This window comes from Gossypium raimondii, chromosome 3 (assembly GCF_025698545.1).
Source record: "Gossypium raimondii isolate GPD5lz chromosome 3, ASM2569854v1, whole genome shotgun sequence".
Classification (NCBI taxonomy): domain Eukaryota; kingdom Viridiplantae; phylum Streptophyta; class Magnoliopsida; order Malvales; family Malvaceae; genus Gossypium; species Gossypium raimondii.
Window position 1 is genome coordinate 20,009,695 of NC_068567.1, and position 72,089 is coordinate 20,081,783.

General features: G+C 33.8%; 2 protein-coding genes and 1 long non-coding RNA gene across 3 annotated transcripts; 2 read left to right on the forward strand and 1 right to left on the reverse strand.

Annotated features, from left to right (window-relative positions):
• Positions 1-5,078: 5,078 nt before the first annotated feature.
• LOC128039614 (uncharacterized) lies at positions 5,079-9,368 on the forward strand. Its single transcript, XR_008194061.1, has 3 exons — positions 5,079-5,136; positions 8,224-8,291; positions 8,714-9,368. It is a non-coding gene; the product is annotated as an uncharacterized LOC128039614 (long non-coding RNA).
• An 11,082-nt stretch (positions 9,369-20,450) lies between these two features.
• On the forward strand, positions 20,451-21,489 carry LOC105793820 (histone H3.3). The gene is made up of 4 exons (XM_012622671.2): positions 20,451-20,606; positions 20,705-20,814; positions 20,910-21,077; positions 21,190-21,489. Exons 2-4 carry the CDS (start codon positions 20,743-20,745, stop codon positions 21,358-21,360), a joined length of 411 nt encoding a protein of 136 aa, XP_012478125.1. The 5' UTR covers positions 20,451-20,606; positions 20,705-20,742; the 3' UTR covers positions 21,361-21,489.
• Positions 21,490-42,157: 20,668 nt separating this feature from the next.
• Positions 42,158-44,096, reverse strand: LOC105793821 (aldehyde oxidase GLOX). Its single transcript, XM_012622672.2, has one exon. It carries the CDS (start codon positions 44,001-44,003, stop codon positions 42,357-42,359), a length of 1,647 nt encoding a protein of 548 aa, XP_012478126.1. The 5' UTR covers positions 44,004-44,096; the 3' UTR covers positions 42,158-42,356.
• Between the last annotated feature and the right edge of the window lie 27,993 nt (positions 44,097-72,089).

Genomic DNA, 72,089 nt, shown 5'->3' on the forward strand with positions numbered 1-72,089 from the left:
GCCACTGACGAACATATTTGAGGTAGAATTATTTGACATTTGGCGTATTGACTTTTTAGGTTTGTTTCATTCTTATGGTAATAGGTACATCCTATTGGCTGTTGATTACGTGCCTAAATAGGTAGAGGCTGAGGCATATCCAAAGAATGATTCCAAGGTGGTCATGTCATTCCTACATAAACACATATTTACAAGGATTGGGACTCCTAGAGCTATAATTAGCGATGAATGATCTCACTTTGTGAATAAGTGGCTTAAGTGGTTGCTTGAAAAGTATGATGTGAAATACAAGGTTGCCACTGCCTATCATCCACAGACTAATGGGCAGGCTGAGCTGGCAAATTGAGAAATTAAAAGGATACTTGAGAATAGAAGAGATTGGTCCAAGAGACTCGATGATGCTCTGTGGGCTTATCGGATAACTCTCAAAACATCTTTAGGGATGACTCTCTATAGATTGGTCTTCGACAAAGCCTATCATCTACCGTTGGAATTGGAACACAGAGCTCATTGGGCTCTAAAACAACTTAACCTAGATCTGAAACAAGCTGGAGAGAAAATGATGCTGCAACTCGACGAGCTAGAGGAGTTGAGGTTGCTCTTTTATGAGAATGCAAAAATATTCAAAGAAAAGACTAAAATATGGCATGACAAATGCATAGGGGTCCTACTGTTCAACTCGAGACTAAAGTTATTCCCTAGAAAACTTAAGTCTCGATGCTCTAGGCCATTCACCATTCACCAAGTCTATCCATACAGAGTGGTCGAATTGCAAAACGGTAGGGAGGTAGATTCAAGGTTAATAGACAATGTTTTAAACACTATTGGAACAGTGAAAGTGAACGGAATAAAACCTTGCTCACTTTATTTGATCCATAAGGGTCCCTTTTATTGAAAATAATTGACTTAGACAATATTTTTTAGATCATTATATTAGAAGAAATTCTGTCAAGGAGGTTGGGTTTTAAACGCGACCATCTATGACCCCTCTAATCTTTCCTAGGAATTGAATCTAATATAATTTTCTGGGAAATACTTTCTAAGTAGCCAAATAAACAAAAAATAATAATTTATATTGGTTAATAAAGGGCTAGTTTTGACCCAGATAGTAATTTATCTGTTCTTTGATTTATTTTTCAGTACAAGTCCTTTACTTATTTATTTTATTACTTTTAAATAAATGGCTGTAATTTTTTGTAAATATTTGAAGAACCAAAAAAAAACTTATTTACATATCTATATATATTTAATTAAAGTAACTTTTATTTTGCAAAATAAAAGGATTTTGTTTTATTTAAAACCTAATCCCCTTGTTTTAAGTGTTTTGTTTCCTCATGTTAACTCTTTCCTCGTTTTAGTAGGATACTACTTCTTTAAACTTTAACCTGAACCCATCCCTATAAATTCACCTCCCTTACACCCTAAACATATCAAACACAATTGGCCACATCCTCTCCTAAAAAACCCTTTATCGTCGACCCCCACCTCTCCTTTTCCACGACACTTCTTCCCAAAACGTCAGCCACCCTTTACCTCAACCACCTTAAGCCGCCACAACTGTTGCCACAAGCATCGCCTGAACCATCGCCAACCTTAGCCAACACAACCATCACTGGTTGAACATTTAAACCATCAATCACCTTAGTTGCCGTCCACTTTAACTATCAGCTGAACCACCAACATGCAACCTTATCGCCCTAACCCCTATTTACCCAAATCCTTACCGGTCTTCCATGATTTCTGAACCTATATTCCAACCATTCGAAGAATGTCTCATAAAAGGAAGGGAAGTGCAACTCAAATTGATGAACCCCATAATCGATTTCATAACGAAGAAGCAAATGAGAGCTTCAAATCAATTTTCAAGAAGAAATCGGTTCTCAAAAAAAGGGGTTCAATTTGTTGAATATTGATCGCATTATAATATTGTCAAACATTTGGAAAACTGCCAATGCATTGAAGTGGAATTTATTCAATGATGTAAGATCACTTCCGGAGGCTGAGTTGGTTCGAGAATTTTATGCAAACTTGACTTCATTTACTAAAACAGAAGTTTCTGTTCGAGGCAAGAAGGCATCTTTCACACCTAAAGCTATTAATGTTTTCTTTAACTTGCCCAATATAAAAAATGATTATACGAGAATGTTGGACCGCGTTGATGGGGAGTTATTGAAAGAGGTACTAAAAAAAGTTATAATTTCTAGAACTAAATGGATAACTTCTAAATCTGGTACTCATACTTGCCGAATAGAGTTTCTAAACCCAACAGCAAAAGTATAGTTTTATTTCATACAATTAGTCTTATGTCTGTCTCACACAGTTCCACTATCTTGATGGAACGTATGCTTTTGTTATATGCTATCATGACAGAAAAGTCCATCGATGTAGGAAAAATTATTTGTAAAAAGATTTGTGAGTGTTGCTAAACAGGCTGGTTATGCTCATTTTCCATCATTGATCACATTTTTATGCCTACAATCCTTCATACATCCAAAGGTAGATCTCAAAGCAAGAAACCATGAAGGTCATATAACAAAAAGTGTTATTGCTAGAATAGTGGGTGGTATTGCTAGGCAAAAGTAACTAGTTGATGAACCATCCAAGGTAGAACCGTCCGATTATCCAGTTGAGTCGAAACCGGATCCTGAGCCAAAACCAACTACTCATCCCGACTTTACCACACCAATTGGACCTGTTATTCCTGAATGGACCGAACGACACCCACCTTCCCATCATCTAGAGGTGCTACACAGTTAGGTCAATCTAAAATCATAGATTTGCTACAACATATGCACCGACAACAACAACCTTATTGGAGATATTCGAAAATTTGAGATGATTCGATAAGGGATGCATTTAAAAAACTCACACGTAACCCGTTTGATTTTGTGCGTAAATTTCCAGATTTCGTCTTCGATCCATGAACTCCAACTCCAGACACTAAGCGAGATGAATTCATCACTCTAGAAAGAAGAAGGCGCACAAAAGGTCGTGGGGGAGTGGAAACAATATCAAATAGCGAGGATGCTACAAAATATATAAGGGGTTTTTTCTTTTTCTTTTCTTCTTAGGACATGTTAGGTTAAATTATTTTTAATTACTTTTATTTTCTTTTTATACATAATAAATATTAATTTGCAATTATGAATAAATTACGTAAATTTACATATCAAATTTTTAAATCTACAAAAAAAGAGAAGTGTGTTAATAATTATGTGCATGTCTAGGAGTGGACCTATCAAAGAAAGGCTCAGTACTTCAGCAGTCAAATTTGACTCACCTCCATTTCCTGGGATTCTACTTGGTGTACAGTTTCCATTCACTTCTTTATTTTTGTCCCTTCTAATTTATGTTTTAAAAAATGGGGACATTGTTTCTCTTTAAGCGGGAGGGGACCGAAAATAAATTTTTTGGGATTTTTGACGAAAATTAATTTTTTCCATCAAGTTATGTTAAAGTATTCCTCAAATTTTTAATTTTTTCTTAACTACGTTAGTTTTAGTATGTAAAAAACTCTATTATTTCAATCATTTTTATGTTAGCTTAATTATGACAAAAATGCTGAACTTAGTTATTGTGTATAAGTCAACCCAAAAAATTTTGATTCCTTAGAAAAACTAAGCATGCATGAAAGTTTAAACTTTTAGAATTGACTTAGTAATTTCCTTGAGGCGAAATCCTAGGAGGCATGATAATTTAAAACTGATGTAGGCAAACTTTTGTTTGGACCATTTGAGTTTCTCAAGTCAACCCTACTAATAATTATCCCTTGAAACCCCACTTTGAGCTATATGGCCTGATTTTCTTCTAAAACCTACATTAATAAGCCATCTATTCCTTTAAATTTATCTCTACTAGTGTCAAATCTTAAACTCGGTACATCGAGAATATTTTTGTGATTAAGTTTGGAAGAGTTAGAGAGAAGTACTGGAATGCTCAAAATGTTGAGTTGTATGCTCAAGGAAGCATCAGTGATTGCTTAAAAAAAAGTCCAATTGTTGAAAAAAGATGTACAGAGAGCATCTGTACTCAAACTCAAAAGAGTTGGTGTTCTTAGAGATAATTGTCTTTGGAAGGTTTGAGGTAAGCTGACTCTAAGGTTTTAGCTTAAATTATCTATATTTTTCCTACCTTAACCCAAGGCACATTACAATCATATTAAAGACCTATTTTTTGTGCCAACTACGTTAGTGGAGAGGAATTACTGAGTTCAAGATATGAAGGGATAATTAAAATTTAGGATTGCTACTTAGTTTAATCGAGGGAAATAAAATTTGATTGGGAAAACCTTATCCCATATTTGTCAAAGGAAGGTATTTAGTACATATTTTTGTTAGCATATTAGTATTTGAAAATAATTTAGTGTTATATGTACTGAAGTTGCATGTTTTCAAATTTTCTAGTATTGAACATAATTTTGCTAAACAGATAACTATGGGAATGATTGATTTCGTTTGAAGGGATATTTTGCAAAAGTGACTCCTTGAGTTCTAATGGAAGTTAGCATTACTCGGATAAGGCATGAATTAAGTTTGGGGGTGTGATAACTCAAAATTATATAAACATTTATAGCATCTTTTGACTAATAATTCATGCAAATTCTTAGTATTTTAACAACAAATTTTGTAGCTTTATTACAAATTTGTAAACTAGGAAAAAATTAAAGATAAATTTGTAGTCTTACTTATTTACATGTAACAACTCGAAAGTTAGTGGTGTCAAAACATTACAGTTTCATGACTTTGTTTTCATAAATTGAGCCCGTAAATATTATTAAATATTTATGGAGTTATTTTATAAGTGAATTGAATTTCAGATTGGTACTTTTGGCGAATTAGCTATTAATTAAGGTTCAGAGACTAAATCGTAAAAATTTTAAATATTATAGAATTTTAATTTATAAAAGGCTTGAGGACCATAATGGTTATTAAACCATTGTTCTTGTTTAATAGGTAGGTTTTAATGATGATGGACGGTTGGCAGGTGTAATTTTTTTAATAAAATTAATGTATAAAACAGCATAAAAGTAAAACAAAAGAGAAGATATTTATCATCTTTCTTTCAATTTTCTTTCTTTGGCCGAATGTTAAAGAGAAGGAGGAGGTTTGAAACATTTCAATTTTAACCCTTTGATTGGTAAGTTATTTCAAGCCCTTTTTTTGTAAAATTTATGTTTTTAAGATCGTGGACGCTTTGATTTAGTTAGCCCGTGTATTATTTTGTAAAACTTTTAAAGCTTTCAAAAGTTATCATTGTTTATTTCTTGAATTTTTTGTGTTAAATTGTTAGATTTTGAGCTTAAATATGAAAATTGACAAGTTTGTGAAGTTTAAATGTTAATTTTGTAACATAAGGACTAAAATGAATTATTTCTAACGCTATTATAAGACTTTGATAAAAATAGATAGTAGAGAGTTTATAAAGGATGAGATTGAAATCAGATTAGAAAACAAAGCTCAAATTTGAAAGATATGGCTATTTCGGTTTTAAGGACTAAATTGAATCAAATGTAAAATTTTAAGGGACATTTGAAAAATAAAATTAAACTGATACATACTTATAATAGGATGATATGAGATGTTTGGAATTGATAATTTGAACTCAATTATTGTATAGATCAAGAATTAAACCAAATCGAGGCTAGTCATGAAAAAAGCAAAAATTGTCGAATAGTCTTTAAAAGCTCGTTTGGTTACTGTTTCGCTTGGTAAGTTCATATGGAACTTATTGAGTTAATTCATGTTATTTTTTTATTTCCATAAATTGAATAATTATATTTGTTACATATTTATTTTGTTATGCAATATATGATATTGAGGAAATTGAAAATAATTATTTGAGTTTAAAATATTATGTTTGAGATTGATTATCGAACAAGAGGACTAATTTAAACAATAATGAAAATTTGTGTAACTTAGTGATTATATGTATTGACATTTAATTTGGTTAGAATGTATTATGTCATATAATGAAATAAGAACTTACTCAAATCCTGGAAGAGCAAATTGTTTAACTAAACATTTTATGGACAGCAGTGGTATTACAACTTTGAAAATTTACTAAAAATTGAAGGAATCAAGTTAGAGGTTGAACCAAATATGAAATTAAATCTTATTGAGTCTAGTTTTACACAAAAGTAACGGTGAAAGCAATGAAATTGTAGGTTATGAGATATAATACTTTTTATGAGACAATGTCAGAATGATTTCGGGGTCAGTTGTTCTAACTTTGAAAAATCACTATAAATTGTAAAAAAAAATTTAGGTGATGAAATTCATATGCCTAAAATATTAATGAGTTTATTTTAAAGAAAACAAACCAAAACGTAATCTGATACTTATACTGAAAGTTATTTAATTTTTAGTGAAGAAGAGTCGAAACTGCCTAGCTGCAGAACAAGGAGGTTTTAAAAAAAACTGGTATTAATCTACCAAGAAATAAATTCTGAAATTTTTATGGTAAAATTTCATTGAGTCTAGTTTCAAAAACAAAAGTAGATCTTAATTTTAAATTTTTAGGTCTAGATATAAATAATTTAGTGACTACTACTCAAAAGACAGTTTTGTTAAAAGTATATGTATAAATAGTTAAAGATAATTCAAGTTACATAAAAGCGTGTCATACTAAGGTTAAAGATTCTTGTATAAATACTTGTAAATAAAGGAAGTGGAATGGAGAGGAGGAGAGGAAAAATAATAAAAGAGTTGTAAAATGAATTAATAGTTTATTATGATTGATCAAATCATATTGGTGTAAATTTAATTGATTATAAAGATAGATGATTAAATTGAATAAAAGTGAAAATGTTTAAACTAAATGAAATGGTGAAATTGGTTTGGAATTGAAATGGTATGTTATCTTATGTATGAAATGATATCATGAGTGATAAATTGATCATATTGAGATCGATAGAATGAGAATTGAACTTATAAGGGAATTAGATAAATGATTACCCTATTAATTGCTCGATGGAGTTATTTTGACTATATCTTATTTTGACTATATCTCAATTAGCGTGGGGCGCATTTTACTTTGGACATTCTGATAAGTGTTGGGTGCAAACTAATTACTTTAGACACTCCGATGAGGCACTGGGTGCCAAATGGTTACGTCGACTGTGTCGATAAGTGTTGAGCACAATATTTACTTCGGTCATACCGATGAGTGCTGGGAGCAATCTATTTTCTTCGGAAATTATCCAATGAGGCACCAGGTGTCAAACTAGGGTGTTGGTTGGATTTGTGTATCCGTTCGTGTCTGAGTCAAGTTAATAAGGATTTAATATGTAAAAATTTATAATCATAATGAAAAAAAATTGTTAATGTGAAAGAAATTTGTAAACTAGAATAATAAGTCTGAAAGATTGGTATGAAATTGTGTTGAATTCAACAATTCAATTTGGGAAATGACATGTTAGTATGATATATTTCTAACTAGTTATTTGTTCATATTTAAATGATTCATAAACAGATTTATAATGAGATATTGTGTGTTGATGATTAATTGAATTGTGATTCGAAATTGAATGTGAATATATATATTGGATTGAACTGTAATGAAATCATTTTCATACAATAAGAATAGTGTACAAGGTACGAGTATACAAATACAATCAAATTCAGGATATGATATGTGGAAATATGAATGGTTTTATCGGGCGTGATATTATAATTGGAATTAAAAACTTAACAATGTAATGAAATAGATTGACAATAAATATGATAATGAAATGAGTTATGTGAAATTGGTATGAGTTAGTGACTTGATAAAAGATATCGAAATGAAATAGTATAATGTTATGGAATCAATTGTGCATATATATGTGGATCATGATAAAGGAAATACATGAACTTCTATGTGAATAAATTGGAAACAAGCTTTGGGAGAGGCTGAAATGAATACGAATGAGTCGACCGACTCCAGAAAGAGACTTAAATGGATTATTATTGTGGAATGAACATGGAATTGATTGTTATAATGTTAATGATATAAATGTTTGATTCATGATTGGTATTGAGTTCTAAAAAGGCTTTATAATAGGTGTTGGCATGTAAATGAAATTGATCACTTCTATTGCAATGCTAAATGAATTGGTTTGACATTTGATATGAATGACATACTAGTTGGATGTTACAACTTTCTTAACTTGTAATTTTGTTATTCGAATCATAAAAATACTACCGAGTTCTATTGTTCAACATATGGTTTGTTTTTTGTGCGCAGGTTAGGTATGATTCATGATATTTGAACTACGACTTCAACATCCAGTCAACAATCCCGAACTCGTCAAAGTTTGTATATTTCATTTTTATTCTAAGTTGGCATGTACATAGTTGAGTCTAATTTGGTTTGTTCTTAAGTGAATGCTCCTATTGAATTTGGTATCATATGATGGATGTTTGGTTCATGTTCAACCTTAGATTAGTTCTTGGAGCTTTTTTGAACGCGTATAAATCCCGTAAATGGTTGATTCTTGTGATTAATGCTTGTTTGATTGACTTAAATCTTATAATGGCTTAAAGTGGAAATAAATTGATTGTAGTCGCTCTGGCAATGAATGTGACATCCTGTTGCTCAGACTCAGTGATTGAGTCAGGTGTAGGGTGTTACATTACATGCTAATTTGACATATTTTTTTTCCATTTTATACAGTTTAGGGCAATAAGAGAAAACTTAGTCTTGAAGCTTACCTGTTCAATGTTCGATGCAGTAGCATTTCCTACAGCAAAGGCCATGTAGACGTAGATTGATGGATGATCAGCATGGGATGTCCTAAAATTATTTATTGGACTTCTAATTTCAATTTGACTCAGCTCTTAATTGGATCACTGAAGGGAACAAACTCGCTACTTATTAGAAGCCTAAATCGTCCACTAATGGAGGAAAAGAGCCCAACTCAGCTAAAGAAGCCCAACCATCCATAAAATAATTAAACTAGACACCCAAAACATGTTAAAAAAATCACAAATCAGCCATAATAACTTCCCCATGTGACCGTTCAAGTCCTTTCCAAGAATCAAGCTTTGGCTAGCTAAATTTAGCAAAGTCATCAACCTTCCTTCCTCCACTCAAGGGGTCAGCCATGCATGAGAGAAAAATGGGGGATTGACATGTTATTTTTAGTAAACTTAAGGGGCTCCTCACAAGTATAAATACCCCTAGAAATTCACCCATTTCATGCATCCCTCACTCACCATCTCTTCTCTCTTTTCTCTTCCCATTTTCCATTTTCTTCAAAAAAGTTTGCAAGGCTTGAGAACAGCCCAATTTGGCATATTATGATTTTCCAACTTGTTTGTCATAGTAAGAAACGAAGAACAAAGGAAGAGCAAAGTGAATTGTGTCTCGGAGAACCACTGGAAACGGCTTAGCATTTCTTATCCCTTCAATATTTTATCTTTGTTGAATTCAAGAAAAATGATTGAAACTAAGTTTTTTGCTTTTAATACAATCATGGTTGCTTAATTTTGTTGGTATTGGAATGATTTAAATTTCATAGCTTAGATTATTTAATTTTTTTAAGAGGTGTTCTGTGCATTTGATCTATTTATTCATTCAGATAAAATCATGAACACGTTATTCGTGCAATATAAATATCGAGATGCAATTGAATTAATTATTAAATCATAACCATATGTTAATTAATTGACACAATATCTGAATGGTCCAAATTGATCTTTTATGATGAAATTAGGTCAAATTAGTAATAATATCAAAAGAACTCTATTACCTTGCATAACCTTAGGATTTATGTGATTAAACTATTTCAAAGATAGAAATATTACTATTACCTTACATAATCGATTCACGCTTATTAAAACACTAAGTTAATTGACATAGACATATGCTAGAAAAGTTTAATATTTTAATAAGTATGATTCTTTAGACGATGCTTGGAAAGGTAATCTTGAAGATGAAATAGACATAGAAATATGTAGACTAAAAGGTTAAGCTTAAGTTTTCGAGAGAAGTTGAACACTCATAAAATTAGGGTTAGTAAATTATCAATATGCCACGAAATCTCCGTAACATCTCTTAACAATATTTAAATAATTCTAAGTTAGGAAGGAAAATTGTTCTAACACATGCATGCTATTGTGATTTCTCTTAAAAACTTGCTTACTTATTTCTTCTGTGTTTGTTTTAATTTTACGCATACTTAGAATAGTTTTAGTATAAATTAGAAATCCATCACGCTTTAATTTATTTTATCACTAATGAATTTGCTAAGTATTAATTTTGCAATAATTGATTTGCATAAACAGTTTTTGTGGAGATGATAACTCTTACTCACTACTTTATTACTTGTTAACAAATGTATATACTTGCACACCAATCAAATATTCTCAAGAAAACACAAGACCGTGTCACCAGCCCGTGTGTGACACACGGTCGTGTGGTACAAAATATGCCATTATGTGCCTATTTTGTGTTAAGACAAACCAAAGGCTCAAACAATGCATATTTGGTCATTCAAACTTGCACAAAACCAACCAAATTCAAGCCAAAACAACCTATTTAACCATTTCAACCATTCAATGCAACAATTCCACAATTTGGCATCCAGCATTTCGGTCCAACTTATACCAATTCAACCTACTCAACTTTGTCCATTAGCTATTCAATAACATCATTTAATAGTCATTCAACATGTCATCACATGTTACCAAGCAAACATGTATGTACACATAAGTATTAACCTTTCCAAAATCAAGCACTTAGCAAAGTTTCAACCAAAATTATCATTTAAATAAACACATCCATTAACTCCTATGTACATGCCACATAACTGAATAAAGCAAATAAAAGACTATCGAACCAATATGTGGGATAGTGTGAGCTTCGTCCACTTGACACGTTCCGTAGGTTGACAATCTATAGGAAAAAGGAAATCAAACAAAATAAACATTACAAATGCTTAGTAAGTTCACAGGTATTAAACCAAGTAACTTACCTCAGTTTATAATTAAATACTACATGCTACTTAGCTTGGTAAAGCTTACCTAACATGATAAATAAAATATCAAAAAGGTGAGTTAACATTTAACCACATCATATAGCAATTTAAATATGAATATGCCAAATCAATTAGAATTACATTCAATACCATTCTCAACCCAATTCAATATTAAACCATATGAACATCATTCTCATATCATATGAAATCCATCTATTTATCAAATATACATCCAATTTCAATTTAATATCAATCATTATTTCATTTCATAATACAAATTTTGAATTGTATTCATTGATTTATCACATTTCCATATTGACCCTCTAGGCTCGTATAACTGATTCACAGTATGTATATGTATCATCCAATTACTATATCAACTCAATTTAAATGTCATTTATCCAATTAACATTTTATATCCCCTATTAACTTGACTCAGACTCAAAGAGATACACACATCCAACCACCAGTTTGGCACCAAGTGCCTATCAGATAAATCTTAAATAGTAAGTTGGGCCCAGTGCTGGTCGGTATAACTGACATATAAGTGTGCCCAACACTCCTCGACTCATAGTGGCAATAACTCTGAACTCTTCCTATCCTATTGCATGCAAATTATATATGACTCTACTCAAACAGTTAATATGGTAACAATTTATCAATTTCATTTCATAATTTCATCAACCAATCATCAGTTCTCAAATATGATAGCATATTTCATAACAATACTGATTCAATTTCACACTTATAACAATATATAATATTTTCACACATATTCAATTCAATCTTATCAACCAATCTAGATTGAATCAATTCAACTCATTTTATCAAATCATCACTTTATTACATAGTATATCCTATTTCAGGTCAATTCAACATCAATTCCTTAATTTATCGAATTACACTATTTACAATTATATTCAATTTAATCATTTATCTCAATAATCTATTAAATTCACACCAATATGATTCGATCAATCATAACTAGTTATCAATTCATTAATTATTTTAAATTGCAATTCTTCATATTCAAATTATCAATTAATTGATCATTTCCTTACGATTTAGTTCATAACTCACCTAATGTACCAAGTTGTGAACAATTCAAACTAAAAGTAAAACAATATAATACAAACATATCATGAATTAATAAATTATTGTATGAACTTACCATGTAAGATTAGAGACAATTGAAGTGCTACGGACTAATTCGTAATTTTCTTTATTTCTCGATTAACTTCCAATTGATTTAAATCCCGATCTATAATAATTCATTGTCAATTATCAATGCCAATTACCTTATAACATCCTATTCAAGGCATATGACAACTTAATTTCATTTTACACCATCTACCTTAAGTTTTGCAATTTATTCAATTTAGTCCCTAAAATCAAAACTATCATGATTTTCACATTTAATCCCCGTTTTTCATTCTGATTTCAATTTCATCCTTGTACAGCCCTCTAAGTTCAATAATTACATAAATTTCATGTCAATTTCAAAATGTTTTCATTTTAGTCTCTAAACTTAAAATTAATAAATTTCACTTTACAATTTAGTCATATTACATTTCTAAGCTTCAAATCCTATCATTAAATATCAAAAACCTAAAAAACCATCAATAGCAACATTTTAAAACTTTAACAATTTTACGACTTAATACTAGGGTTAGGTAAATCAAGCAACAACGGTCTCAAAAATATAAAATTTACGAAAAATAAGCTTCGATTGGCTTACCATGCATGAATGGAAAGCTAGGTTGAATTCCTTCCTATGATGCCCCAAACTCGGCCGGGATGGCCCAACCTAAATTTCGAATGTCACATTAGCCACTAGGGTGACTCTCCATTTAAAACTTTACGAACCACACCAACCAACCATACACACCACACATTTACAGAACATTTCATATAGGAATTAGTCCTGGGTGCATGCCTTTCTAAGTTAATCATTTCATTCACACAATCAAAATATATAGGTCGTACCTTAATACTCGGTGATTTTCGTTAGCTGCAAAAATTTGTTAGTTCATTCAATTATCATCCATTAAACAAGTAATAAAACCATCCATATATGCAATCAAGTAATCAATTATAATGATCAAAATCCCAAATTAAACAGTCTGTAATGTCCATTTACAACCCATTGAAATTTTATTTAAAAAGTCTAAGTCTAATTCTAGTACTAAACCTTGGAACGACCCGCATTTCCTTCACTTCGAAGTTTAAAAGCTCAACAGACATACTCTAAAAAAAATGCCTTGCAATGGATCACTGAATTGCCACCTTCCTCACTAGCTTGCAAATTATTTATCTGTAAGGTAAAGTAAAGAGTATGGTAAAGCTCAGTGAGTACATGTGCATGCAACACAAATAAACACACCAGACATGTTAGGATTTAAACATACTTTAACGATTCACATATAACACAATTTTCACACTCAACAAAGTGATATATTGGCAATTCGTGAATGTGAAACATAGTCATATTATATGCTCATTGGATAAACGGCTCTCCAAAACACTCTACATGACTCATAAAGTCGTACAAAATCTCCATATAAGTGTAGCACAAATGCTCACACTCTCCAAAACACTCCATGCTATCTACAGTGAATGAAGCTATACTCGAGATTTTTAGAACATTGCATATTTAAGATTATTTTTTTGTAATTAAGTAAATATATTTGCATTTTTAGGATATTTTTAGAACATTGCATAAAAAAGTTTGGATTGTGCTATAAATGTTATTATTTGTTACTTTTATTATTAGGGAAAAAAGGTGTTGGTTGTGGTTGGCAGTAGGTGCAAGATGAAGAAGAGAAGAGAGAAAAGAGTCGAAAAATAAAGGAAGTGAAATATTGCCATGGCAAAATGCTAGTTTGATTGCCAACAAGAATACCATGACAATTCTAGGAAGATGACGCAGCACTCAGTCCACGTCACTCTCTACTAGCTGTACTTGTACCAGATAAACCACCCTAAAAAAGAGGAAGCAAAAGGTGTGCTCTGAGAGGGAGAGACCTACCTTGTAAATGAGGAAAGAGAAAAGAAAAGAAGAGAGGATTTTTGGAGAGAGAAGAATTAGAGAAAATAGAGGAGATGGTAGCAGCTTACAGATCAGAAAGTCACAAACGTAAGGAAGGGGAAGAGAAATTTGCCTTAGGTTTTGCATCAAATCTCATTATTAAAGTGAAAGCTTGAGTAGCGAGAGCTTCCTATAGTTCTGCCTTTATGTTCTGATTTGAACTTTGTGATTTGAAAACTTAAATGATGATGTTGAATGGTTTTGTTTTGGATTTGAATGTCCAACCCATAAGCTAAATTTCATTGGGTTGAAATTATTTGGGTGAATTTTTATTATCTTTAATGTCCATTGTATGATTTTTAGTAGATTATTGTTTTATTCGATTTGTGATTATTTTAAATGCATGCATCCAAGCTCTAGACATATATGATTGTATGGTATGTTAGTAGATCTGATTTAATTCTGAAAAGATTAAATAGACTGGATTATTATCGGTTGATACAGGCAAGTATTCGAAAGAATATTTGCAGCACACTAGACATAGAAGTTGCAATCTGTATAGGGAAAGGAAGAACAGTCTTGATATCATTCTTCAGTTCTGTAGACATACAAAAAACTCAGAATGGTAGCTCAAAGCCTGGCTTTCGAAAGAAGTAGACTGTAGTAGTGAATCCCTGAGCAGTTGAATGGTCAAGATTTTGCCATGGCATTATTATGGTATAAGAATAAAGCCAGAGTAATTCCAACCTTTATCATTCAATAGTACAATCCTCCCTACTTATTCTTTGAGAATTGCCTCAACATTTCAATTGCCTTAGCATTTTTTTTTCATTCATAATTGATTTTATTAATCCATTCATTAATTCTCTTCATTAATTTGTCATATCTTTCTTTTGCACAGTTTAATTAGTAAATTTCATAAGTAATAGCATAACCAATTATTTTAATCAATTTCGATTCCTGTGGAGATGATATTCACTCATCACTTTATTACTTGGTTCGACGTGTACACTTGCACATTCGCATTACACATTCACACATTCATAAGTAACCCTTGTCACGTAAAATTTTAGCAAATATGACAAGACCATATACGTATATATATACCAAGACCATATATGCATATTTATATTATATATATAACATGACCCATACACGTATATTTATATATTATATATAGATACAGACCTATTTAGCACATCAGCTTGCCTTTAATGATATGCTCACCCACACATGCAACAATTAAATGCACCATTCACCCTTGTCACGTCAAATTCATGGTTTACAACTAAGGCTTACATATTTATATTATATAACTACATGCATGAGTATTAAATTCATGCATTTGGCACCATTAATTTCGCACAGCATGCATGCCCAACAACTCAAACAAAATTTCAGGGGTTTGCTCCATGAAAAGTCCAGGTTCGCGTACCGTAAATGGGGTTCGCAGGCCACACTTTTACTCTCCAAGTCTTGCAATTCATGTTAAAACACTTCATACAAATGCACTCACATGTAGTTCACCACGGCTCGTTGAACTAAACAGCTTTTTGCTTGCTTGTATCCCGGTTTGTTGAGACTCCACCAACGTTTTCAGCTTCGCACAAATGCACAGGGGTAAAGCCAAAATTTCTTTTAAGAGGGCCGAAATGAAATCTTAATTTTTAATAGTCTATATCTTTATAATTTTTAAAGAATTAGATCAAATATTTATAATTTTAAGGTGACAAAATACAATTTTACTTTTACTAATTTAAAATTTTAAAAATTTATAAAGATCTTAAATAGTAATTTTTCATTTTACTTGCCAACCCCTAAATTCTCCTCTATAAATGCATTTACTTTATGTCGTGAATTATTGTGTTGAGTTCATATTTAATATATATATGATTTGTTAATTTATAATTGGTGACAAATGTGGTGATAATATCTTGTTGTTAAGTGATTTTTTTTTGAAAACTGTTTTAGTATCTAATATATCTTCTATATACACTGTTCTTCGCAAAAAAGGAAGTATTGTCAGAATTATGCAAGTGTATATATAAAATTTTATGTTTAATACATTATTCCATCCTCATTGATTATGCTTTTTTTATACAACCTCAATGATTATGCTTGATTGAATGTAATTTACATTTAATTAAAAACAATTATATTTTATATGATTCTATATGGAAAAGATTAATAAAAATTGCTATTATTTGACTTACTTCTTCACTATTACCTTTTACATAATTATAGATTTGATAAAGTTATTCAGTGTAATAAATAGGCCAAAATTGAAAATTAATTATTAAACAATTTGTTGATTTACGATCACAACTGTTATTTTTAAAACTCACTGATTTACGATCACAACTTCAGTTCATTGATTTACGATCATAAACAATTCATTAAGAGTTCGCCGATTTACGATCACAACTTCATTTTCATAGTTCGTTGATTTACGATCACAAGTTTCTATTTACAAAATTTTAAGAGTCTCATGATCTTTAAAACCATTTCTCCAATAGCCTTTTAACTTCTGTACCACGTTGTCAGACAACAAAACTTACTCAATAAAGTTTTGAGTTCTGTTTATGAAATTTTAAGAGTCTCATGATCTTTAAAACCATTTCTCCAATAGCCTTTTAACTTCTATACCACACTGTGAGACAACAAAACTTACTCAGTAAAGTTTTGAGTTAAAACTTATGTAATAAGCCCAATTACGCGCTGCATACGTGTAAGTCTATTTTAGAAGAGTCACTTTATAACTCTTATTCGACAAGGTGGGGGACAAATTGTTATAGAAGCTATCATAACCCGACTTGAAATTTGACCTGCTCTGTGACTCAAAATTCGACCCGAAAAAGCCCCTTTATATGCACTTCTAATGACCCTCTTTAAGGGGAGTTGATTCTCTCCAGATTCTCAATTTTTCTTCTATCTCCTCTAAATACCTGCATCAGGAGGAAGATGGAATGGTCAATAGAGTTACCAACTAAATCATGTATCAATAATATTAATTGGATACTCGTTACAAGAAGAAGAAAGAAAACATAAATTATTCCAAAAACTTGAACTATTTTCCATATATTTATTAGCTCCAATAACAATAAAATCAAATTTTTTCCCTTTGAATGGTAGTATTGATAGAAGGCAATTAACTCCAACATTAAATAAAATCATTGAATATAAATATTTGTTCCAGAAATATTTTTACAATAAATCTTTTCCACAAAATTACACCTAATTTGTACGGGTTTTATTTTAATAAATTGTGTTTGATACTTTCCGAATATTTCCCTAAAATAGTACTCAATTATAAATACCAGCACCAACTTATTAAAGTTATTAAGTCCTAAACTATGCTTCTCAATTTTGGGGAGAAATTAAAATTTTAATTTATTAAAAAAATTTTGGACCAATTTTTAATTTAGGAATGTAATTTATTTAGGAATACTTTTATTCAAAAATACTTTTTGTCTTAAAAATACAATGCTAAACACACTAAAGACACGAGTGTTGCGTTTGTTGGGTATAACTACGCGAAGTATATTGACATTCATTATCATTTTATGGAGTGAGAAACAAGGCTGTTTTACCCAAATAACACAAAAAATATTATATTTACAAAAATAACCCAGGTTTAAAAACAATTACCAAAATAACTTAAAATGAACAGTACCCACTCTTTTTTTGCACCAATGATTGGCTAATCATTGTGTCAGACTTAAAAAAATTATTTTTTTGGGTTCTGGCCTGTCAATGGCCGGAACCCATGTATTTTTTTTTTAAATTGTGTAATCTTGAAATACGGATATCTGAAAAAAAAAAAAAAAAAAATTTTTTGGGGTCTTTGGCACATCAATGGCGGCACCCAAGACACAATCTACGAAAAAAAAATTTTATTTTTTAGTGTCGAATCGATAAAAAATACGAAAAAAAAAAATTTTGGGTCTTGGCTTTGTCAATGGCGGCACCAAGATCTGATACGAAAAAATTTTATTTTTTAGTGTATCGAATCGATAAAAAATACGAAAAAATAAAAAAATTTTTTGGGTCTTGGCCTTTCAATGGCGGCACCGATTAAGATACTACGAAAAAAATTTATTTTTTAGATGTCGAAATCGATAAAAATACTAAAAAAAAAAAAAATTTTGGGTCTTTGGCCTGTCAATGCCCACACCCGATTACGATGAGAAAGAAATTTTTTTATTTTTCGTATTTTTATCGATTCGATACTAAAAAATAAAATTTTTTTTCGTATCTAGATCTGGTGCCGCCATTGATAGGCCAAAGACCCAAAATTTTTTTTTTTTCGTATTTTTATCTGATTCATATCAAAAAAATTAAATTTTTTTTCTCTGATGTCTTGGGTGCTACCCATTAAATGCCAAAGACCAAAACATTTTTTTTCAGATTTTTATCGATTCGACACGAAAAAAAAATAAAAATTTTATTTTCTTTGTCTTGTCTGGGTGCCGCCATTGATGTGCCAAAGACCAAAATTTTTTTAATTTTTTCGTATTTTTTTATCTGATTCTGACACGAAAAAAATTAAAATTTTTTTCTTTCTATCTTGTCTTGGTGCCGCCATTGATGCCAAACACCCAAACTTTTTTTTATTTTTTCGTATTTTTATCGATTCGACACTAAAAAATTTTAATTTTTTTCTTTATCTTATGTCTTGGGTGCGACCATTAATGAGCCAAGACCCAAAATTTTTTTTATTTTTATCCGATTCGACACGAAAAAAAAATAAAAATTTTATTTTCTTTATTGTGTCTTGGGTGCCGACCATTGATGCCAAAGACCAATTTTTTTAATTTTTGTATTTTTTATCTGATTTTGACACGAAAAATAAAATTAAATTTTTTCTTTCTCTTGTGTCTTGGGTGCGGCCATTGACAAAGCCAAAGACCCAAATTTTTTTTATTTTTCGGTATTTTTTTACGACGAAAAAAATAAAAAAATTTTCGTGTCTTGTGTCTGGGTGCCGACCATTGATGTGCCAAGACCCAAATTTTTTTTTTTTTTTTTCGTATTTTTTATCGATTCGAAACGAAAAAAAAATTTTCGTATCTTGTGTCTTGGGTGCTGCCATTGATGAGCCAAAGACCAAAAATTTTTATTTTTATTTTTCGTATTTTTTATCGATTCGACACGAAAAAAAAAATTTTTTTTCGTGTCTTGTGTCTGGGTGCCGCCATTGACAAAGCCAAGACCCAAAATTTTTTTTTTCGTATATCCGTATTTTAGTATTACACAATTTTTAAAAAAAATACATGGGTTCCGGCCATTGACAGGCTAGAACCCAAAAAAATAATTTTTTTAAGTCTGATACAATAATTAGCCAATCATTAGTGCAAAAAAAGAGTGGATACTGTTAATTTTAGGTTATTTTGGTAATTATTTTTAAATCTGGGTTATTTTTATAAATATAATATTTTTTTGGGTTATTTGGGTAAAACAGCCGAGAAACAACTTGCTGATGTATTTACGAAAAGTCTGGATGCCACTCGGTTTGAGAGTTTTATTTATTTTATTTTTTCCTTCCTAGTTTGCTGCTCATTATCTGTTTGGGAAGGTAATCTGGTTTCATTCAAACTCTATTTATGTGATAAGATATACTTTAAAGGAGTTTTAATGTTATCCAACCACAACCTTTGTAAAGCTTGGTTCTCTCTCTCTCATGGCAAGGTTGAAGAGAACAATACAAAAGAAACTAGGGAGCACACCCGACACCCCTGTTGAAGTCGCCGATGAGCCACGGCGAGAAATGGGAGAATAGTCAAAGCAGCCTTGTCTGATGTAATTGAAAAAATTGATGAGATTCTTGCCCAACTACAGCAGACGTTTGGTGCTCCCAATGATTCTGATCTTGCTATCGAGGAAGCAAAGAAACAGAGGAGAGTTTGAAAGACTGATCAAGAAACGGACTCAACAAAAGATATGACTTTTGTTCCAAACCAAGTTCCAACAGAACAGGTCGTCCCATCAAGAAGCAAGTTTTCCAGTGAGACTTTGGCTCAGATGCAAGAACAGCTTAAAAGCCAAGGGGAAACAAAAAGTCGACGCAAAAAGTAGGTTCAATTAAAACATGATGAAGATTTTGTTAAGGTAACACCTTGAATTTTTCGACATTTTGGTTAAGAAACGTTGGGAAAAAGTTTCAAGGCAGATAAGTGTTGATGAACCATTCTGACAAATAACTAGTGAAAATAAAATATCAAATTGACAAATTTTGACAGAGTAGTATTGATAATTGGATTATATTTTTTAACTGAGGACTTCTATAGTACAGAGATTAAACCTTAATTTCATTAAAAATACAAGGACTAACAACATATTTTAGCCATAAGAATAAGAATTTGAAAATGGTAATTTTCGACAAAACTTTTCCACGCTGGCAATCCTCACAGCTTAGACGCCCAATCAGATTCAGTCACACGGATCAAAGCCTGCACACAGTATTTTCTCTCTCTACAATGCCGTTGAATGATGTTTCCGAATTTCCATATTTGTCCCTCAATTAAACCGACCTTAACCCCTCCCTCCCACTCCCCTTATATTTAAAGTCGCTATCCCCAATCGCTTCTCTCAAAATCAAAACCCTAATCTCTTTTTATCAAGGTAATAGCGGTTCCTGATAATCTACATTCTGGGTTCTGTATTTCTTGATCTCTCGTGGATCTGATCCTTCTTTTGCTGGATTATTGTATATCTTTCAGGATCTTGGATTTCTGTTTCCTTGTATTGAAGAAAAAAGATGGCTCGTACGAAGCAAACTGCTCGCAAATCAACCGGAGGGAAGGCTCCCAGGAAGCAGCTCGCTACCAAGGTACGATTTTTTTAGGGTTTTAATTTCCCAGTTTCCTTTATTTTTAAAATACGTTTCTGATAATCTTTTTATGAATTTCAATCAATCAATTACAGGCTGCAAGGAAATCTGCGCCTACGACCGGCGGAGTCAAGAAGCCTCACCGCTACCGTCCTGGAACCGTCGCTCTTCGTGAAATCCGTAAATATCAAAAGAGCACCGAACTTTTGATTCGCAAGTTACCCTTCCAGCGTCTTGTTCGTGAAATTGCTCAAGACTTCAAGGTATATATATAAATGCCAACAAAAATTCGAGAAACCGAACTCCTGGTAGTCCCAATTGGTTTTATTTGTTCGTATAGCGTAATAACTAAGGGTTTTTTTTCTTGTTTGGCAGACGGATTTGAGGTTTCAAAGCCATGCGGTCCTGGCATTGCAGGAGGCTGCAGAGGCATACCTTGTGGGTTTGTTCGAGGATACTAACTTGTGCGCTATCCATGCCAAGAGGGTCACCATTATGCCCAAGGATATTCAACTCGCTAGGCGAATTCGTGGGGAGCGTGCTTAATTTTCTTTTTTAATTTGTATTGATTCAGGGGTTGTTTTTGTGGGTAATTTCGGATTTTATGTAATCTAACTGGATTACATCTTTAAAAGATTTCCATTATTCATGCAGCTTGAATAGCTGGTTCATTCACATCATATTTTGTCGGTTTTGCGATGAATGATATTTGATACTGTGTTGGATTAGAACATGCTTTTCGAAGGTTTGTGGTGGTTAACATTAGTAATAAGGAAAGTATTTCGGTCAAATATCAAACAAGGCCCAATTAAGCTGGGCCGGTTTTGTTCCAAAATGATGCAGTTGGTGGCCTTTCTCCCTTTTATCATTGTAAGTGTCCATGCTTGTAAAACCAATATTTTGGAAGTAGGGTAGGGTATTTTAATTTTTATATTTTAAAGTTATATTATTTAAGAGTTTTAATTTTTAATATTTATTTTTAAAAATTTAATAAATATTTTGCATATGATTGGATTAATTATATTATTGAGTAAGTGTTATAAGTTAATTTGATATTAATTTAAATTAATGATAATATCATAATAAATAATTGTAATTTATTAAATATTTTAATATGATGTATTTATGTGTTTAAATTTAATTTTATTCACAATTTAATGTTTTTATATTTTAAAATTGTATATATTTTATTTGGTAATATTACTTATTTCATCATTTGTTGTATGTTATATTTAAACAAATTATTATTTTAAATGTTATTTTTAATGGGATTGTGTGATAGGTGTATTAATATTTATTAAAAGTTCATATAAAAATAAATGACATTTTTATTTGAAAAGATGAATTTAAAAGATTTGATATATTTCATATAAATTGTATTTTTGGTTTAAATCTTATTATATATTTTTTATTAATGTATAAAAATATTTTCATAATAATATAATTTATTTTGGGGCAAAATATAAAAAAAGTCCTTTTTTTTTAAAATTTATTGAAATAGGCCAGTATTTTATTATTTATTGGAATTGACCTTTTTTCTTAAAAACGCGCTCACGTCAGCGCAATGTTAGGAGACGTGTCAACAAAATGTGCCCTTGAGGGTGTGCTTTGTTTACATGGCAACAAAGCGCGTCCACGTAAGCGTGCCTTTGGGGACGCATTTTTGCTGTTTATCCAACATTAGGTTTTGGGTTTTTAGTGTTATGGTTTAAGATTTTTAGGGTTTTAGAGAAAAAATTAAACAAATAAGGGATTAAGGTTTAGGGTTTTTTAATTAAATTAATTATAATTTTTTCAAAATTGGATTAAGTTTCGTGTTTGTGTTTTTAAGATAAAATCAAAGCAGAATGCTTTATCAGAAGAATTTCTGAAGTCGTGCTCACGTGGACGCGCTTTTGCTACAGTAGTTCCTGGAAAAATAATTTTGAGTTGACGTTGTCGAAACCACCTTTTTGAAAACAAAAATTTAGTTGTCGACTTTAAAAATAAAACTGGAGTCGCCACCGATCCTTTATTAAGGTGTGATCGGCCCACCTTAAAAATTATTTTGGTCTACGAGTTTTAAGAAAATGAGTTCGGGAATCAGTTACGAGCGAGGAAGGGTTAGCACCTTCGCAACGCCCAAAATCGGTACCAAGTCGATTATTTAATGTCTTAGTGTCGAAAAAAAAAATTTAAATAAGCTTGAATGATGAAATTTACAAAAGGATAACAAATTGTTCAAGTCATGTAATGAAATCGAGTCCCAATACGTTAGGGTACAATTCCTCATAATCCTCGAACTTTGAATATCACTTTTTATTTTATGCGAAAATCTTCATTTCGAGAAGGTAACATGCCACACCTAATACGTTAGGGCACGACAAATTAAGTTCCCAAAAATGATTTTCGGTGCTCGTGTATTTAAAATAAAGAATATCCTCGGTAATTTGAAATCGGCAAAGAAAATCGGAACCCAATACGTTAGGGCTCAATTTTCCTCGAAAATCCCAAAACCTTGAATATTGTTTTTTATTCACAAAAACTAATGAATTGAGAAAAATTGATTTTAAGGCTTTGATAAAACCAAAAAAAAAAAATTTCTAAAAGGTATGTTGAAAACCTCAATGTACAATTATGAGGCAGATACTTTAATTTAAAGCATATATGAATAAATATCTACAAATATATATACAAGTAGGTATAATATACAAATAAATTTACAAATATGCGACGCATATATTTAATGCATACATATAAGTGTACATATAAAAGACAAAATTTAGTAATCTCTAAAAGCGTGTATGTGAGCAAGAATAAGAAAAATGCCTATGTATGTATTTAAAAATCGTGGAAAAAGGTATGTATATGTGCATATGTTTGCGAAATAAAATGTATAAGTATATATATCTATTATAAAAATGTGTATTTTGAAAAACATGTGTATTTTAAAACGTGCATGTGTACATATACATATATTTGTAAAAATGTCTATGAAGGATAATAAATAAAAATACGTATGTACATATTTTCAAAAAAGAGGGAAAAAATCAATATAAGAGTATATATAGAAACTAGGGAATGAAATTGAAAATTAAAACATGTGAAAAAATATATTTATATATATATAAACGTATACTATAAAAACGAATGTACATTATATAAAAACTATGCGCATAAATATATATGTATAGGAAGTAATGAAAAGCATAAATATATATGTATAGGAAGTAATGAAAATAAAATAGAAATTAAAAAAAACTGTATAAAATATATGCAAGTACATATACTAAAAACATGCGTGCTTAGGAACATAGAAATAATATTAATAAAAATAAATAAATGGTATAATGATAATAACATAAAAAGACGAGAAAAAAAACAAAATAGCTTGAAATGGACTAAATTGAACCAAAACGAAAAAATGAGGTAGATTTAGAATGAATTAAAAGGCTAGACCAACTTGAATGTGCGATAACGTTGGAGGACCAAAAGGAAATTATTCCTCCTTCCAAAACGCAAGCAACATTGGACCAAATTGAAACAAAAATAAAATATGCATTGATTTAAAAAAACAAAATGAGTTTAATTGAAGTGCGTTGCAAGAGGGAGGGACTAAATGCACAAATATCCCCTCTAGGCTAGATTTATGCAGTCATACCACCTAAACGGCGCCTGCTTTTGCTTATAGAATTAAAACCCAAAATTTTCTTTCAAAAGAACATCTCGCTTGAATTTTTTTGTTTTAAAACAATAAAGAGGGGAAAATTTTGCTAGGGTTTTCAACCCTAGCCTTCATGACGCCGCCGTCGATCGCCATGGAACCACCATGACGGTGTTTGGCTCCAGGTTTCAAATCGTAAGCACCCTTTTATTTTTTATTTTCTTTTGTAAAAAAATGGAAATCGAAAAAGAAAATGGAGAAAATCACCTAAAAAAATGCTTGTGTATTGCTCTTTGATTTTTTTACGTGTTTTTCTTGCGATTTTCCTCTCTATTTTCTATTTTTCACCAAGAAAGCCCCTTTACACGGATTAAAATCGGCCTTTAAATAGTCGAGAAAAGAAAACCGAATCAAAAGAAATCCTCACTGTTTTTTGTTAGCAACATCTTTGCTATTCATTTGTGTTTGTTGTTGTAGGTTCAACGCGGAGGGAAGGCGCGACGCGCACGAAAGCAAAGAAGCGCGATGTGTGGAGGCGACAGTAGCGACTTATGGAGCTTGATTCTTGGCTTGACTTCTTTGTCATTGGCCGAGGCAAGAGAAGTGACCTAGGGTTTTTGATAGTTTGGGTCGATGGGGCTTTTGGGCTTAGCAAAATTAATTTGAAACATTTGGGTTTTTTTGTTTGTTTTTCCTTTAACGGGCCGGGCACATTTGGGCTTGTACAGTTGCCCCTCTTTGCTCGTTGTCGTGTAACGGGAATAGAGCAAAGACTACAAGGCCCAATTGTGTCTGGTCTTGCGGAGCCTCAACTTCTTCAATGCTTCTTTTCTTTAGCCTCATTCCTTCCTACTGCATCTTCAGAGGTAACAGGAACTAGCGTTTCAATCTACTCCACTGCAATGTCAGGGAGATAGGATTCGTACAATGTAGCTTCTTAAAAGGACAAAATTTGCTATCTTTAATCTGCTCCACTGCAACTTCAGGGAGATAAGACTTATAGCTTCAACTTGTTTTGGTATAACTTGAAGATAAGATCTGGCGCGATCTGCTCTACTGCAACTTCAGAGAGATGAGATCTGTGGTTTTAATCCACTCCATTACCACTTCAAGGAGATAGGATTTGTTACTTCTGTCTGCCCCACTACAATTTCAGGGAGATAAGACCAGATATAATTTGCTCTCTGCGACTTCAGAGTAATGGGATCTGCTGCGCTTGATCTACTTCACGCCAATGAAAACAAGGTCTGTTCTCTTCGATCTACTCCCCCACCAGTATGGAGAGACAAGATCTGTTGTCTTTGATCTACTTCACGCCAATACATGAAGACAAGATCTGCTTTTTCCTTCGATCTACTTCGCCACCAGTATGGGAAGACACGATCTATTATCTTTGATCTACTTCACGCCAGTACATGAAGACAAGATCTGCTTTCTTCGATCTGTTTCGCCACCAGTATGGAAAGACAAGATCTGTTATCTTTGATCTACTTCACGCCAGTACATGAAGACAAGATCTGCTTCGCCACCAGTATGGGAAGGCAAAATCTGGTATCTCTGATCTACTTCACGTCAGTACATGAAGACAAGATCTACTTTCTTTGATCTGCTTCGCCACCAGTATGGGAAGGCAAGATCTGGTATCTCTGATCTACTTCACGCCAGTACATGAAGACAAGATCTGTTATCTTTCAACCTACTCCACTGCTGCTCAGGGAGATAAGGCTTTATGATTCCACCGACCTGTTCTCTGTGGAACATGACCTGTGTGATGAACCTAATTATGCCTAATGATTAGGATGGCATGATCAAAGTGAATCAAATGCTCCTAACTAGACATGTGTGAATGACATTTGAATGAATGCAGAATTTTATTTTTTCGAGAATGATCCCGCTTAAGTTGTCTTTTCTCGAAGTTTATTAAAGTTTTATTGCCAATGTGCTATGACTCCTTTTTGCTCAGCTGGCGTCTCCAAAAATGTTTGACCAGATTGCCCCCACTGCAACCTTCCAAGTTTGATCCAGTGGGATGCAAAATTTGTACCATCTTTTCCCGTTGTAACCCAAGAGTAAAAGATTTGGCCTTTTCTCAATCCTCTGTTAACACAATTCAATGATACAGGATGTGAAACTTTTTGGTCTCTTACACCATTCCCAAGGTGTTGTACCAAATGCTCATGCACAAATGAAGAAATCTTCTCCAAGAAAAACTTCTTATTATTATTAAGTGATCATTGCTTGCTTGTTCATTGAAGTTTTGTCACCAACACGACATCTTGCCATTTTGTTCAATTAATACTTTAGACAAGAAAATTCAAAGGGATAGTCTTAATTTAGACTCTTCTTTATCAGATTTCCAACCTGGTGCGTTCTAAACAATAGTCCTGTTTGAGGTTCCTATATTATTTAGAAGCTTTTAGAGTAATATGCAAAACTTCCCTTGTGAAAGTTTTATTAGTCCATTAATTATTATTCTAATGCAACATGCTTGCAAGAGATCATAAAAATGGGTAGGAATAGAATTGATCCTGAGCATAGCTTGAAATGAATAAATTGTCAAGGATAATAAAGATGGATAACAAAGAAATTGATTTAGGAATGCCTATCTTGGAAATGAATGAAGTGTTCCAAGAATAACAAAAATAGTATAAGGATTAGGTGCCCTAGATATCGCAGCTTGAACTTTGCTGTACAGACTTTCTGAAGACAATTCTGAGTTTAACATGTGTTTAGGATATCTACAGTACTTTGTCGATGCCCCCAAAATGTCGCCTACCCTTTCCTATTGATTCAGGTATAGCAAGACCACTCCATGCCCCATTCTGATCAATATTTGAGCTACTCCGATAATCTCATGCCATATTCTGATCAATATTTGAGCCCCCATTTTCGGGTTTTCAACTCAAATCCCCTTTGGTCTAAGACGCCCTTTGCGGGTTTTCACCTTAGCCTCTCCGTTTTTACTTTTTCATTTTTCATTTTCATCTTTTCATTTTTCACATCACTTCTTTTTCTTTTTCTTTTTTTCTTGGGACTCAAACTGCCCTTTGCGGGTTTTTACCTTGGTCCTCTCTTTCTTTAAGCAAAGTATTTCCTGACTGAATCTGAGTTTATGGAACTTTACAGGTTTATCACCCATCTCGTTCAAAATCAAAGCTCCTTTGGAAGAAAAAAACCTTCTCTATAATCATAAGGTTCATCCCAATTTGGCATCCGCTTCCCTCCAAGATATTTTTTGTAGAGGGAGGATCTTCAACATTTGGTCACCCTCGTGGAATTCTCTAGGATGAACCTTTTGTTATAGGCTCGCATCATTCATTTCTGGTACATCTGACCGTGATGAATAGCTTTTAGTCTTCTTCCTTCTATCAAGTTCAATTGATCATATTGTGATTGGATCTGTTCTGCTTCATCCAACTTGCTCAGCCAATACCCGGAGAGAAAGAATTTCAACTTCAATAGAGAAAACCATGATGAACTAAAGAGAGAGACACTGCTCCGGTAGAATTTTCACTGCATCATTCATGATATTAATCTTAACATACTGTAAATTTTTGATATCGCGCTGTTGTTCAGATTGTAATGACAGTGCTTAACCTGGGCATATCCTGGTATGACCATGCGTAGACATCTTTGAATTCTTGAAGTAACTCAACAATGTCATGCTTTGTCTTTGAAGTCATATCAATTCCAATCTTCACAAAGCTCACAGCTTTTAATGATTCTTTGTGAGGTAGGATCTGTCTATCCTCTACCATCCTCAATAAGTTTGGAGATAAGCTACAATCCATGTCACCTTCAAACTTGTGAGATCCCTCTAAACACATGTCTCACCCAAAAGGAGATTCTGTAGCAGCGTCACTCATGTCATTGATATTTGGGGACCCATGGTGGGTACCAAAGGATATACAAAAGAATGTATGAATAATATAGATAATATGATTATGAATGAATGAATGAATAGTTTGGCAGAAAAAATCCAAAAGAATGTAAAGAATGAAAGAACATTTGCTCAAAAATGATTGCAATAATGTATTTCATTAAAATAATAATGTTCAGACATGAGCCTATTTCACAGAGAAGTTCTTATTGCTTCTAGGCTAAAAGCAGCAAGTGTGTTCTGAACATTACTCTAACAAACTCTAAATAATATAGGATTTCCTCTGCAGTCCTATTATTTAGAACATCTCTAAAGCGAACATCTAACAAGGACCCTTTTAATTGTGTTTGCTTATATGGCATCGATGCGTAAATTTCTCACCACTTCCTCATACATTGCAGTCCCCCCATCCTCAATCATGATTGGGTAGCGGATTTCTTGCTCTAGACGAGTCACCAAACTTGACTATACCCATGTTCATAAGTCTTTCAACTTGTTTCTTGAAGGCAGTACAATTCTCAATCGAGTGTCCCGTAATTCCCGCATGGTATTCACATTGTGCGTTCGCATCATACCATTCGGGATACGGAGATTGTAGAGGCTTCACATGAAAAGGGGAAACAACATGTGTATCAAACAAATTTTGATATAGTTCCTTATACGGTACCGAAATTGGCGTAAATTGGGGCCTCTCTGTGTTTTGTCCTGTACCAGCTTCCTGTCTCGATGAACCTTGCAGGTTAGCAGCCACCTTTCTTGGCTGACTCACAGTAACTAATTTAGAGTAACTCATGCTGTTCACCTCATCTTCTCTTTTCCTTGAGATTGACCTCTTGTTACTCTCCTCTGCATCAACTTTCCCGCTCCTTATGGCGCTTTCAATCATTTCACCATTCATGACTATGTCAGAAAAGCTTTTTGTGGCACTTCCTAACATATGTGTGATGAACGGGGCTTTCAATGTATTTATAAAAAGCATCATCATTTCTTTCGCTAAGAGCAGTGGTTAAACTTGGACTGCGACCTCTCTCCATCTCTGTGCGTACTGCCTGAAGCTTTCACTCGGCTTCTTCTCCATGTTTTGAAGGGTGATTCTATCAGGAGCCATGTCTATCACATGACTATATTGTTTCATGAACGATTGTGCCAAGTCCCTCCATGAACCAATCGTGGCACGACTCAACTGGTTGTACCATTTGGATGCTGCCCCTGCAAGGCTGTCTTGGAAACAATGTATTAAGAGTTGGTCGTTGCTAACATATCCCGCCATTCGCCTGCAGAACATGGTGATATGAGCTTTTGGGCAACTTGTCCCATTGTACTTTTCGAACTCCGGCATCTTAAACTTATGAGGGAGCACCAAGTCGGGAACTAAGCTCAGCTCCTTGGCATCAGTGCCTTGATAACTTTCAGCAACCTCCATTGCCTTGAACTTCTCCTCGAGCCACTTGCATCTTTCCTCTAACTGTTTCGGTAACTCCTCCTTCACTCTTTCCTTCTCAACCACTTCATCAAAGTCGGGAATGGCAGAGTTAATAGGATTATTTTCGAGATTAGATCCCGATCTAACTTGAAAGCTCGAAACACCAGCCCGAAACTGCTACGACATAATGGTGACAGTAGATTTGCGCGGGTATTCAGCTTGAGTTCGCATATATGGAGGGGTGAAACCTGGAGGATAGAGAGGTTCATCATCATTTCCCTCATCGATATTTGCCATGGGGCCCTTCCCTTTATCATTTCCCCTAGTTATCAGTTGGGTTAACTTTGCCACTATATCTTCTTGGGATTCTCGCATCTTCTCAGACATCTCTTGTTTCATCTTATCTAACCGCTCCTGCACCTGTAGCTGAAGTCGGCCTTGCATCTCCTTCTGACACTGTTCGAGTTTTTCTAATCTCTGATCCATATCTTTTGTCTTTGCTCGAGTGCCGTATCGGTGTTGGGTTGGTTGGTTGGTTTCCAGGTTAACTGAGCAGTGATTTTGACTTATTAGGATTGAATAAAGGTCTATAATGCATATAATGCGATGCTAATGCATATGATGCGATGCATGAGATGAATGCAAAAAAAAACGTTGATTTTGGTTCAATTTTTTACTAGAAAACTTCTCTAGAAGACAAATCTCTTTACACAAAGCAGATATATATATATGGCTTCATCCTTGTACTCCAAGTAAAGACATCGACCATTCGGATATATCTCGCGAAGTTTCCAATAAACATCTACCAGCTCCTTTTACTTCATCCAGGTTGCAACTCCTTGATCACCTATGCTTGTGAGCTTCTTTAAAAAGGTTGGGATATTTGACGTCTCTTGAATAATCTTTGCTAATCTTGAATCAACGCAGCAAAGTTGTATACTCCTCTTGTTACGCTTCTCGCATCACGCTTTCTTGGGCTATATTCGGAGAACCGTATTATCTTCCACTTTATCAAGAAATCTGTTTTCCATGACAAGCTCTCTATTTAGAGACCGAACGTGAATCAACACCTCTTTTCTATGATGAAATGCAATGCAGTCAAAATGTCATGCAACCAAAATAAAACATAACAAGTTAGTATCAGGTATAATAAAAGAATCCAATATAATTGGAAATAATAAAACACCTATTCGGGACTTCTCTAGGGTTTGGTATAGCTCTACCTAGGGTAAGTTCCTAGGGTTCACTATATGAAGATTGACTTCTAGAGCAAGGGTACCCGAACCAGCAGATTCCTCGATCCTCACCCATTATAGGCTCATATGGACCGAGTTTAGTTCAGGGGGATACATTTCCATATGGCTGCACGGAGATGAAAATCTCACGAAGACATAGGTACGGATGTATCCCGGAAGCGGTCCACTACCCTGCACGGAGGTGAAAACCTCACGAAGGACTAGTTTCTCGCTCCCACTTAAGGGGGTAAAATTGACCATGCAATGCAAAATGCAAATACAGATCAACCAACTTGGTCCAATCATGCAAACATATCATGATGAAAATGAATGCACAGGGAAATCATGATTTTTAAAAAACTTTTGATTTTCGACAAAAAGACAAAACATAACCAATTCACGGCTCGACTCTCTAGTGTCCCCAGTGGAGTCGCCAAGCTGTCGAAACCACCTTTTTGAAAACAAAAATTTAGTTGTCGACTTTAAAAATAAAACTGGAGTCGCCACCGATCCTTTATTAAGGTGTGATCGGCCCACCTTAAAAATTATTTTGGTCTACGAGTTTTAAGAAAATGAGTTTGGGAGTCAGTTACGCGCGAGGAAGGGTTAGCACCCTCGCAACGCCCAAAATCGGTACCAAGTCGATTATTTAATGTCTTAGTGTCGAAAAAAATTTTTTCAATAAGCTTGAATGATGAAATTTACAAAAGGATAACAAATTGTTCAAGTCATGTAATGAAATCGAGTCCCAATACGTTAGGGTACAATTCCTCATAATCCTCGAACTTTGAATATCACTTTTTATTTTATGCGAAAATCTTCAGTTCGAGAAGGTAACATGCCACACCCAATACGTTAGGGCACGACAAATTAAGTTCCCAAAAATGATTTTCGGTGCTCGTGTATTTAAAATAAAGAATATCCTCGGTAATTTGAAATCGGAAAAGAAAATCGGAACCCAATACGTTAGGGCTCAATTTTCCTCGAAAATCCCAAAACCTTGAATATTGTTTTTTATTCACAAAAACTAATGAATTGAGAAAAATTGATTTTAAGGCTTTGATAAAACCAAAAAAAAAAATTTCTAAAAGGTATGTTGAAAACCTCAATGTACAATTATGAGGCAGATACTTTAATTTAAAGCATATATGAATAAATATCTACAAATATATATACAAGTAGGTATAATATACAAATAAATTTACAAATATGCGTACGCATATATTTAATGCATACATATAAGTGTACATATAAAAGACAAAATTTAGTAATCTCTAAAAGCGTGTATGTGAGCAAGAATAAGAAAATGCCTATGTATGTATTTAAAATCGTGGGAAAAAGGTATGTATATGTGCATATGTTTGCGAAATAAAATGTATAAGTATATATATCTATTATAAAAATGTGTATTTTGAAAAACATGTGTATTTTAAAACGTGCATGTGTACATATACATATATTTGTAAAAATGTCTATGAAGGATAATAAATAAAAATACGTATGTACATATTTTCAAAAAAAGGAGGGAAAAAATCATTATAAGAGTATATATAGAAACTAGGGAATGAAATTGAAAATTAAAACATGTGAAAAAAATATTTATATATATATAAACGTATACTATAAAAACGTATGTACATTATATAAAAACTATGCGCATAAATATATATGTATAGGAAGTAATGAAAATAAAATAGAAATTAAAAAAACTGTATAAAATATATGCAAGTACATATACTAAAAACATGCGTGCTTAGGAACATAGAAATAGTATTAATAAAAATAAATAAATGGTATAATGATAATAACATAAAAAGACGAGAAAAAAAAAACAAAATAGCTTGAAATGGACTAAATTGAACCAAAACGAAAAAATGAGGTAGATTTAGAATGAATTAAAAAGGCTAGACCAACTTGAATGCTGCGCATAACAGTGGAGGACCAAAAGGAAATTATTCCTCCTTCCAAACGCTCATGCAACATTGGACCAAATTGAAACAAAAATAAAATATGCGGTGATTTAAAAAAAACAAAATGAGTTTAATTGAAGTGCGTTGCAAGAGGGAGGGACTAAATGCACAAATATCCCCTCTAGGCTAGATTTGCGCAGGTCATACCACCTAAACGGCGCCGTTTTGCTTATAGAATTAAAACCCAAAATTTTCTTTCAAAAGAACATCTCTGCTTGATTTTTTTTGTTTTAAAACAATAAACAGAGGGGGGAAAATTTTTGCTAGGGTTTTCAACCCTAGCCTTCATGACGCCGCCGTCGACTGCCATGGAACCACCGCGAACGGTGTTCGGCTCCAGTGCTCGAAATCAGGTAAGCACCCTTTTATTTTTTATTTTCTTTTGTAAAAAAAATGGAAATCGAAAAAGAAAATGGAGAAAATCACCTAAAAAAATGCTTGTGTATTGCTCTTTGATTTTTTACAGGTTTTTTCTTGCTGATTTTCCTCTCTATTTTTCTATTTTTTCACTGAAGAAAACCCCCATTTTACACGGATTAAAATCGGCCTTTAAATAGTCGAGAAAAGAAAACCCGAATCAAAAGAAATCCTCACTGTTTTTTTGTTAGCAACATCTTTGCTATTCTGTTTGTGTTTGTTGTTGTAGGTTCAACGTGCAGGGAAGGCGCGCAACGTGTACGGAGCAGCAGGCGCGATGTGTGGAGGTGACAGGCGCGACTTGAGAGAGCGGTTGCGGCGCCAGCTTGCTGCGGGGCTGAGGCAGAGAAGCTGACCCTAGGGTTTTTTTGATAGTTTGGGTCGATGGGGCTTTTAGGCTTAGTAAAATTGGGCTGAAACATTTGGGTTTTTTTGTTTGTTTTTCCTTTAACGGGCCGGGCACATTTGGGCTTGTTCAGACGTTTTTGAGCAAACAGTATAAAAAAACGCTTCAAGCAGGACGATTTATCAGAAGAATTTCTAAAATCGCGCCCTCGTGGACATGTTTTTGCTACAGTAGGTCCTGGAAAAATAATTTTGAGTTGACGTTTCTGAGAAAATAGTATAAAAAACGCTTCAAGCAAGATGCTTTATTAGAAGAATTTCTGAAATCTCGCCCTCGTGGATGGGCTTTTGCTACAGTAGCATGTTTGGGCTGAAGCTATAAATGAGGCAAAAAATGTTCTCAGATTGCATAAGTTACAACAAAAACAATTTAGAGAGGCTAAGAAGGTTAGAAATTAAATATGAGTGAACGTATTAGTGTTGTTATTTACTATGATGGTGAGGTTTTCCACACCGAGAATGGTGTTGTTTTTTTCGGAGAATACGGTACCACTGGTTTTTAACCAGAACATAGATTTGACAGAACTTTGTAAAAGAATTAGGCGTAAAATTTTTGGAACGATGCCAATGAAAGTTCTGTCTATTACGTATCAATTTTGTTCTTTTGTTGATCCGGTGACATATGACTCGTTCGACATAAAAGGTGTTCGTAGCTTGGAGGCAATGGTGCAGACTCATCTTGCTAGTGGAGCACCTTATATTGAGTTATATGTACAATTTACATCGCTAAATGATGTACTTGCGACCGGTGTTCGAGATGTATACACGACCCCTGACCGACATTCGATTAGCGGGTTACAAAACATGGAACAACCCATGTTTGGTAGTGGTGTGGAATGCACATCCCCTGCAAGACATTCTGTCGGTGGATGAGACATGTACGTCGGTGGCTCGATGTTTGATGCTGGAAATACGTACTGGGGAACGACATCAAGTTCTAGTGGTTGGCAATCTACATCCAATTGGGGACGTTATGAAATGCCCAGAAGAAGGGAAGATGTACTCACTACGACGTCCACCGGTGAGGGGACCTCGTACGCTGCAGATGATGGTGGGTTAGAAGATGACTTCGATGTGGATCCACCTCGAGAGCCCAGGCCCGATGATGCAGAAGTTGGCTTATTTTCTGAACCGAAGCCTATTCCAATAGAACCTGAAGATGTTGAAAAGAGTTCAGATGAAGAAGAAAATCCACGATTCAGAGCATACTCACCTCCATCTCACATGTATAATGTTGATCTGTTTGCACATGATGTGTTGGAGTTTCCAGATCTACCACACCGGTTGCGTGATCGTACAAGTTCGGGGGCTAGATTCGGGTGAATTTGAAGTTGGTAATAAGTTTTCCAACAATGATAGTTTTATTGGTGCTTTGAAACAACATAGCATCAAAAACGGTGTTAACTACCACGTCGTTAAATTTAAATTTGATAAGTTTGAGGCGAAGTATGCCGTGCAAGACGACACATGTTCATGGAAAATCTACGCCTAGTTGAGGAAAAGGACAGGGTTGTGGGAGATAAAAAAGTACAAAGGTCCACATACATATGCTGTAGGTACGGTATTGACGGTTTCTGAATAATACCGTTATTATGTAATATTGCATTATTTAATGTACTCCGTTTATAGGTGTTTCACAAGATCATCCTAAGATAGATTCAGCTATGTTAGCTAGCTTGATACTGCCCACGGTGAAAGCAAATCCCAGGACTTCAGTGCCGGTGTTAATTGCCAATATTCGTATCCAAATGGGGTACACGCCTTTTTACCGCAAGGCTTGGATAGCTAAGCAGAAGGCGTTGGAGAAGATGCATAGTGGGTGGGACGCCTCATATAATGAAATATGGTAGTGGTGTCAAGTGCTAGAGAGATACGTCCCAGGTGCCACCACAGACCTTGAAACGGAACATGCGTACTACAACGGCCGATTGCTACGTGGATGCCAAGTGTTCAAATGCCTGTTTTGGACATTTAAACAATGCCAAAACGCATTTCCATACTGCAAGCCATTGATACAAATTGACGGTACCTTTATGCTTGGTAGGTATACTCATCGGCTATTGCTTGCAGTGGCACAGGATGGCGGTGGGAGAATTCTTCCAATTGCGTTTGCAATAACACCGAGGGAGTCATCTGATGACTGGGATTTCTTTCTATCTAGGTTAAGGAGGCATGTGTGCCCCCAACCTGATATCTGTGTTATTTCAGATCGGGGCACCGGTATACTAGCTACATTTGATCGACAGGGAAACTTATAGCAGTGCATACACCATCGATATTGCCTAAGGCACGTTGCTTCCAACTACTACAGGTAATATCCATCTAAGAGTGAACGACGACAAGTGACCAACATGGGTATTTAATCTCTATCTGTGTTATTTCGTTTGTCAATTTGAATTAATTGTAAATGTAGAAGTGGTATGTAATATTCGCTATGAACTTATATTGGCAGGGTATGAAATAAATAAAGACCGTTTTAACAAAATGTTGACAATTTTACGTTCAATTAATAGAGAAGGCGCGGACTACCTTTGCAACATACGTTTCGAACAGTGGGCACAAGCATACGACGGCGGCCTACGATATGGTCATATGACCTCAATCCTGGTTGAATGCATAAATTCTGTTCTAAAAGGAATGCGCCATTTACCAATAACATCGGTTGTGCGAGAGACATATTTTCGTTTGGCGGCGCTATTTCCAAAGCGAGCAGCGAGTTATGCAGGCCAGATACAGGGAGGTCATGTATGGTACAGTAAGGTAGTGCAAGAAATTAACAAGGCCAAGGCGCGGGTGAACACCATGCACACAGTGTGTCACGATCGAGACAACTTATGGTTTCACGTGATAGAGTTTGACAGACCGTACCAGGGTGTTGTTGGCGGACAATATCGTGTACACTTGCGAAATAGGACTTGCGACTGTGGGATGTTTGATGCACTTCATTGTCCATGCACTCATGTTATTGCAGCTTGTCAGAATCTCCGTCTGGATTCGATGAGCTATGTGGACGAAGTGTACAAATTAGAAAACATGTACAATGTTTGGAGACACGTTTTCCCACCGGTCCCAGATGAACGTAAGTGGCCGCCCATATCTCTTGCTCCTTTTAAGTTGTTACTGGATAGAGAATTGCGTTGCAAACCAAAGGGTCGACCTTGCTCGACTAGAATACGTAACAATATGGATATCCGAGAAACAGCCAGTCAACAGAAATTGTGCGGATGGTGTAGGAATCCAGGCCATACAAGTCGATCATGCCCAAATCGCAATAGTTGAATGTCATTGTAAACAAATTATATTTTTTTGTACCAATCAAAACATTTTGTAAAATCTAACATTTTGTTAGTCAAATTATTAATTGTTAATTGTATTAATTGTTAGTAAAATTATCAAATTATATCAAATTATTAATTGTTAGTACCAATCAAAACATTTTATAAAATCTAACATTTTGTTAGTCAAATTAATAATTGTTAATTGTATTAATTTTTAGTAAATTTATCAAATTATATCATATTAGGGTTAGGGTTAGGGTTTTTGTTAAGATTAGAGTTTTTAAGCTAAGGGTTTAGGGTTTTTAAGTTAATGGTTAGAGTTTTTAAGTTAAGGGTTAGAGTTTAGGGTTAGGGTATTTGTTAGGGTTTGTCAATTAAATTATAAATTTAATTATAAATTATAAATTTATAAATTTTTAATAAATTAGTTTAGGATTTTTAAGTAATAACTCAAATAAATTTCTATTTTATTACATTAAATAATATTAAAATATTCAAAATGTTTGTACAAATATATTAAAATACAAATCAATCTCCGTGCCCACCGGATTCAGTGCCACATGGCGACCGTCACGATTCACATGACCGGATTCCTCCTTTGTCCACTTTCAATGGGGTTGTGGTTGCTCGGCAGGATTCAGTTCTCCGGTAGGGCATCTGGTTGTCGGTGTTGGGACGATGAGCCACCTTGATAGAATAGTGAATGTGGAGGTGTTTGCATCAACAACGGCGACGATGTTTGAAACTCATACGGTGATGGGGATTGGTAAAAAGAAGAGCTCCTCGACGGCCCCTCTTGCGATCCCTCGTGCGACGCTGGCCTATACATCAGCAGTCCACTCGGCGTAACGGAAAATGAAGATGAACCGGGCCATTGGCTCCAACCTGCCATAGGACTTGGAAAAGGAAACATATAAGGGTTAGGATACATAAAAGGGCTAGGATACGCACCTGGCATTATCTGAAAAGGCTGTGCCGTGGGTATCGTTGGTTAAACTGCTAGGTCAGGTGACTGTGTCCGTGCTCTCGCTGGGCCCAGTGATTGAATGGCCGCTGATGATGGGCCGGGTGAATGTTTGGGCCTCGTTGATGGGCCTGCATCGTCGTCTCTTCGTCTTGGATTTAAAGGCCCACGTCGTTCCCTTTGGACACGTAATTGCCACTACCTCTCCTCTACCGACAGTAAATACGGCTTGCTATGGATCCTAAACCATGGCATGTATTCCGGCACACACGCTATCTCCGGAACGATGATCGGTTCTCGAGTAGGTATATAATCATACCGATCTTCCCACATTTGGATGTAGTGGGACCAGAATCTCAGCCAATCCGCATGCAATTACCGTAGGTCGATTTTGTGGTGATCATCAAACACCTCAGGTGCCACGGGAATCGGTTGTCTACATTTAAATTGCCGTAACACTCTGTCTGACTGGTGCATCTCCACGGTCGCATAGCTGATCAACGCGACTTTCGCGTGCCAAACATTTGCATTTTGGAATAACTCATCCGGAATTACTGCCCGAATTGCCAGATCCTCGTATGGTGTCCATTGAAACTATATGAACATGATAGAAATATTAGTTATATACATAAGATTAAATACTAAATACTAAATACCAATCGACTAGCTCATGATGGAAATATCAATTTTATTTAATACTTACATGTGCTTTCGACTGTTGGTCTAATAGAAGCCGTATATCTTCAAGAGAGGTAGGTAATCGAACATAACTTGCCTGATGGTTCCACCTAATTAAATAAAATTTTAGCATACTATTATTTTTAAAAAGCTACATAATAATTGTAAAAAATCTAATATAAAATTTACCTCGTTATGAGTGGGAATGTATATGGGTGGTCCACTTGATGACGTAGAAATGGAAAGCGAAACCATGCCCATGACTGCAGTATTGACAGGCAACCTCCGATTTTCGCTTTACTCGATCGCGTCGCCCCGCACATCTCCCAATATAATGTTGCCAAGACAGCAGACCCCAAACTCAATTCATTAGCTGCTCTAAAATCAACGAGTTTCAGCAGCCATCTTAGATGTACAAGGTTTAGTGACAAGTCCGGCATTAGATAACCTCCAATTATTTGAAGAATGTATGCCCGAGCATATCAAATTCTTTCTACTTCGGTTGAACCATCATCCGGATCCGGGAATGTGTCTCGTAACCAGCCCATCTCAATTCGACCTCCATTAATTTTCTCCGGAATAGCGCCCAAAAGCTCGTAGCACACCGCTCCCCAATCGCTAGATTGAACAAACCCGGTGACTGGGTACCCGTCCATCGGCAATCCCAATTGCAGATTGACATCTTCCAAAGTGATAGTGCACTCTCCACATGGAAGATAGAATTTGTGCGTCTCGGGTCTCCACCTCTCGATCAACGTACTGATAAGTTTCGGGTCCAACTTGCATCCCCGGCCTACCGTCGCCACGTGCCAAAAACCCGCTTCCCGTAGGTAATTCTCTACCAACGGTGATGGAGGACCATACATATTCCGGATATAGCATTCCAATATCTGATCTACAGACTTTTATAACAAATAATAAATTAATAATGATCTAAAAATGCATAAATAAAAAAATCTTAAATAATATTTAAAAAATAAATTTAACACTTACCATTTTCATTTGTTAGACGGATATGTGCTGGTTATTAAGACAAATCAATTCTCCGACCATTACTAAATTCGTACAAATTTTTACGATTTAAAAAAATTAAAAAATTAATTTTTTTAAAAATAATTAAAAATAGGGATTTAAGAGAAATTTAAGAGGAAATTGAGAGCAAATTGAAATTAAATATGGATTTGAGAGAAATTTGGAAGGAAATTGAGAGCAAATTGAGAGGAAATTGAGAAAATAATTGAGAGAGGATTAGTTTGTGAAAAAAAATGAAAGGGTGGGGGGTTTTATAGTTTTTTTTTTACTGTTGGGGGGGCAACGGTAAAAAAATGACTGTTGCACTGTTCACAGGCGGGGAAAACGCGTCCCTAGGGGCGCGCTACATGGCAACAAAACGCGTCCACGTTAGCACGCTTTGCCTATGTGTCAACATAACGCGTCCACGTAAGCGCGCTTTGTTGCCACGTAGGCAAAGCGCTCCCTCAGGGACGCGTTTTGCTGACACGTCCCCTGACATCGCGCTGACGTGGATGCATTTTTGGGGAAAAGGGCCCATTCCTGTAAATAATAAAATACCGGGCCCGTTTCGATAAATTTAAAGAAAAAGGGCTTTTAATGATATTTTTCCCTTTATTTTTGTAACAAATAAATTTTTAATATATTTTTACTCGATTGAAATATCAGTGATACCAACTATGACTGCTATTCAGATAAAGGTTTCAGTAATCTATTGTGCTTTAAAACATTTCAGCAAGTCCTCTTTTGTTATTTGTTATGTGTTAGTGATGTAATCAGATTCGAAAACTTCCATTTCTTGACTTGCAGTGAGGGAATGGAGAATTTTTAATGAGATTGATTAGCTGATCGGGTACATTAAGCAACTGCAATTCTTTCACTAAAAATATCATAGAAGTTGAATTCTATATTAGGAAACAAATTACATTTTGTTCTTTTTATTTTAAAAAAATTCTTATACATTAAATCAAAGATTAAATGGATTTTTTATTAAAATTTTATCCATTTCAACTGTTAAAATTAACATGACTAATAAAATAATCAAATAGTTATATGTGACGCATTATATGTACCACATTATAATGTACATAGATAAATTTTTAACAGTAAAAATAGATGTAAATTTTAACAAAAATGATCAATTTACAATATATATTATAAATTAATTTATCTATTTTTTAAATAAAGAAAACAAAATACAATTTAATTTCATAATAATTTTACCCAATTCCCTCGCATAAATGGGGATCGAGTGATCAACAATGCTTGTGTGTATGTATATTTGTTTGCTTTTTGATGTTTCTACTTGATTCAGATACAGTGTAGTATGCACCCCTTGTTTCAAGCTTTTCTTTATTAATAAATAATTTTATTCTCTTAGAGAAAAAGAAAGCGGGTAAGTAAGGGTAGTCCCCATTGGTGCATCAAACCATGTGCCTCTTCCTCTCCACTACTTATTGGCTATCCATCCATTGTTGCACTATTTAATTACGTCTAATAATTTTTATCACCACCCCATGTCGTTTTGTAGTTTTCCATTATTATTTGCAAACCACAAAAGGTAATTTCATTAAGCAATTTAACTAGCGTTCGTCAATACAATAGTACGAAGCTCGTTTAGATAATCCACATCAAAACAAACCTCATCTACATTTGATAAACCCATGCCGTTAAGTGATTGCCATCGCGCCACTCTCGATTGCTTTGGTAACATTGGTTGATTGAGCAGATTATGGGATGAAAAAGCTCCTAGCATGGTTAAGTGCTATATGTGGTGGGGTGAGTCTTCCATGCAACATCTCATTGATTTTGAATAACGGGTTCAAGTATCGTGGATGAAAAAAATAATGATGAGAGAGTTTGTCTTTATTTAAATATCTGGTTTAACTCAATTTTGAATTTAATCCAAGTAACAGGAGTATAAAAAAAAACTATTATTTTCAGAGTCTAATCACAGATATTATCACTAAGCTATATAACTTCCATGTGCTTTTTTATTTTTATTTTTTATTATATGCCGAAATGAGAGATATTCCTCACTTCGATTGCTTTAGATATATAGACCACATACAAAGTTACAAAGAAACCCCATCATTATTGAGCCAAAATTTGCATGCCCGTGAACTTTAGAATCACAACCAGCCCCGTGATTACACAATTTCTAGAAAAAAAACCATCGTTTTACTCGTCCGACTTCTCTCGTTTGTATCCATCTTCTGATCCAACACAACTTAGTAGTTTATAACTTTCTCTCCAACATCCACACATGAATGGCATATAAAAATGACATTAATTAACCCATTTTAATCTATCCCAATGGGCCCATATAGATCTTGTATGTTACCGGGAAAAATCGGAGCTATGCAACACGACCAGGTGGATAATAAGAGGTAAATGACCAACCCCACAGTGTTCATTATTATTTGAGCTAAAAGTAACTTGTCAAAGCCATTGGGTATATATCATAATTTGACCATATATAATGAATAAAAGAACCAAACATATCTATGTCACATTTCGTAATAATAATAAGTATATAGACCAGCAAGGAATCAAACTAATCTTTAACGACCATGCAAATTAGCAGAGCATTTGTTTTTGGATATTTGAAAGAAATCGAAGAATCTTTTTGTCTTCTTTACTGCAACTTGACCCAAATTCCCATGCTGGGAATGTCTTGATGGACCACAAATAAAAGATAAAACCCTGCTGGCGCAAGATTACCCGATCTTGGCGTCCTTACCTCAATGTTATACCTTGATTCCCCCAAAGCTGTTATTTTGTCATTTCCAAGTACAAGCAACCTTTGATTCATAGAGAATGAATGTGTATTGAAAGCTGGTGCCACCATTGTTATCCACACTAATTTTTCTTCTACTTTACCCCTAATCTCCATTTCAAGTGTTAGCGTTTTCCCGTAGCTGATTCCCGACATTGAGTTTGGACCAACGATTGTTGGTCGCAAATTGTTGAATTTAGCCTCCAAATACGGCGGACAGAATGCCTCTAAACTTAGTTCAGTAGGGAATAGAACACTTGTAAAATTGTAATAAGTATGAGGATTGCTTCCACCAACTAAAACTCTGCCATCACGAAGTAATGCTGCTGTGGAGTGATACATCCGTGGAATCTTGGTCGGGGTATGTGTTTCGAAACGTGTTCCGATTTTGTTATCCGGCCGGTATAAAACCGGATTTAAAACCGGGTTCCGACCAAATTCCCAACCAGCTGACCCTGACCCGGCCCCATTAATGAGCAAAACGTTACCGTTTGGAAGCAATATCATGTCACCCATAACTCTAGCTAGTGGCATAGTCTCGATGACCCATTTTGGGTTGGGGTCGGTTATTATGATCCTGGCGCAAGTCTTCAAGGCTCCAATGAACTCACCTTGTGTGGCTTGGGAATAAGATCCTTTAGGAGCACCTCCACACACCAAAACTTCAGCTTGAATAGCTGATGCTTTGAAGTTCTTCAATGGAAGCAAGACAGCCGAACCAGTGCTTGGATAGCTTCTAGGATCGCCACCTGGAATTGTCGGATACCTCTTGACAACTTTATTTTTCACGTAATCAAGCAAAATGGCTCGATTGTTAGCGAAAACAAATAAGTTTCCATCAACATTAAGGAAAACAAAAGGGTAGAGATTGTTCTCGACTTCTCGATCATTGGTTTCAAACAAGAAAGGCAAATCGAACGTGTTGGCCGCTATGTTTTTAGGAACAAACTCGTAGTTAAATTGCTTTCGACCGCCGACAATGATTTGTCTTCCATCTGGCAAGATATGGTTGGTCGAATACCATCTTCTGGCTGCTAACCCGTTATTTGATTCTTGCCAATCGCATGAACTGCACGGGCTAAAGACCCTCACTTTACGTTCACCGTCATTGAAGCCACCGGTTTGGACTAGATCACCATTGGGCGTGACGGCACCGGAAGAGCACCAGACGTCGGTTTGGACCATAAGTGGCCTGAACTTATTCGATAAAACATCGTACTCAATTGAATGCGCCGTGCAATCCTGTTTGAGAGCAGTGTCATTCAAGTCAAAACGGCATTTCCCTTTCGGTAGTGGCAGATTTGATGGCCCAAAATCAGTTCTATCAAAGGCAACGACACGGTCATTGCTAAGGAGTTGCATGTGCATGGCGGAGATGCCGATGCTTTTTTGCAGGAGTTGCCACCTTCCGCCAGCTGCGGCGGAGGTGAGGATGCGTTGACATGGGTGTGAGGTACAGAGGAGTTGAAACAATAAGACTGACAAAATAAATGTTAATGATGACATGTTTGGTTGGGAGATACGTTTCTTTCCTAACGCTGTTTGTTCTGTCCTATTTATAAAATTAATCCCTCGAACACGTTTTACTCATAAATGTAATTTAATAAGATTAATCGCTTAAAGATTATGGTATGTGATTGCAATGCAATTTGTTATATAGATTATCATACGACTTCATTATGAAAATATTCAAATTTACTTATTTCAAATGGATATAGACTTTAATTTGATTAATTGTATGCATTTATATATATGAATTTATTTTTAGGTGGGATATTGAATCATTTGTATATGTGATATGTAAATATAAAATGATGTTACTTGATGTTATTATAAGTTATTTATGAAAATTTAATCAAATCAAAATATTATTTATACAATTGTACAAAATTAAAGTTTATATATTATATTGTATATTAAATCAAATTTCATGTCTAATTCAAAAGATAAAAGGAAAATAAAATGAATTAATATTTTTTTCAGTTTGTATAGATTAAATAAAATTAATCTTCATTTTTATCTTTTGGTGAACACATCATTAGATAAAGTTAATATTTTTAGTTAATTTTATCAGAGGATTTTATTTCACTCATTGATTTCTTTCTTTAAGCCGTCTAAGAAAACTTTCGCTTCCGAGTCTAAATACAAATCACTTAGGCATCATTTACTTTTGTTTTAGTGCCCCGATTAATTGATTTAAAATACTATCATTTGAAAGGATAGATTATCTCGTTAGCCGCTTTAAATATGGGTTGTTCTTATTTTAGTCATTTTTTATTTTTTTTTGGTTAATTTGGTCACTTAAAATAGAAATTGATCAAATTGGTCACTCCACCATTAAATGGTAACATAATACTAACGGTAATGGTGCATTCCCACGTTAGTCAATTTAAAATTAGGGTAAATTGTTTGTCAATCCGCTCGACCCGATTGTCAGGTCCGAGCTACAGGTTGCTACATTCGTTGGTGGAGCAACTACAGTCAATCAGACATCAAGCAATCATTTATACATGCAATCTAACACTAAACACAGTCAACTCATGATAAAGAGTCAAATCCGAGTCTTAATTGAGCTTTCGAAAGCTCTTCTGTTAACCCAATTACTATAAAATAGTAATAAAGTCATCCATCACAAAGACAAACCACCTGTGGTTACGTTTACTTTTCATCAATCATGTAATGTCGACGAGATGATATCATTTACTCATGTCTCAGACTATGAATTCCATTATTGTGAATAACGCTACATACTGCAGAAGTCGTACACCCAAACCACCAGCTTTCGGTTCCTTATCTATTCGAACTCAGACTTTTGCTTGCATCAAAGTGTACGAGTCACACATACATAGTCCATCATCCACTCAAGATTTAAGTACACCAAAATATGAACGTCACAAGTGAATAATTCCATAATCGAATTCAGAATCTATTCTTCTTGGGTCTAATAAGATGTATTGTCAGTCCAGTCAGTCACATTTATATCTCTATCTTTTGGGAGTCATCCGCTCCGATGCTCAAGACAAAACATCTCTCCAATTAGACTTGATAGACAACATATTAGTCTTTCAATCGGTTCGCTTATTTCTGATTAGATAGGGACATGTTTAGGTTCGTCTACTAATACAAGTTGCCTTTCCGTATTACGATCCGACCATGTAATACCGCTTAGTATTAGTTTAAATATTAGGCAACCAATGAGAAACATTTGCTTCCATTTTGCTTTGCGTGTAAAAATCATATTAAGACAATCATACAAAGTATGTTAATGCAATCAGTGAATTTGTTTCGTTAACCAATCTGTTTGAAAAAATTACAAGTTTACAAACAAATATACTACACTTAGGGCACCAGATCTAACAATTATGAACAAATTCGACTTTCTTGATTTAGTCTAGTGAGGTCGAAAGATAAATTGGACTAAATTGTCTAATTGGGTAAAATGGTGAGTGAGAGGTAAAATTGGACCAATTAGGAGTTTAAGCAATTTAAATCTGTAATATGAGAGTTAATTATCAACATGGATATCAATCAACCACTCTATTTCATCTTATTAATATTTTTTTTGTGATTTTGGTGTTTATTCAATTTAGTATTTTTATATATAATTTAGCCCAATTCACCTCGTTCTATGAATTTTTGTAATATACCACTTTGCCATTAGCTAGCTAAACTTCCTAATTGTATGCTTAATCATTGTTCATTTACTATATCACTCAATCTCCTTTGGGTTCGATCCTTGGAATGCTCTAAGTGTTCCATTGTATACTTACAAATATTACAACTGACCTGTTACACTTGCCGTCAAAGTCGCTTTTAAATCTCTATATTTTGTGCTAATTCTTTGCTTGACATACGTACATCACAGCGCAATCATAATTCTATATATTTTATTATAATCTATAATATAGTAATAGTTATTATATTAATACATATAAAATATATTATTCCATTATATAATAGTATATCACATACTATAATAGTAGAGTATTACATAATATATTAATTATTATAATATATTATTGTTTATTATCTTGGTTGAAATATGCTCGAGCCCCTATACATTTCGTACATCCGAAAGTTAGCCCTCCTACTATATTATATAAAGTTATGTCATATCATATATTAATAGTTTATATATATGCATCGATGATTAAACATTATAATATCATATAATACTATATCTTTTATTATAATCTATATTGTAATTATAGTTATATATAATATTAGTACGTTATATATTATTGTTTACTATTATGCTTGTTGAAATATTCTCTAAGTTCCTATACTTTTCGTACATTTAAAAGTTAACCCTCTTTCCATTTTATATAATGCTATAACATATCATATAATATCTTAATAGTTCATATATATGCATTGATGATCAAACATTATAATATCGTAATACTATATCTCTTATTAAAATCTATATTATAATAGTTATATATGTCTTAATATGTTTAATAATAGTTATATAATATATTATTATATTATCATTTAGGTTTAATTTTATAGATTTTAATAATTATAAATTTTATTTATTTATGATACATATATAATTATAGTATTAAAATATTATATATTAAATTAATTTTTTAAAAATTATTTCACTTTATAATTTAACATAAAAATTTATTATCAATAGTTTTTCTATTAATAAAATTTAATATAAATATGCAAGACTTATGAATACATTTTAAAGAAAAATAAAAATATCATTTATTTATATTTAAGTAATATCATAAAATTATATTAATTATTAATATCTATCATGGCTGTTCAGTTATAAAGTTGGGCTTTTTCGAGTTTTGAGTTAGATTTATCTCAGGCTCGAGCCAGATTGGTCTTGGGTCTGTTATGGGCTCAAGCTTTCTTGCGCTTGGTTCTGTTGGGTTAGATTTTCTTAGGCTCAAATTTGTTATGGGCTCAGACTTTCTCAAACTTAGATAGTTACGGGCTCGGATCAGCACGAGTGGACTTTTGGGCTCGAGACTATTTTGCCAGCTCTAAACAAAGTGACAGTTTAAAAATTGGTATAATAACTAATTTAGTCCTCAACCCTTTTATATTGTGTCAATTTAGTCATAATTAAAAAAAAGTTAATCTTCAACATTTCAAATAATCTCAAATTGATACTAATTTTAACAAATAAAAAATATGTAAAAATACATAGATATTCGAAAAAATAGAATAATTTTTTTTAAGAAAAATCAATTTCAAAACCATTCTAAATTAAAATCATGAGACTAGCAAGCAAATATAAAATAGAGACAGAATCTGTTTCTGAGAAACATTTGCTAAAATCTCCTCCATTGAGCGGACAATTAATCTACGAGCAGATATATCCTCCTCACCAGGGGTGAATCTAGGGAGGGTTTGGAGACTTTAAAATTTTTAAAATTTTAAATTAGTAAATGTAAAATTGTATTTTGGCTCTTAAAAACTGATAAAATTTTGATTTAATCTTTTAAAAATTACATTTATACTGTCATAAAAATTACAATTTAATTTTGACCGTGTGAAAATTGAATGTTGATAATGGCAATGTATCGCAAAGAAAAAGAAATAAAATAGAACATGTAAAAGCCCATTTTTGCCCGGGCCCGCAAACCAAAAATAAACCCAATTTTATAAATAAAAATAAAGCCAAATTTTAAAATGTCCACAGTCCATTACAGCAAGCCTAATAGGGCCCAAATCAGTCCAAATCACTACCCACACATTAACTAAACCCAAACCCGTTATAAACCCAAACCCACTAGCTTAAAAAAAAAACCTTTGGCCCACTGAGCCCGAAACGCAAACAGGAGCAAGGAACCCTAGTAGCTTTCGGTTTCTAGCGCCGCAGCAGAAGCACCTCTTCACGCTCCCTCCGCATGTGACGAGACTCTGTACGCGTGCGCCTTCGTCTCCGTACACGCCACGTCCCCGCCGTACGCCAGGCCTGCAAACAGAATGAAAACAACGCAGCAAAGAGAAACCAATGGGGGTTTTTTAATTTTATTTTTGTTTGTTTTTGATTCGATTTTTCGGGTTCTTTGTCGAATACAGATATAAGAACTGGAAAAACGCTTGTAAAGGGACATTGGATACTCATTGCGAATACAAAAAAAAAATCAAAGAAAAAATGTGATTCCCTAGTTTCTTTTCTCCTATTTTGGCTAATTCAGTTTTCTTTTTCTCTTTTCTGCGTTCAATCGTTAGATTTTTAGGTGAGAAAGTGATAAAGAAAAAGAGTGAAAGCATACCTGGCGATAGGATTTCGGCCTCCTCCGTCGTCATCGGAGAACAGGTCGGAATCGGAGACTATTCGCAGGCCTTTGGTACCCAGAACGGCGCAGAGTCTTCCTTAGTTTAGGTTTTTTTTTGTTACAAAAATGATAGGTGTGTTTAGGGTTATTTTAGTTTAAAGCGCAGGAACCAAAATGTCGCCGTTCAGAGCCAATACAACGGCATTGAAACGGTGTCGTTTCGAAGACCCGATCCGAACGGTGACCCTATCCGGGAAGGATCCGCGCACTATGGATCGTTTGGTTTATTTATACACCAAGCCCCTCTTAGTTTTGATTAGTTTCAATTTGGTTACTTTTGTTTTTTTTTAAATTTATACTGCGTATTTAACTTTGTTTGCATGTCGATCCAAGGTTAAGCGATACCGTTTTACACTTGATTGCTATTATTCTATTGTTTGCATGAAATTGCTGATTGAGTCTCTTAAGGTTGAAAAAGATTTCATTTTAGTACGAATTTAGTTTTTTTAATTCAATAATATTTGTAAACGCAAATTAATCATACTTACATATATTATAAAACTTAATACTATATTTAATTTCAATAGTATTTAAATTTATTATAGTTTAAAATATAATAAATTATTATTTTAACTTGTATTTTATGTTTTAAATTCATTATGCACTAATATTTGGAGTTTATTGTATTTTTAATTTTGTTTTATTATTATTATTCTAATTTTATATAAGCTTTGATTTAAAATTTATTAATTATTGTTTTCAATTATAAAAAGTCTTCACATATTAAATTTTGATTTCAAAAGTTTTTAATAAATCAACTTCTATATTCATCGTTTTAATATTATTTTAATATTTAGCTTAATATTATTTTTAATTTGCTTTTAATATATTTTTAGAAATAATACATAAATTCCTTCAAATTATTATTTTTAATATGTTTTAAATTCATTAAATATTATTTTAAATTTTTATTATACTTTTATTTTTCAATTTGATATATTATTATAAATTTCATCATTTATTAATACACATTGTAGTAGATTAGACATAATTTATATATTTAGATGTTGTATAACGTGAGTAAAATTATTGTTGCTATTTTATTTGTATTTATTTATTGCTTATTTAGCTACATCTTAGTTTAAGTTTGAATTATCATTTATCGTTTTACATTACATATTTCTTTTAAAATTTTGCACCTTTATCATACTATTTCATATTAAAAGGCCTAGCATTTATAATCTTCGAGAGAATTGAGCCCTAATGTATTGGGTTCCAATTTTCCTCGTTGAATCTAAATAATCAAAAGTTTTCTTTAATCAAAATACATAAAACCCACTCTTGGGAATTCGATAAGTCGTTTTCTAATGTATTGGATGTGACGTGTCATTTTCTCGAAATGAGGATTTTTAAAAAAAAATAATAAGGTCAATATTTAATGCTTGGAACTTTGAGAAATCGTGCCCTAATGTATTGGGTTTCGATTTTTCATCGGACTTAAAGCAATTGAATATCCTTTTGAACCTCACCACGCAAGTTTTGAAAACCAAAAGACAAACTTATTCGCGAGGACCAAAAATGTTGTGCCCTAATGCATTGGGTGTGTCATTTTACTACTCTAAGATAAGGAGGTCTCTGGTATTCGCATCGATTTATCCATGCATCTTTTATAAAATTAACACTAATAAGAAAGGGGAAGGATCGTATTTTAAAAGCTTTTCAAAGTTTCAACACTAAGACGTAATATGATCAATTCGGTACCAATTTTGGGCGCACGAGGGTGCTAACCCTTCCTCGTGCGTCACCGACTCTCGAACCTGTTCTCTCAAAATTCGCGGACCTAAAATTATTTTCTAGGTGATCTGATCACACCTTAATAAAAAAGATCGGTGGCGACTCCCATTTTATTTTCGATCCCCGTTTTTTTCAATTTTAAAAATGGTTTCGACAGAACACATAGAATTTTACGTGAAAACCCTTTTGAGAATAAACCACGGCAAGAGGAGAAAAAAATTCACTATGTCAAATTCGAATTATATAAGAGTAGAGACGATTACGTCTATTTATAGGTTTAAAAACCTTATTCTAATCAAAGTCAAATAAAAGTAATGCAGTAAGATTAAAACACCTTATTTTAATTAACATCAAATAGAGGAAGTTTAGAGAATAAACCACGGCAAGAGGAGAAAAAAATTCACTATGTCGAATTCGAATTATATAAGAGTAGAGACGATTACGTCTATTTATAGGTTTAAAAACCTTATTCTAATCAAAGTCAAATAAAAGTAATGCAGTAAGATTAAAACACTTTATTTTAATTAACATCAAATAGAGGAAGTAAACTTCTATATAGATTTTACTTGTGCAGCCTGTAACATACCACGGGGGCCTGCAACCTCAGTTTCAGCCCTCGACCTTCGCCCTCGTAGATCCCTTATTTTAAAACTTGTATTTTATTTTAACAAAAATTTGAGTCACACAACTTCAAACAACCCCTAAAAAATTTATCTGGGTTACTCCCCATTCCTCACCAACCGTCCAAGAGTAATAGTTTTCCCGGTTCCAGTCTGGGCATCCAAGACACTCTGCAAAATCCAAAGCAACATCAGTACACAGTCTCATTCATCAAGTCACTCATATCCATATAAGCATTTCCTGCTTGTTGGGGCTAATTAGAATGACTGCATGATTTAATGGCATTAATTATAATAGAACATTTAAATATAAAACCAAAACACAACGGGCTTCGCAACAACTTCATAGACATGCTTCAGAGAAGCAAATTCCGAGACAATATGTAATTTGAGAATTTTTAAAAAAAAAATTGTTATAGTTTTCAGAATATTTATTTATTTTTATATTTTTTAACAATTAATATAAATTTGAGATAATTTGAAATGTTGAGGGTTATTTTTTTTAAAATTATGAATAAATTGATGTAATATATAAAAATTGAGGGCTAAATTTATTATTACACTAATTCTTGAACTGTCATCTCAACCTAATGGAATGGACTAAAAAGAACAAACCTGATTAGTTGGGTGACCATTTTGAAAGATTTAAAAGTTAGAGGACCAAAAAGGACATTTAAGCATAGTTGGGTGACTGAACCTTTTTTATTTTGTATTTTTTGGCTTATTATTAACTTAAATTTTTATAAATATTTTATTATCACGTGGATGTTCATTAATATCAATATAAGTTTGATGTACATTATGACTATAATATTCATTAGAAGTGTAGTTTTATATTATTTATACTTCTTATATCTATAAATATAAGCTTTGGAGAAACATTGTAGATATCCCATTGATGAATAAAATTCTTAATACTCATTTTATTCTCCTATTTCTCTTGTTTTACTCTTTTGTAACAACCCGATTTTAGACGTTGTCGGAAAATGTGATTTTGGAACTCAATTATGTAAATTGAGTTAGTGAAATTATAAATAGGAGAATTTATGTGCTTAAATTGAAAATATATTAATGGATGATTAAGTAATTAAATTGAGAAAATCATTAATTATTATACAAGAACTAAATTGTAAAAGTGCAATCGTTATTGATTTGAATTTAAATATGCTTAGGGACTTGGATAACAAAACCTAAGGCACTTAATGGTTATTTAACCGTTCATATAATATGAGTAGTGAAAAATGGTGATCATCCACCCACTTTTGATTAATAAATTAATCATGTTTAATAGTTAGAAATTTAAGATAACCCAGAATAATTAATTAATTATCTAATCCTAAGTATATATAATAAGCGAGTGGGAGGGAGATGAGAATTATAATCTTACTCTTTTGCCGTCCAAGCTTGAAGGAAGAAAGACAAATTGTTTTTATTTCTTCATTTCGGTTCCACAATTTGACAAGGTATTCAAGCTAGTTCTTTGAAATTTTCATGGATTTAGGATCAATTAAGCTTGATTAAGTTTACCCATGCCTTAGATTTCTTAATTTTTAAATGTTTATCAAGTTGCTATGAATGGATAATTGATGAAATTAAGCTTGATTTGGATGAGAATTAGAAGTATGAGTTTGGGCATGTTAGGACTAGGTTGAAAAGTAGAGAAAAATATTAGAATTGATTAGACATTCAATTAAGCTACAAAGTTAATTTATGACATTAGGAACTAAATTGAATCAATTGAAAGTGTTAATAAATTATTTCATAGATTAAAATTACAAAGTCCCTAATGAAAGAATATAAAATTAGATTTTAATCGATGTTAAATATCGAAAAATATGAACATTTCATATATAAGGACTAAAATGAATAAATACAAACTATGTTTAATTGATATATTTCATGTGATTGAGTGAAAAATAATACTGTTCTATAATTAAATTATTGTACGTAGCTAAAGAAGATGTTGGGCCGTCTCGAGGTAAAGGAAAGGCGACAGCCATAAACGAGTAGCTATCCTGATTTGTGCTTTCATGATTTAAATTTAAAATATCATATATGGATTGTTACAATTAGCTTGTTTAAGGTATGAATTTACTTGTCTCATAAATTGGGAAGTATGAAATGGTTGATAACTTGTGAAAAATGTGATGATATACAAAAGTTGGTATGAAATGGTATGAATTGGTTTGAGTATGGTATGAGTTGATATGTATTAAACTATCCTATGTTTCTTATACATATATTGAAATACTGGATATCCTATTAATGGCCTTGGGCAGAGTTAGGTATAGTTGGCATGCCATAGGATTAGTGTACAAGATTTTACTTTGGTTTATACCGAGGAGGCACACAACACATATTATACTTCGGACGTTTCGATGAGGTGCTAGCCACATTTATATACTTTAGTTTATATCGATGAGGCATAGAGCACATATGTAACACCCCTCACCTATCTCAGTTTCCGGAATTGGATTACAGAATGCTATAGTAATAAGCATAACAGGAACATGTGAATTTAATTAAAAAAATTCAACAAAACATTCATCATATCTCAATCATTCAAACAAACATGTTTTGCATTCAATTTTGAGCTTAAATCGAGGTTATGAAAGCTCTAAAATCAACTAGGAAACAATCAAGGACTAAATTGAACATTTCAAAAAAAAGGACAAAAGTATAAAACAGGGGTCACACAGTCGTGTAATAGGTTGAGACCGTGTGGCCTTGACTCGTACACCCGTGTAACTCATTGAGGTCGTGTGGCTGAGCTGTGTAACTAACAGTGACCGTGATCTGAAAGTAAACAAAAATCAAATTGTACACAACCGTGTGACCCAAAAATGTACCTTACTTTACAAGCTATCAAACCAAACTTCATCTATGTCATGAATATGCATATAACCATTCTTTAAAACTATCCAAAATGCACAATAATCATGCCAAAACATAACATTTCCTATTTCTAACCAATAATCATGCCAAAACATAACCATTCATCTCATTCATGAATCAACTTCAATGTTCTTTTCTATTTCATGACAAACTAGAACATAACCATGCACATGCCTTATAACAATCAAAATACTATGTTTCTATCATCTTAATGTTGGTCATAATGCCAACCTATTAACTTATCATTTGACAATAAGCATAAACTCACATTTCATACTTATAACATTTAAACCAATCATCAAAATATTATACCATAGCCATCAACAAAAGCACACATTTCCAATCACTCCATATGAAACATAATCTAACTTAAATTCGAACACATACCAAACTCAATAATCAAATTCAAGGCTACTATTTTAAGTCATGACCAAACACATTAATTTACCAATAAGCTCACATATCATGTACAAACTCAAAACACACTTTACTTTTACAAAACACTTAAATACAATTCAACTTCTTTTACATGCCACATAACCAAAATGAACATTTAAAAGACTACCAAAAATGGAGGCTGGATAGTGTGATCTTCGAGGTGATTCGGTTGCTGAGTTTCGCAAAATATTAATGTCACAGCTCAAAAATTGGGTTAGAAGAATTCATCTAAAATACTTTGAATTTGTTTCTGTATGAATAGTAAATAATACTTTGAATGCTATGGATCTATAAAATCTAAAATTCTAATATGCCTCTGTTTGAATAATAAGTGTGTGACTAGCCTCGGTTAAATAATACTTTTGTGTTCTCTGGTGTTTTGGATGGTTTCCTTGTATCTAAGTCATTTTATTAGAGTTTACTATGGGTGACATGAATTAAAATATTAATAATGAGACTTGACTATGAGTATTAATTGTTATATATAAACTAAAGAGGAAGGTGCTAAGAACTATAAGTTAAATAAGTTAATGAAAAATTGAGTAAATGAGTAAGATAATAAAGAATATGTACAGTTCAGCGTCTAAATTAAGCAAGAACTGAGTTATAGGCTTAATGACTAAATGTTAGAGAGTCCTCCCTAGAGACCTAAGTTCTAGCTCTATTCATTCCCCTTCTTTTGCTTTTAATTTTAGCAACCTAGGATAAAAGTCACACCAAAATATATACAGTTAAGCGTAATGATGAAGCAAAAAATTGGCTTTAGGTCTAATGGTTAAAACACTAGTATCCCCCTAGTGACTCGAGTTCGAACCACTCATTCCCCTTTTTATTTTGTAATTTCACTAAATACGCCCCAAAACATTTGTACATGATCAAGTGTAAAAAAGCAAACAAGAAATGAGCAAAGACTTAATGATTACAGGTGACGCCCCTAAGCGTTAGTACTCCTAAAGACCTAGGTTCAAGCGTCCTCCTCCCTCCCCTTCATTTTAAATTCAAATTCGACAAATATTGAAAAAATTATAGGTGACGCCCCTAGGGTTTACAAACCCTTAGAAATTTAACCAATTCTTTCCTAATTAGAATTCATATCTTACCTTTCCTCAAAATCCCAATAGAATTAGAATTCCACCATCTCTTTCTCTTCTTTTCCTAATTAGATTTTCACATTGCTCCTTTTCAAATCCCAATAGAATTTGCTCTCCATCTTGCTATTTAATCTCTTTCTATTTTCTTTCCCTTTTCTTTGCATCATATTTTCATCCTAATTATTGATAATTATTTTGCTTTCCTGAATCAAATCATCCTCCATTCGATTGTTCCTTCTATTGGTTTTTCTAATTTCTGTCAATAGCATCCCTATTCTTGCCAATAATCGATAAATACATCTTGTTTCTGATGTTTAGATCCCAAATTTTTGTTATATTACTATTCTGTGCTAATCTTATGTTCGATTAATCAATCTTTTTCTTGCCAAAACTTTTGACAATCTTGTCAAATCTTGAAATCAACTATTAATTCATGTGTAAATATCGTTTGGAAGACCTAATTTAGGTGAAACATATCAGAATCGAGTGTGAGGAACGTCGATCAGACTTTTGGAGAAAGGTGTCTATTCTTTTCCAAGTGAATTGGTGACGATCATGTGTAGGATTAAGGCTACATAGTCTTCCACACGACTGTGTGCCCCTGTAAACCCTAGGCTACTTCGTGAACCACACGGCTATGTCCTTCTTATAGGGTAATTTTAACGTTTACCATATGATCATAGTTTGTTACACGACCTGACCACACCCATAACCATAGTTCAGGTACCTTGCCATGCTCATGGGTCCTATCCCTTTTCGCCTTTCCCATCCTTTCATATACACCGCATACATGGTATTCAATGGCCTTTAACTTACTTGGCTATCATGTACCTCTATACTAGATCTCTCACCTTCCAACCTAAGGGTTCTTAGGTTATACCTTTCTTAGAAAACTTCCATGGTTGAACCAGTCCTTAGTATACTCTCTCTATCCATTCCTTTGTCCCGAAAGACTAATTGACATTTCTATATTATGCCGACTTACGACAGAACACATCATTCTAGCGAACCCATTCTTGTTCCATACCATTGGAAACAGGGGTGGGACTACTTCCAATAATCCACCAGTAGTCTCAACCTTTTCTAGGGACTCACCCGTCCCATACATGAAGGTTAGTCTAACCTGCTAAACTAGCAGGTTATTATTCCTACGACTATATGAGTTTGCCATCTCACTTTCTCGTTTCCTCCCTACGAGGACATTTATTTCTCTCATATCACTTTTTTGCACCTCTTTTGGTGGCTCTTGATTACGGATCCTATCTTATGATCCTCAAATATTTCATTTCTTCATTTCTATGAATAGGCCAGCTCTTGCCAGTCTTACCTTCTTCTACATCTCGTTGGGTCTTTGCCCATACCTTATTAGCTTTCACATCTATCCTTACAACTATCATCATCTTTGGCGGATTCTTCCAGATCCGCTTGTCATACTTACAATTTCTTTTGCCTCTTCTTCCACCTACATAGGTTCTCATACTTGGCACATAGGCTTGTACTCCTAGATCCTCAACTTCCTAGATCCTCCTCTAGACTCGACTCGTTACGACTCTTGCAACATTGATAAGGGACTACATCGGTATCGCTTATCTTCAATTTGTCTTTCCTGTCAATGGTTCACCTATTCACTTTAACAGCTCCATTGACTTCCTTCCACTATAGTCGGGGTGGAAAGACCCTTTCATGCCCTTCAAAGTAGAAGCGAAGCCAAACTGGCTAGACTCAAGAGGGTCCCATTTTCTAGAAAACGTCCAGGCGTACAGCTCCTTAGATTCATACAAATTTATTCACCAAAGTCAGGGATTTGCCCTTACTCTCTCCATCCCTCCACCAGGAATTTAAGCAGAGTTGTTCTTACTTCTCTTGAGGGGTTGGTCAGAAAAAGTCGCGGACGCCATTAAGGCGGTTATCGCACTAGGTGAATTAAAACACTTATTTTCCTTTGTACATTTTCTTTAATAAAATTTACTATCTTCAGTAATTTTATTTTTTAATCAAGTGAGTTTTCTTTTTTCTATGTTCATTTACTCACATTTCCTTATTTATAGTTTCCTTATATCATTGGAACATGCTTTTACTGGAATTTCTACTACCACATTTTCTCAATTATACTTTCTACATATATATATATCTTATATTTAGCTATGGTACTTACCTTTTAATTCACTAACCTAGGTGCATGCATCCATATATCGCATATATTCTCTTAAGCATACTGAGGACTTGAGGGGCTTAGCTAGTTCAATCGTATTGCACATAAGGGCACTTCTTTCCAATCTTTTAGGTCAAAGGACTGACTAAACCTATGCTCTGATACCCCTATATTTGTAACACCCCATGCTCAAATCGTCTGTTGGATCCGGGTATAGAGTGTCACAAACGAACCTATTCTTAATTTAGCTAACTTAGCTTCTATAAACCAGTCTAAAAATAAAACTATCTAATACTGAAATTAGAAATATTGGTTATTACAACTAAAACCTTTAGCCACAAAATGCTTAGTTCCTCACAGTTTTAATATTTAACTATAATAATCATTTACAAAGAAATTCTTTAAATTTAGCTAAGGACTATCTTTCCTAAAAATGCAGATTCTATGGACTTGTCTGGTTACACCATGCCTTATCTTGAGGCGAAACCTCCAATGGTACTTCCTTCCTATGTGCATAACTTTAACTATATGCGATCCTTGATCTCGCTCCATCTGGCTTGGTACCTCATCGAAGTACTCCATCAACCTCGCAAATCCTATGAACATCACATAAATTCCTATAAGTTCAAACAAACCCAGTGAGTTCCTTCACTGTACCATATCTATACCCTATTACACGAGGGTAAACAACATAAAATAAAATTAGCATAAATACTCTCTGCTCACTGAAGGCGAGTGTTCTTTGTTAGGGTTACAAATTCTACCCGATCCTCCGAGCTACTCGGCTTACCACAAGACCTTCCTCTGGTTGGACTCATCTTGCAACTGTAGTCTAGGTACCTCACCAGACCCACGGGTCCTATCCCTTTCCACCTTTTCCATCCTTTCATATACACTTCATACACGGTATTCGGTGACCTCTAACTTATTTGGCCATCATGTACCTCTACACTAGATCTCTCACCTTCTTGCCCAAGGTTTCTTAGGTTATATCTTTCTTGGCGGACTTCCATGGTTGAACCGATCCTTAGTTGACTATCTCTCTATCCATTTTTAATTCCCGAATGACTCATTGACATTTTTGTTTTGTGTCAACTTACGGTGAACCCATTCTTGTTCCATCCCATTGGCAGTAGGGGTAGGATTACTTCCAATAATTTACTAGTAGCATCAACCTTTTCTAAGGACTCACCCGTCTATACGTTGAAGTTCGATCTAACCTATTGAACTAGTAGGTTATCATTCTTATGACTATACAGCCTTGCCATCTCACTTGCTCGTTTCCTTCCTATGAGGGCATTCGCTTCTCTCATATCACTTCTTTGCACCCCTCTTGGTAGCTTTTGATTACGGATCCTATTTTGTGATCCTCAGATATTTTCTTTATTCATTTCCATGAGCAGGTTAGGTTTCGCCTGTCTTACCATCTCAACATCGACATGTAAAAAACATTATGAATCTTTTCAAGCTTTGATGGTAAAGCCAAGCAGTATGCTACTGACCCTATTCACTTAAGAATATCGTACGGACTAATAAACCTCGGGCTGAGTTTCCCTTTTCAGCCAAAATGAAGAACTTTCTTCCAGGACAATAATCTCAAGAATACTTTATCACCGACTTGAAATTTGATGTATTTTCTTTTTAGATCGACATAAGATTTCTGAAGGTCTGAAGCAGCCTTTAAATAGTCCCGAATAACCCTGACTTTAAATTCTATCTCGTGGATCAAGTTTGTACTAGAAATATTTTTGTTGCTCACCTCATTCCAGTACAATGGAGTTCTGCACTTTTGACCATATAAAGCTTCGTACGGTGCCATTTTAATGCTCGACTGGTAACTATTTTTATAAGCAAATTAAACTAAAGGTATAAACTTTTCCCAGCTATGTTGAAATTCTAAAACACAACATCGGAACTTATCTTCGAGTACATGAATCACTCATTTGACTGACCGTTGGTTTGTGAGTGAAAAGCTGTATCGAAATTCAACTTGGTACCCAAAGCTTTGTGTAACTTACCTCAAAACCTAGAGTTAAATCTAAGATCGCAATTAGAAATGATTGACAATAGAACACCATACAACCTGACAATCTCAAAAACATACAATTCTGCCAACTTCTTAGGTAAGTAATCTATACGTACATAAATGAAATGTGTAGACTTGGTTAATCGATCAATTATAACCCAGATTGTATATTTCTTTCTTAGCTATAATGGTAACCTTGATACAAAATCCATAGTGACTTGCTCCCATTTCCACTCGGGAATCATAATAGGCTGTAACAACTTAGATGAAACCTGATGCTCAGCTTGTACCTGTTGACACACAAGGCAGTTTGATACAGACTCAGAGATATCTCGTTTCATTCTCGACCACAAATACATCTATTTCAAATCACAATAGATTTTAGTACTGCCTGGATGCAACGAATAAACACTATTATGAACTTCATTTTAAATGTTCTGTTTCAGCTGTGAATCATCAGGAACACACAACCTAATTTGGAGTTATAACCTGCCATCCTCACTAATACCGAAATTGGCTATTTGGCCATTTTTAACCATATTCCGTTTAGCTAACAAATTCCAATCACGAATTTGCAACCCCAAATTTTCTGTAAAAACAAAGGTTTAGCTTTCAGCTTGGCTAAAATATATTTTTCACATTCCAATTTAAGCTGAGCATTTATTGATCGCAAAGCATAAAGAGATTTTCGACTTAAAGCATCGGCAATGACATTCGCTTCACTGGGATGATAGTCTATTATAAAATTGTAGACTTTTAACTATTCAAGCCACATCCATTGTCACAAATTCAACTCTTCTACGTCATTAAATATTTCAAAATTTTATGGTCAGTATAAACGTGATATTTCTCACTATACAGACAATGCAACCAAATCTTTAATGCAAAGACAACTGTAGCCAACTCAAGGTCATGTGTCGAGTAATTCTTTTCGTGCGTTTTAAGCCGTCGGGAAGCCTATGCAATATCTTTTACCTTCCTGCATCAAAACACATCCCAAAACACTCAAAGAAGCATCATTACAAACAATAAATTCTTTTCCAGATTAGAATGGGTTAACACTGGTGCGTTTGTCAACATATTTTTCAATTGATCAAAACTTTCTCGGTATTTACCAGACAATACAAAAGTAACATATTTTTGTACCAATTTCATCATCGATAAAGCTATTATCAAAAGTTCTTAACAAAACACCGATAATATTCGACCAATCCTAGAAAATTGCGTACCTTAGAAACATTTCGTAGAGACTTCCAATTCGAATTGACTGAAATCTTGCTTGGATCCACTCGTATCCCTTATGCTGAAATCACTTGACTAAGGAATTCGACTTCTCTGAGCCAAAACTTCCATTTGCTAAACTTTGTGTACAATTTTTTTCATGCAAGATTTGTAATACGATTCTTAAGTGTTGTGTATGCTTAGGTTCATTTTGGGAATAAGTTAGAATATCATCAATAAAAATTATAACGAACCTATAGAGATGTGGTTGAAAAACCTGATTTATCAGATCCACAAATGCTGTAGGGGCATTAGTTAATCTGAAAGGCATAACTAAAAACTCGTAATGCCCGTAATAGGTTTTGAACGCTGTTTTGGCACATCCACATCTTTAACTCACAATTGATAATAGCCAGATTTGAGATGAATCTACGAAAACACTGTAGCACCTTTCAACTGATCAAATAAGTCATCAATATAAGGCAACATATACTTATTATTTATCATAACTTTATTAAAATGTTGGTAATCTATAGAAAATCTCATCGACTCATCTTTCTTTTTCACAAACAATACGGGTGCGCCCCAAGGTGACATGCTTGATCGAATAAAACCAATGTCAATCAATTCTTGAAATTGAGCTTTTAATTATTTTAGTTCAGTTCGAGCCATTCTGTACAAGGCGATCAAAATCGAAGTAGTACTAGACACTAATTCTATAACAAACTCAACTTTCCACTTAGACGGTAAACCCAACAATTCCTCAAGAAATACATCGATAAACTCAAAAATTGTTGGTACCTTATCTACTTTTATTTTAGATACTCTGGAATCCAGAATATAAGCTAAAAATGCATTACAACCTTTTTGGATTAGTTTCAATACGTATATTACTAAAATCATATTTGAAAGACAATAAGATTTAGCAGATTGAGCAGAAATCAATTCACCGTTCTAACATCTCAAATCAATTTGTTTATGTCTACAATTCACTACAAAATCGTTTGCTATCAGTTAATTCATTCCTAGAATAACGTCAAATTCATTAAAAGGTAATAGCATAAAATTAGCAGGAGATTCGTAGCCCTGAATTTTCAGTGGAAACTGTCTACAAACTAGATCAACTATGACACTTTGAACTAAAGGGTTCATTACTTTAACAACATAATCAGTTGACTCAACCAATAAACTCTTTTTCATTACTAACGTAATGCATATATATGAATGTGTCCATCTAGGGTCAATAAATGCATGCACAATAACATCAAAGATACAAAATGTACTAACAATAACATTAGGAGTTGAGGCCTCATCGCGTGCACGGATTGCATAAGCTCTAGCAGGAGTTCGAGCTTCAGATCGAACTATTGTATCTTTGGCTCCACTTCTACTAACTCCAGCTGTGCCACTATTTCCTGGCTATCTGGCTCTTGTAGGAGTAATAATAGGCTTTGTGCAACACCCCAACCCGTATCCGTAGCCAGGTTAGGGCTACAGAGTATTACCGATCAACTGGAAACCTTTAAACATTATAACATTCAAAAAATTTAAATATATCATAAAGCATTCATTCTCACACATTTTGTCCCTAAATCAAACCCTCGAAGCACTAAAAATAGCTTGGAGCAATTCAAGACTAATTTGAAATAAATCAGGAAGTTAAGGAAAAAGTAGCAAAATTTGAAAATAAGGGTCACACGGCCGTTTGGAACCTCCCAGGCCGTGTAACTTTCGAACAAGGGACACACGGTCGTGTCCCAGCGCGTGTCCTGACCCGTGTAACTCTTTGAGTAGGATCACATGACCGTGTCACACGCCCGTGTGCCAGGCCATGTAACTCTCTGAGTTGCTCCACATGCCCATGTGCTAGGCCATGTGTTAGGCCATGTAACTCACTGACTTCTACCCTTTGAAAACCTCAAATGACACACGATAGAGTCACACGCCCGTGTCTCAGGCCGTATGAACCCAAAATTACCTATAATCAAGTCACCTCAAAACCATTCCGTGCATGATTTCTCAACCTATTCAAGCATACTTAAAAGGGGACCTAAACATCACTTAAACACACATCAAATTTCCATTTCAGTAACCTATTTCAACTAACCAATATGCCATTCAAAGGCACCACAAGACAAAAATTATTAAAACATGCCAATATTGTATATTTCACATATAATAACCTATTCCAATTAGATACCAAAACATACCACTTATAATCATTCTCAAACCATGCCAAAACACACCATAAAGGAACCTTATACGCAAACACATCAAAGTGACCAAAATAAAATATCTTGGTAAGCATTGAAATGCACCAAATCATCATAACCTCAAACATATACATACCAAAACTTACATTAACACATCCACTAAGTACCATTCAAAATGACCTATACATGCCATTAATAACCTTGATCAAAATGTTCAAAAACTACCAAATAGATTGTTGGATAGTGTGATAGGCCTCCAACGAGCCTCCATCCAAATTGAGCTTCCGATGATCTATAAAACAAAGGGAAACAACTACGTAACCAATGAATGCTTAGTAAGCTCGTATAAACCAAAACATAACTTACCATTTCATTTACATAATATAAAGTATAAGTATAAAACCAATCAAAACCATAAGCTTGGCATAAGCCTATACAACATCATCAAAATCATAAGTTAGTACTCTTGTACATGGTTCAAATGAATTCATCCACAAACAAATAGATTTGTACATATAAACTGATCATTTAGTTCATAATTCCTTTTCATAAATTAATGATACATTTCATTTGAAAACTTACCATTTCATTCCTTTTCATACCCGTTGAACCATCTAGAATTACATCGGATACACGGGAAAACTCATACGAAGTGTGCCTTTACATATAACCGTAACCTTTCCTTTACATCATTGCTTACATGAGCTATGAAATGGGCTTGCTCACACGAGCTGTGGGTCAGAATGTAAGCTACACGATGCTGCTCACATGAGCAGTGGAGTATCTACAACAAATGTAGGACCTCAGCTATCGGTAGGACATTCAAGACCAACACTTGAAACACGAAATCCCTAATGACATGTCATTCGTATCCTAAGAATTCCTAAGGTTCAACCGGGACTCGATAATCGTCAAATCGTCATAGCATTGATATGTTTATAATTCAATTCATTATATCTCCACAACATAACAAATATTCAAATTTAACCAACATTATAACGGTTACAGTTCATACGAACTTACCTCGACAGTTAAGGGTATAGGAACAAAGTCGAACTAATCCAAAGCTTTAGCTTTCCCTCGGTTTAGATCTGATTATGGTTTATCTTGATCTAAATAGGTAATTTAAATTAATTAAATACTTATAATATTCAATTTAATCTACATTTCATATTTATGCAAAATTACCAATTTACCCTTATTATTTTAACTTTTTACAATTTTGTCCTTAAGCTCATAACTTAAAAATCTAACCATTTCAATCTAACTCCGTAATAACCATATATACAAGGGACTTTGGAACAACTCATATTTACCATCATTTCAAAATAAAACCCTAGAATTTATAATTTTAACAAATTAATCCCTAAATGCCATTTTCATCAAAAATTACTTAACACAACTTGTTTATTTTTCGAAAAATATTCATAATCTATGGCAAAACCCTTAATCTTTAAAATTTTTACAAATTAACCCCTGGGCTAGCTAGATTAAGCTAAAACAGACTAAAAAACATAAAAATAATTGAAAATGGGGCTTGGAAACTCACCATGCAACAACACTAAGCTTGACTGAATGTTCTTCTTCTCCAATGGTTATTTTAGGGTTGAAAACAAAAAAGAGAGGAAGATAACAACATTTGGTTCATTTTTTGTTATTAAATTTTCTTTTAATTACTAAATTACTAAATTAACCTTTAAAAACTATCATAATTACTTTGAAACCTATCCATGTACATCCACTATCAATAGATATGGTATAACTACCATTGAAGTCTATTATTTTGAAGTTTCATAGCTATTTGAATCCTTTAGCTATTAGAACTCAACTTTTACACTTTTACAATTTAGTCCTTTTCATTTAATTAACCATTCAAATGTCAAAATTTCTTAACAAAATTTTAATACGACCTTAATAATATTCCGTAGACACTAAATAAATAATAAAATAATAATTTACTCACCAGAATTGTGGTCCCAAAAATACTATTTTTGACATCACTGAAAATAGTTTATTACATTTTGCACTTTGATTTCTATTCAAATCAACTCAATTCGAGTAGTCTGTCTTATAATGATCGAGAGATTTGCAAATGAAACAAGACCCTTCTTTCAATCTACATATCCTAGAATGATTTCAGCCACAATGACCACATTAAAGTCTATTCACATTTCGAGCATTGCCAGCATTGGCTACAGAAGCCATCAGTGGTTACATATTACTCTGTTTCGATCTATCTCTACCAGAAAACCTTGATGGTGCTAGAAAATGTTTACTAGGTTCTTTCATCTTCTTCGATGGAGGAGTAGAAAATGCTTTAGATGTATTTCACTTATTAAAGTCAGGAGATCTCATTTCATTCTATTTTTTTGTGGTTGCATACTTCTTCCATTTTCTGAGCGTGATCCGAGAAAATTACAAACTCACAGATATCCATTGCACCAACCAACATCTTGATCTCATTGTTTAATTCATCTTCAAAGTGGATAAACATTTCTTCTTCAGTAGATACAATATTATGAGCTATTTACTGAGCTTAACAAACTCACACCCGTATTTAGCAACTGATCTGTTTTCTTGCTTCAACTTGAGAAATTCCTTTTTCTTTTTGTTTAAGTATCGTTTGTTGACATATTTCTTTGAAATTCAATTTTGAAGAAATTCCAGTTAACTCATTCTTTTAGTACCACAACAACTAGAGTCAACCACTAATGAAAAGCATCCTCTTTTAACAATGATACTGCACATCTCAAACATTATTTGGGAGGACACAACATCTCATCTAAAACTCTTTGCATGTGTTATAACCAATACTTGGCTTTAGTTGGATCATCGCCCACTTTACTGTAAAACTCTTTAGCCCTAAATTTTTGAATTTTATCAATAGAAAGCCTATGAATATTCTGTCGTATAGGGCTTTGAGGACGATAGGGTGGAGGTTGTTCAGCTCCGAGATTGGCTGTCATGTGTGCAGTAAACATATCATTCATCATACAGAGAAAGGAACCGTGAGCCTCTTCTCCGGGCCCTTGACATACAATCACTCTTTAAGCAGCCCCTTAATCAGTGGTTGGAACATTACTTTGTACTTTGTCAGAACCTTCTCGTTTTGATTCAGTTGACATCTTTTATCTACAAGAAAATAAGTCAAACTGATCAGGATTCATCACACTATCACAGGTTATAAAGTGTCATGTATTTCTAAACCCAATACATGCTACATTTAGTCCTAGAATCGACTAAATTGTAACTTTTATACCACTAAATGTAACAACCCATACCCGATCCGATCGTCGAACCTGAGGTACGAGATGCTACAAATAATACGAAACAATCTTGTACAATTAAAACATCGAATACTTCTACTTTATACTTATTAATTATTAGAAAAAGAAACGAAGTTAAATCAGACCTTAAAGTACAATGGATTAGATTCGAGCATGAGAAAGGACAGAACTATAAAATTTTAAAAAGATGTGTAAATATAGATACCTAAATGAGAAGTATCGATATTTTCTAGGAAGTATCAATATGAAAATATTTATCCATGCCAAATCTCCCCAATTTTGAAAATGTTCAATTGGTACAGTATCGATATTTTTGGTCTCTGGTATTGATACTTTTTCTCAAATGGTGAAAAGTCATAAGTTTGAAAGTTCATTTCATGCTCAAGCTTAACACTTAACTCATAGATACATATAAGTATATATCTATTTGCACAATACTTGTTTCGTTCTTTACAAACATGCCAAATCAATATTTATACCATTCATCATAAGTGCCTAACCAATATACCACAATTGACTCCTTAATTCAGCCATTAAACATCAAACATTCTCTAACATTCATGTCTTAATATTCACACCCCAAAAGCTTTACATACAACCAACATTTCCATTGCTAAAATCTTATGAAGCAAAGTTTAATAAGTAACTTAAAGCATAAATGCTAAATTCAACAAGCCAAAGTGTAATAACATAGATACCAAAACATGTATATTTTATCAAATACCATAATCAACCAAGGCAATCACCATAGTTTACATCTAAGATGGCATAAAACATAAAAAAACTACTCGTATACATACATTGCCTTTAACCTATTTACATGCCACTTATAATCGGGCTAAAATAAGTAAATAGCTACCAAATAGGTTGACAGATAGTATGATATTCAGAGACGATCCAACCGACATCTCGAATTTGACAATCTACAAGGAATAAAATGAAACGAGGTAAGCTTGCTTAAAGCTTAGTAAATTTGTAAAATTAAACATCACATACCTGTGATTTAAAATATACAATTCAAATTAACGTATAGCTAATATTCGTTGCCATGTTTCACATTTCCTACCATACCAAATGGCTAGACATGAACTTATAGTATCACCAATATCTCAAGATAGCATAATTCACATACCAAATCACAACCAATTAGTACATAAACTTTCATGCCATATGATTCCATTTTTATTCATTTCATTACTGTTTTGTCGGAGAACTATAGTAAATTAACTTTGGATATATTGGGAATTAATGCTCACACAAGCTGACAATCGGGACATTAACCATTACGCGATGCTGCTCACACAAGCTGACGAGAATCTGCAACAAATGTTAGATTCCAACCATCGATATGGTATCCTCTACCGGTACATAGTACCTGGAAATATATCACTGGCACAGAGTGCCTAGAATTGTAACATCGGTACATAGTAACTGGAAACTGTAATCATTAGCACCTAGTGCTTAGAACATCCTAATGACATGTCATTTGTATCCTAATCATTCACTAAGCTCACACAGGCCTTAGTTCGTATGCCTTAATCTTTACATTTTAAAACTATTATACCATGATCACTTTGATAATATGCATTTCATATGTTTAAACCATTCAATTCACACATTCACATTTACCATGCTTCACAATTTAATCCATCATTTTCAACTTCATTTCTTACTTCAATTAATCATGTTAATTATTCTCAAATACATAAATATATATATGTAACTAAATTTAATTTATTAATAAATATAATAACCTAATACAAACTTACCTAAACGCAATGAGGACTACTTGACAACTTTTTTTTTCGCGGTTATCAACCAGTTGATCCGTTTCTTGATCTATATATAATAATTTAGCCCAATTAACCAATTCAAATACCTTAAAATATTTTGAATTCATGTATTTGACCCTTTATCAACATTTTATATTTTTACGCTAAACTTTTACCTTTTTTTCAATTTAGCCCCTAAACCCAAAACTTATACAATTATCACAAATAAGACCAAAACAAAGCTAGCTAAATTTTCATGTACTCATCTACATCACATAATTAATAAAATTTCACAAAAATTCATGCCAACTTTATTATTTTATCATTTGTCCCTAAACTTAAAACGAACCAAAATTCTTTTACAAAATAGTCCTAATTAACAACCAAGCTTATAAATCTTTCATTCAACTTCATAAACACCTAAAAACCATCAATGGAAAACTTCAAAACCTTTAACAGTTTTATGAATTAGTTCCTGGGTTAGCTAGATTAAGCCACAGCGAACTCAAAAACATAAAATGAATGAAAAACGGGTGAAAAATGGACTTACATGCACAAGTATAGACAAGGCCGAACCTCCAAACTCTTAAAAATGGTGAAAATGTTGAAAGTGAAACAAGAAAAATGATGATGTTGTTTTCTTTAAGTTTTAACTAATATAACTTTCATTATTTTAACATTTTATTTATAAAATTAACATATAATTTATTTTTCTCTCTTCAAAAACTATCCACCATAAAGTATTATGGTATAATTACTTATTAAAACCCTTTAATCTTGGTATTATGCTCAATAGACGCATATAACTCAATAGTGATTAACTTTGTAACTTTTACGATTTAGTCTTTTTTTCATTAATTAACTATCCAAACATTAAAATTACTGAACCAAATTTTAATATGACACTCCAACAACTTAATAAATAATAAATAAAATTTACTGACTTACTAGTCAGAACTGTGGTCCCGAAATCACTATTTTTGATACCACTAAAAATGGGTCGTTACAATATATGTGGATGCCATGAAGTCTTTCTTCCATGGTCTTATAACGCTTCGCCATCCTGGTGTATTACCATATGATATCATGGCAACTATCATCCATTGTCTTACTCATTATACCTGGCTGCCATAGCATCTTTCACCTATGGTCTTACACCAATTACCTTATATCTTTCCGCCACGACGTCTTTCATCCATGGTCTTACGCCATATGCCTTTACTGTGTACCATGCTACCATGAAATTTTTCATCCATGGTCTTACACTACGTATCTCATACCAGACTGCCATAGCATCATTCATTTATGGTCTTACGCCATATATAATAGTCATGGTATCACCCTAAAGGATCAGTCAATACTGTCATTACGGTAAATCCCTTTCCATGATTTCATTTCCTGAATCCTCCTCTCATTACATCCTTGACACTACCTAACTTTGATGCTTAAACACCGCAATGTTCCCTCCACAAGGCCTGGAGCTTCACCCGAGGTGAAAACTAATGGGTTCTCTCACCATTTCCCTTCATAACTTCGTCTAACTACTTGAGGTTTCCCATAGTCATGCAATGCATGCTCAAATCATCATATTTCATGCTTATGCAAACTTGGCATACTTAACAACATAGACCATAATAATAATTTTAGAGTCTAGAAATCATAAGAATCCTTATCGTTCCACTGGATTATTTCTTCTCTCGAACACCAAAGCTTCTATTCTCAAGAAAATAGTCTTAATGAGTTGGGCCCTGGGGAAGATTAAAAATTGGAGGGAAGGAACTTCCCAAGTTCTTGAGGCAAGAACCTACTGTTCAATTACCGGTAATCGATAGAAAGACTCATAGACCCATTATTTTTCTTTACAAGCAAGATTGGAGCTCTCTAGGGTGAAACACTTGGTTTATGAACCCACGATCCAAAAGTTTCTGAAGCTAAGCCTTAAGCTCCTTAGGTGCCATGCGGTAGGGAACAATAGATACCGAAGCAGTCCCAAGCAACAGATCTATCCCAAACTCGAATTCACGCTCTAGAGGTAATCTAAATAGTCCTTCCAGAAAGACATTGGGAAACTCTTGTGTATACGCTTACCAACCATCACAATCTCCTTATCAACTGAAGTCTTCAAAGTGACCTTCTTCGAAGCACAGTCTAAACTGGCTTGGTGTTCCACCAACTAGTCCATACCCAAAATTAGATCAAATTCCCCGAGGGACAGCTCCATCAAATCTGTTAGAAGTATTTCTCCATGTACTTCCAACATTCATCTTTTATAAATCTTATTCACAGTAACAGGTTGTCCTAAGGGGCTGATTACAATTACATCACTAACAGTTTCTTCTACCCCAATTCTTAGTTTATTAGCCTTCCAATATGAAACATACGAATGTGTAGAACCAATATCGACCAAAGCGAAGTATTGAACATAACTAATTGTAAAAATACCTACTATGACGTTAGCTACATGACAATCCTCTCTAGGTTTGGTGGCATAGAAAAGTACAGACTGTCTGGCATCAGTCTGATTTGCACTTTGACCCGGTGCTTGTTGTCCCTGACCAACATTATCTTTTTTGTACTAACCTTAACCCCTCTAAGGCTGTTGCTTAGCTCTCTAATCCTGAACTCTGTTCTGCATGAAAGCTTGCATCTCATTATGGCGCAAACAATCCTAAATGATATGGTCCATAAACCCACATCTTAAACAGACACCCATCCCTCTCCAACAATCACTCAGAATTCGCTTACCACAGTAAGCACAATTCTAAGTTCTACCTCTAATACCAACTACCACAATATTCTGCCGAGGTCCATGATCTCTAACCTGCTTAATGGGTCGCAAAGCCATGACAGTTGGACCAACATCCCTCTTAGTAGGAGCTTTAGCCTTTTCTCTCCTCTCATGCTCCACCCGCTTAACTTCCAAAAAAATCTTGGTTTTCTCCTGGTGTGAGGCTACCTGAATCATCAAATCATACCTTAACCTGTTCTTAAACCTGGCACATTTATCCTGCTTGGTCCCAACTATCCCTTGAGTGTACCGGCTAAGCCTCAAGAACTCAGTCTCATACTCAGCCATAGACATGTCTGCTTGCTTCAACTCAATCAATTCCAACCTTCATTCATCAACATATCTAGTGCCCATATATTTCATCTGGAAAGCTTTTTGAAAATAGTCCCAAGTTAATTTCTCCGCCTGAGTACCTCTCATAATGGACTGCCATCACCGGTAAGCTTCGTCCCTTAGCAACAATATTGTACCCTTCAGTTTTTACTCAGGGGTACAATCCATATGTAACATCTTGCCCGGTGAAGCCACAATATTCAAGTACTCTTATTAAAAGACTTATGGAATAGGTTTTGAGTGAATATGGTTCTAGATATGACTAAGTGCTCGAAGACTATAGAATGCATCTTTACCCGAAGTCTTTATTAAGGTAAGCTTAGTGCTCTGGCAGACTCCTTTACAAGTTATATGCCACCCCAACTGATAGACGTTAATATTTATTTCTTAAGTGCTAAGCCCTTAGTTTAAAAGAATGATCGACTTTATTATTATTTTATTTGGAACCATATAGTTGGACTAAAGAGCACTAGTTCGAATGGGACAAGGTTCTAAAATTAAAAGGACATGCATTTAAGATTAGAGAGAATGTTATTAGTCATGGGTACCGAAGGAAGGGTAGTGAAAGGATAAACTTACCCACTAAATTTTCCTTTCATGTGCACATGTATAAAGCCAACATTGGCTTCCTGACCAAGTTTTGTTCTTTCTTTGGCAAACTTAATTTTTCTATCCAAAAACTTTCTTTGCATTTTCCCAAAAAACTCGAGAACT

Excerpts from the sequence above, each read along its gene's own strand:
- LOC105793821 (XM_012622672.2), bottom strand. The coding sequence starts at position 44,003 with ATGTCATCATTAACATTTATTTTGTCAGTCTTATTGTTTCAACTCCTC.
- LOC105793820 (XM_012622671.2), top strand. The coding sequence starts at position 20,743 with ATGGCTCGTACGAAGCAAACTGCTCGCAAATCAACCGGAGGGAAGGCT. Across the intron at positions 20,815-20,909 it reads GGAAGCAGCTCGCTACCAAG|GCTGCAAGGAAATCTGCGCC; the intron begins GTACGATTTTTT and ends AATCAATTACAG. Across the intron at positions 21,078-21,189 it reads AAATTGCTCAAGACTTCAAG|ACGGATTTGAGGTTTCAAAG; the intron begins GTATATATATAA and ends CTTGTTTGGCAG.